This window comes from Triticum urartu, chromosome 5A (assembly GCF_056163025.1).
Source record: "Triticum urartu cultivar PI428250 chromosome 5A, HENAU_Tu73, whole genome shotgun sequence".
Taxonomy (NCBI): domain Eukaryota; kingdom Viridiplantae; phylum Streptophyta; class Magnoliopsida; order Poales; family Poaceae; genus Triticum; species Triticum urartu.
This window is the reverse complement of record NC_141877.1, coordinates 534,952,272-535,024,360: the sequence shown is the minus strand read 5'-3', so window position 1 is coordinate 535,024,360 and position 72,089 is coordinate 534,952,272. Positions and strand designations below refer to the sequence as shown.

General features: G+C 45.3%; 2 protein-coding genes and 2 pseudogenes across 3 annotated transcripts; 1 reads left to right on the top strand and 3 right to left on the bottom strand.

Annotated features, from left to right (window-relative positions):
- The first annotated feature begins 34,611 nt into the window (after nucleotides 1-34,611).
- LOC125510335 (histone H4) lies at nucleotides 34,612-35,143 on the top strand. The gene has a single exon (XM_048675490.2). The coding sequence runs from the start codon at nucleotides 34,688-34,690 to the stop codon at nucleotides 34,997-34,999; it is 312 nt and encodes a 103-aa protein (XP_048531447.1). The 5' UTR covers nucleotides 34,612-34,687; the 3' UTR covers nucleotides 35,000-35,143.
- Nucleotides 35,144-38,615: 3,472 nt separating this feature from the next.
- LOC147972564 (putative flavin-containing monooxygenase 1) lies at nucleotides 38,616-40,382 on the bottom strand (annotated as a pseudogene). The gene is made up of 4 exons (XR_015603554.1): nucleotides 40,379-40,382; nucleotides 40,213-40,267; nucleotides 39,179-39,873; nucleotides 38,616-39,095 (listed from the first exon to the last, which is right to left on the bottom strand). The product of XR_015603554.1 is annotated as a putative flavin-containing monooxygenase 1 (transcript).
- A 445-nt stretch (nucleotides 40,383-40,827) lies between these two features.
- On the bottom strand, nucleotides 40,828-43,389 carry LOC125507281 (putative flavin-containing monooxygenase 1). Its single transcript, XM_087521528.1, has 5 exons — nucleotides 42,819-43,389; nucleotides 42,150-42,387; nucleotides 41,861-42,036; nucleotides 41,383-41,741; nucleotides 40,828-41,304 (listed from the first exon to the last, which is right to left on the bottom strand). The coding sequence occupies exons 1-5, from the start codon at nucleotides 43,266-43,268 to the stop codon at nucleotides 40,950-40,952; spliced, it is 1,578 nt and encodes a 525-aa protein (XP_087377654.1). The 5' UTR covers nucleotides 43,269-43,389; the 3' UTR covers nucleotides 40,828-40,949.
- A 5,146-nt stretch (nucleotides 43,390-48,535) lies between these two features.
- LOC147972563 (uncharacterized) lies at nucleotides 48,536-50,016 on the bottom strand (annotated as a pseudogene).
- Between the last annotated feature and the right edge of the window lie 22,073 nt (nucleotides 50,017-72,089).

Genomic DNA, 72,089 nt, shown 5'->3' with positions numbered 1-72,089 from the left:
ATTTATCTCCTTTACAGCCTGGCGCAGCTCCTGCGATGAAATCGCTAGAATGAATACTTAACTACGGGAATACGAAATGGACGGGCGATAAAAAGTTTCCGCTTACCCAGCTCGGAGGGTTGTACATAGAAAATCCGCCCTGCGGGTTGACACGAAGGAATTCCTCCTCTTCTCCCTTGTACAAAGTGGATAAGATCTTTATTAGATCAGCAGCTGATCCCGGCCCTTTGCGGCCGTGGCGGGTGGCGTCCTCTTCCCCGTTGAAATCCCACATGGGGTGGCCTCTATACTGAAGCGGCTGCACCCCCCGCATGATACATGTGGCCATGACCTCGATCATGGTCAATCCGGATCGAGCTAAAAAACTTATCCGACTCATCAGGTAAAGAATGTCCCTGTCATCTTCCTCCAGGGAGCTCCGTGGACGCCAGCTCCGGTGCTTCTTCAAAGGGGCGTTATTGAACTCAGGAAGGCCGATCCAAATAGGATCCGGGAGGGGGACATCTTCTATATAAAACCATTCTGAAGGCCAGTCTTCAGACGTCTTCTTTGGGGTCCCGGACAGGTATCCGATCCCGGCAATATGCCACACTTCGGCTCCGCCCACTTGATATATTGACCCCTTCTGAGAATGGGGCACAAGGCAAAACAACTTCTTCCATAGAGCGAAATGAGCTTCACAGCCCAAAAACAACTCGCAAAGAGCTACGAATCCCGCGATATGCAGCAGGGAGGCAGGCGTAAGATTGTGCAACTGGAGGCCGTAGAACTCCAGGAGCCCCCGGAGAAACGGATGAATTGGAAATCCGAGCCCTCTTACCAAATAAGGGACAAGGCAAACCCGCTCTCCCTTGGAGGGATTGGGAAGGCTCTCCGCTTGCTCTCCGCCATTATAGGTGGCAAGCCCGGCTCGAACCGGGACCAGGTACGCTGGGGGAAGAAATCCCTTGAACTGAAGCATTACTAATTTGTTGTGCGGGACGGAACATCTCTCCCAATCTCCAGGCTTGGAGCTGGGGATGCGAGAGGAGGAGCTGCGTCGACTGGCCATGATGGAATGGATCTCTCTCGGGTGCGCTCCGATGAAGGCTCGCCAAGGGATGATGGTGTGATTTGGATCTGAATCCTCGTCTTTTTAAATAGGCGGCTCATTCACACAGCTAGGGGGTAAATGTGAAAACACCCTGGCTCTTCACATTCGCTCGACACGTGGAAAGTGGCCATTATTGGGCGTGGAAGCCAAGGAGTACAACATTCACAAGAAACCGGACATTATTTCGACAGGTACACAGAATTCGGAGAGGAACCCGCCTTGCAATGCCGAAGACAATACTGCACGCCGGACTCATCGTCATTGAAGCCTGGTTCGGGGGCTACTGAGGGAGCCCTGGATTAGGGGGTCTCCGGACAGCCGGACTATATCCTTTGGCCGGACTGTGGGACTATGAAGATACAAGATTGAAGACTTCGTCTCGTGTCCGGATGGGACTCTACTTGGCATGGAAGGCAAGCTAGGCAATATGTATATGGATATCTCCTCCTTTGTAACCGACCTTGTGTAACCCTAACCCTCTCCAGTGTCTATATAAACCGAAGGGTTTTTAGTCCGTAGGACAACAATCATAACATACAATCATACCATAGGCTAGCTTCTAGGGTTTAGCCCCTTTGATCTCGTGGTAGATCTACTCTTGTAATACCCATATCATCAATATTAATCAAGCAGGACGTAGGGTTTTACCTCCATCAAGAGGGCCCGAACCTGGGTAAAACATCGTGTCCCCTGCCTCCTGTTACCATCCGGCCTAGACACACAGTTCGGGACCCCCTACCCGAGACCCGCCGATTTTGACACCGACAAGAACCCTTAACGGAACTATTCTCCCTGGAAGATGTTTCTTACTACCCATGTAATATAACATAACTAGTTGGGCACTTGTCTGATAAAGCACTAATGACCCCTACGCCTGGTCTCCATGCATACCCCGGTTCTTATATAACTGAGCGGGTATTCGGATACACTCCGGACTATTGGGCCCGGAGGTTGAAGCGAAAAGGTCCGCAACGACAAATGATCTACAATCCGGCTAGAAGGCATTATACATGTCACTTTAATTACATAGTCATGCAGACTGACTAAATTCCTCTTCTATACCATCCAACAGGCGGTCTAGCTTACAATCCTGTTGAGAATACTTTGCGGCTAATATATTTGCCCATAAACTAAGCTAACGGGGATCTCTTTTCCGTCGGGCCCCACAGGTCCGACCTCGGCCATGTGATTTGGGCATGCTTTGGTATACCGCGTCTTCACCATGGCCCAGGCTTCTCTGGCATCCTGTCGGCAGGCTGATATCTTCCATAATTGGAAGCGCCGCCGTGCTCCCTTGAGCTTCTCCGCAAGCTCGGCAACGCCCTCTGGCAGGGAGACGGACGGCCACAAGGCCTGGGCAACACCCTACATCACCTACCGAACTTGTTCGTGCAGATGTGACAGCTCGGACAGAAGATCACCCGCAGACCCGGGCATTTCCTCCGCGGGACGACCCGTCAGCATACCTACAGACATAACGCTGTTAGTCGGCTTCTTCGCCGAACTCCTTTAAAAGGATCCGTTCAAGCACTTACTGAAAATGCCGCGCCGAAGCCGCTTATTCTCCTTCTCGGAGTCTGCAAGCTGGCCCCGAACATCTTTTAGTTCCACGCTCAGCTTAATATTGGCATCTTGGAGATTGTTTTTCTCCCGCCTAACCTTAGTCAGCACGCGTTTGCCAGCCTCTAGCTGCCGCATAACATGCTGGTCCTCTGCATTTTCTCTGGATTCATCTGCAACATCTGTTGTTAGATCTGCAGTCATGCCGCACATTATACGGTAGCCATCATTCTTTAAAGTAAATGTTACCAGCAGGTGACTTTTTCGGTTCCTGCAATGCGGCCACAGCAGCCCGCAGTTGGGTCTTGCATTCCTCTAGCTCATGTGTTGGCCTAGTATTCTTCTCTGTAAGAACCTGCACAATAAAAATGATCCTTAAATCAGTTCTGCTAACTGTTTTAAGTCTCAGGGGCTACTAATACATATAAATCGTCAGATTTACTTAACCGTACAACCTTTACATACTGATTTGTGGCTCTGGCTAGACCATCTTGAGCAGCTCGGAGGTACGCCTCTCCAGAATTGAAGGCATCAAATGCCTCTGGTGAGAAACAGGCGTCACGGAGTACGGCCCGGCGGCGCCTATGATTCATGGTGCTTTCCACCTCTGAGTTTGTAGCGGATACTCTATCTGCATCCTCTGTAGGGGGATTATCCGGCGCCCGCCCCATATCGGCTTCTGCCTCTATGTCCGGCCCTGGCACCCGACTGGTGGAAGCTGTTGGGGGACGTAGCAGAAATTCAAAATTTTCCTGCGTGTCACCAAGATATATCTATGGAGAGACCAGCAATGAGGGGAAGGCGAGTGCATCTACATACCCTTGTAGATCGCTAAGCGGAAGCGTTCAAGAGAACGGGGTTGATGGAGTCGTACTCGTCGTGATCCAAATCACCGGAGATCCTAGTGCCTAACGGACGGCACCTCCGCGTTCAACACACGTACAGCCCGACGATGTCTCCCACGCCTTGATCCAGCAAGGAGAGAGGGAGAGGTTGAGGAAGACTCCATCCAGCAGCAGCACAACGGCGTGGTGGTGGTGGAGGAGCGTGGCAATCCTGCAGGGTTTCGCCAAGCACCACGGGAGAGGAGAAGTACTTGGGAGAAGGGGAGGGCTGCACCAGAACATTGGTATGGCTGCCCTCCCACCCCCCACATATATATAGGGGCAAGGGAGAGAGGGGGGGCGCAGCCTTGGCCCTTCCTCCAAGGAAGGATGCGGCCAGGGAGGAGTCCCTCCTCCCCAAGGCACCTAGGAGGTGCCTTCCCCCTTTAGGACTCTTCCTTTCCTTATCTCTTGGCGCATGGGCCTCTTGGGGCTGGTGCCCTTGGCCCATATAGGCCAAGGCACACACCCCTACAGCCCATGTGGCCCCCCGGGGCAGGTGGCCCCACCCGGTGGACCCCCGGGACCCTTCCGGTGGTCCCGGTACAATACCGGTGACCCCGAAACTTGTCCGGTGACCAAAACAGGACTTCCCATATATAAATCTTTACCTCCGGACCATTCCGGAACTCCTCGTGACGTCCGGGATCTCATCCGGGACTCCGAACAACATTCGGTAACCACATACAAACTTCCTTTATAACCCTAGCGTCATCGAACCTTAAGTGTGTAGACCCTACGGGTTCGGGAGACATGCAGACATGACCGAGACGTTCTCCGGTCAATAACCAACAGCGGGATCTGGATACCCATGTTGGCTCCCACATGTTCCACGATGATCTCATCGGATGAACCACGATGTCAAGGACTTAATCAATCCCGTATACAATTCCCTTGTCTATCGGTATGATACTTGCCCGAGATTCGATCGTCGGTATCCCGATACCTTGTTCAATCTCGTTACCGGCAAGTCTCTTTACTCGTTCCATAACACATCATCCCGTGATCAACTCCTTGATCACATTGTGCACATTATGATGATGTCCTACCGAGTGGGCCCAGAGATACCTCTCCGTCACACGGAGTGACAAATCCCAGTCTCGATTCGTGCCAACCCAACAGACACTTTCGGAGATACCTGTAGTGTACCTTTATAGCCACCCAGTTACGTTGTGACGTTTGGCACACCCAAAGCATTCCTACGGTATCCGGGAGTTGCACAATCTCATGGTCTAAGGAAATGATACTTGACATTAGAAAAGCTTTAGCATACGAACTACACGATCCAGTGCTATGCTTAGGATTGGGTCTTGTCCATCACATCATTCTCCTAATGATGTGATCCCGTTATCAACGACATCCAATGTCCATGGTCAGGAAACCGTAACCATCTATTGATCAACGAGCTAGTCAACTAGAGGCTTACTAGGGACATGGTGTTGTCTATGTATCCACACATGTATCTGAGTTTCCTATCAATACAATTCTAGCATGGATAATAAACGATTATCATGAACAAGGAAATATAATAATAATCAATTTATTATTGCCTCTAGGGCATATTTCCAACAGTCTCCCACTTTGCACTAGAGTCAATAATCTAGTTCACATCGTCATGTGATTAACACTCACAGAGTTCTGGGTTTGATCATGTTATGCTTGTGAGAGATGTTATAGTCAACGGGTCTGAATCTTTCAGATCCGTATGTACTTCGCAAATTTCTTATGTTATCTTGTAGATGCAACTACTATGCTACATTTGCAGCTATTCCAAATAACTGTTCTACTATACGAATCCATTTTACTACTCAGAATAATCTGGATTACTGTCAAAGTTTGCATCGGTGTAACCCTTTACGACGAACTCTTTTACCACCTCCATAATCAAGAAAATTCTTTAGTCCACTAGTTACTAAGGATAACTTTGACCACTATCCTGTGATCCATTCTTGGATCACTCTTGTACCCCTTGACTGACTCATGGCAAGGCACACTTCAGGTGCGGTACACAGCATAGCATACTGTAGAGCCTACGTCTTAAGCATAGGGTACGACCTTCGTCCTTTCTCTCTATTTTGTCGTGGTCGAGCTTTAAGTCTTAACTTCATACCTTACAACTCAGGCAAGAACTCCTTCTTTGACTGATCCATCTTGAACACCTTCAAGATCATGTCAAGGTATGTGCTCATTTGAAAGTACCATTAAGCGTTTTGATCTATCCTTATAGATCTTGATGCTCAATGTTCAAGTAGCTTAATCCAGGCTTTCCATTGAAAAACACTTTCCAAATAACCCTATATGCTTTCCAGAAATTCTACGTCATTTCTGATTAACAACATGTCAACAACATATATTCATCAGAAATTCTATAGTGCTCCCACTCACTTCTTTGGAAATACAAGTTTCTCATAAACTTTGTATACACCCAAAATCTTTGATCATCATCAAAGCATACATTCCAACTCCGAGATGCTTACTCCAGTCCTCAGAAGGATTGCTGGAGCTTTTGCATACTTATTAGCATCTTTTAGGATTGACAAAACCTTCCGGTTGTATCACATACTACCTTTCCTCAAAAATCATCGAGGAAACAATGTTTTGATATCCTATCTGCAAGATTTCATGAATAATGCAGTAATCGCTAATATAATTCCAATAGACTCTTAGCATCGCTACGAGTGAGAAAGTCTCATCGTAGTCAACTCCTTGAACTTGTCGAAAAACATATTAACGACAAGTCGAGCTTTCTTAATGGTGATACCTACCATCATTGTCCGTCTTCCTTTTAAAATCCATATGTACCTAACAGCCTTACGACCATCAAGTAGTTCTCCCAAAGTCTACACTTTGTTTTCATATATGGATCCTCTCTCGGATTATATGGCGTCGAGCCATTTTGGAATCCAGGCCCACCATCGCTTCTCCACAGCTCGTAGGTTCATTGTTGTCTAGCAACATGACTTCCAAGACAGGATTACGTACCACTCTGAAGTAGTATGCATCCTTGTCATCCCACGAGGTTTGGTAGTGACTTGATCTGAAGTTTCATGATCACTATCATAAGCTTCCACTTCAATTGGTGTAGGTGCCACAGGAACAACTCCCTGTGCTCTGCCACACACTAGTTGAAGAGACGGTTCAATAACCTCATCAAGTCTCCACCATCCTCCCACTCAATTCTTTCGAGAGAAACTTTTCCTCGAGAAAGGACCCGATTCTAGAAACAATCCCTTATTGCTTTCGGATCTGAGACAGGAGGTATACCCAACTGTTTTGGGTGTCCTATGAAGATGCATTTATCCGCTTTGGGTTCGAGCTTATCAGCCTGAAACTTTTTTCACATAAGCGTCGCAGCCCCAAACTTTTAAGAAATGACAGCTTAGGTTTCTCTAAACCATAGTTCATACGGTGTCATCTCATCGGAATTACGTGGTGCCCTATTTAAAGTGAATATGGTTGTCTCTAATGCCTAACCCATAAACTACCGTGGTAATTCGATAAGAGACATCATGGTATGCATCATATCCAATAGGGTGCAGTTATGATGTTCGGACACACCATCACACTATGGTGTTCCAGGCTGTATTAGTTGTGAAACAATTTCCACAATGTCTTAATTCTGTGCCAAACTCATAATTCAGATATTCATCTCTATGATCATATCATAGATCCTCTTGTCACGATGATCTTTCAACTTCACCCTGAAAATTACTTGAACCTTTCAATAATTCAGACTCGTGATTCATCAAGTAAATATACTCAACATCTACTCAAATCATCTGTGAAGTAAGAACATAACGATATCCACTACATGCCTCAGCACTCATTGGACTGCACACATCAAAATGTATTACTTCCAACAAGTTGCTTTCTAGTTCCATTTTACTGAAAACGAGGCTTTCAGTCATCTTGCCCATGTGGTATCATTTGCATGTCTCAAGTGATTCAAAATCAAGTGAGTCCAAACGGTCCATTTGCATGGAGTTTCTTCATGCATATACACCAATAGACATGGTTCGCATGCCTCAAACTTTTCAAAAATGAGTGAGTCCAAAGATCCATCAACATGGAGCTTCTTCATGCGTTTTATACCGATATGACTTAAGTGACAGTGCCACAAGTAGGTGGTACTATCATTACTATCTTTTGGCATGAACATGTGTATCACTACGATCGAGATTCAATAAACCATTCATTTCAGGTGTAAGACCATTGAAGGTATTATTCAAATAAACAGAGTAACCATTATTCTCTTTAAATGAATAACCGTATTGCGATAGACATAATCCAATCATGTCTATGCTCAACGCAAACACCAATCTCGATGGTAGAGGGAGCGTGCGATGCTTGATCATATCAACATTGGAAACACTTCCAACACATATCGTCAGCTCACCTTTAGTTAGTCTCCGTTTATTCCGTAGCTTTTATTTCGAGTTACTAACACTTAGCAACCGAACCGGTATCTAATACCCTGGTGCTACTAGGAGTACTAGTAAAGTACACATCAACACAATATATATCCAATATACTTCTATCGACCTTGCCAGCCTTCTCATCTACCAAGCATCTAGGGTAATTCTGCTCCAGTGGCTGTTCCCCTTATTACAGAAGCACTTAGTCTCGGGTTTGGGTTCAACCTTGGGTTTCTTCACTAGAGCAGCAGCTGAATTGCCGTTTCATGAAGTATCCCTTCGTGTCCTTGCCCTTCTTGAAACTAGTGGTTTCACCAACCATCAACAATTGATGCTCCTTCTTGATTTCTACTTTCGCGGTGTCAAACATCGCGAATATCTCAAGGATCATCATATATGTTCCTGATATATCATAGTTCATCACGAAGCTCTAGCAGCTTGGTGGTAATGACTTCGGAGAACCATCACTATTTCATCTGGAAGATCAACTCCCACTCGATTCAAGCGATTGTTGTACTCAGACAATATAAGCACAAGCTCAACAATTGAGCTTTTCTCCCTTAGCTTGCAGGCTAAGAAAATCGTCGGAGGTCTTATACCTCTTGACGTGGGCACGAGCCTGAAATCCCAATTTCAGCCCTCGAAACATCTCATATGTTTCGCGGCGTTTCAAAACATCTTCGGTCCCTCAACTCTAAACCATTTAACTGAACTATCACGTAGTTATCAAAATGTGTATGTCAGATGTTCGCAACATCCACAGACAACGTTCGAGGTTCAGCACACTGAGCGATGCATTAAGGACATAAGCCTTCTATGAAGCAATGAGGACAATCCTCAGTTTACGGACCTAGTCCGCATAATTACTACTACCAACTTTCAACTAAATTTTCTCTAGGAACATATCTAAACAGTAGAACTAAAGCGCGAGCTACGACATAATTTGCGAAGACCTTTTGACTATGTTCAGGATAATTAAGTTCATCTTATGAACTCCCACTCATATAGACATCCCTCTAGTCATCTAAGTGATTACATGATCCGAGTCAACTAGGCCGTGTCCGATCATCACGTGAGACGGACTAGTCAACATCGGTGAACATCTTCATGTTGATCGTATCTACCATACGACTCATGCTCGACCTTTCGGTCTTCTGTGTTCCGAGGCCATGTCTGTACACATGCTAGGCTTGTCAAGTCAACCTAAGTGTTTCGCGTGTGTAAATCTGTCTTACACCCGTTGTATGTGAACGTTAGAATCTAACACCCGATCATCACGTGGTGCTTCGAAACAACGAACTGTCGCAATGGTGCACAGTTAGGGGGAACACTTTCTTGAAATTATTATGAGGGATCATCTTATTTACTACCGTCGTTCTAAGTAAACAAGATGCATAAACATGATAAACATCACATGCAATCAAATAGTGACATGATATGGCCATCATCACTTTGCTCCTCTTGATCTCCATCTTCGGGGCTCCATGATCATCATCGTCACCGGCATGACACCATGATCTCCATCATCATGATCTCCATCATCGTGTCTTCATGAAGTTGTCTCGCCAACTATTACTTCTACTTCTACAGCTAACGGTTAGCAATAAAGTAAAGTAATTACATGACGTTTATGTTGACACGCAGGTCATAAATAAATTAAGACAACTCCTATGGCTCCTGCCGGTTGTCATACTCATCGACATGCAAGTCGTGATTCCTATTACAAGAACATGATCAATCTCATACATCACATATCATTCATCACATTCTTCTTGGCCATATCACATCACATAGCATACCCTGCAAAAACAAGTTAGACGTCCTCTAATTGTTGTTTGCATGTTTTACGTGGCTGCTATGGGTTTCTAGCAAGAACGTTTCTTACCTACGCAAAACCACAACATGATATGCCAATTGCTATTTACCCTTCATAAGGACCCTGTTCATCGAATCCGATCCGACTAAAGTAGGAGAGACAGACACCCGCCAGCCACCTAATGCAACTAGTGCATGTCAGTCGGTGGAACCGGTCTCATGTAAGCGTACGTGTAAGGTTGGTCCGGGCCGCTTCATCCCACGATGCCGCCGAATCAAGATAAGACTAGTAACGGCAAGCATATTGAACAAAATCAACACCCACAACTACTTTGTGTTCTACTCGTGCATAGAAACTACGCATAGACCTAGCTCATGATGCCACTGTTGGGGGACGTAGCAGAAATTCAAAATTTTCCTACGTGTCACCAAGATCTATCTATGGAGAGACCAGCAACGAGGGGAAGGAGAGTGCATCTACATACCCTTGTAGATCGCTAAGCGGAAGCGTTCAAGAGAACGGGGTTGATGGAGTCGTACTCGTCGTGATCCAAATCACCGGAGATCCTAGTGCCGAACGGACGGCACCTCCGCGTTCAACACACGTACAGCCCGACGATGTCTCCCATGCCTTGATCCAGCAAGGAGAGAGGGAGAGGTTGAGGAAGACTCCATCCAGCAGCAGCACAACGGCGTGGTGGTGGTGGAGGAGCGTGGCAATCCTGCAGGGTTTCGCCAAGCACCACGGGAGAGGAGAAGTACTTGGGAGAAGGGGAGGGCTGCACCAGAACATTGGTATGGCTGCCCTCCCACCCCCCACATATATATAGGGGCAAGGGAGAGAGGGGGGGCGCAGCCTTGGCCCTTCCTCCAAGGAAGGATGCGGCCAGGGAGGAGTCCCTCCTCCCCAAGGCACCTAGGAGGTGCCTTCCCCCTTTAGGACTCTTCCTTTCCTTATCTCTTGGCGCATGGGCCTCTTGGGGCTGGTGCCCTTGGCCCATATAGGCCAAGGCGCACACCCCTACAGCGCATGTGGCCCCCCGGGGCAGGTGGCCCCACCCGGTGGACCCCCAGGACCCTTACGGTGGTCCCGGTACAATACCGGTGACCCCGAAACTTGTCCGGTGACCAAAACAGGACTTCCCATATATAAATCTTTACCTCCGGACCATTCCGGAACTCCTCGTGACGTCCGGGATCTCATCCGGGACTCCAAACAACATTCGGTAACCACATACAAACTTCCTTTATAACCCTAGCATCATCGAACCTTAAGTGTGTAGACCCTACGGGTTCGGGAGACATGCAGACATGACCGAGACGTTCTCCGGTCAATAACCAACAGCGGGATCTGGATACCCATGTTGGCTCCCACATGTTCCACGATGATCTCATCGGATGAACCCCGATGTCAAGGACTTAATCAATCCCGTATACAATTCCCTAGTCTATCGGTATGATACTTGCCCGAGATTCGATCGTCGGTATCCCGATACCTTGTTCAATATCGTTACCGGCAAGTCTCTTTACTCATTCCATAACACATCATCCCGTGATCAACTCCTTGATCACATTGTGCACATTATGATGATGTCCTACCGAGTGGGCCCAGAGATACCTCTCCGTCACACGGAGTGACAAATCCCAGTCTCGATTCGTGCCAACCCAACAGACACTTTCGGAGATACCTGTAGTGTACCTTTATAGCCACCCAGTTACGTTGTGACGTCTGGCACACCCAAAGCATTCCTACGGTATCCGGGAGTTGCACAATCTCATGGTCTAAGGAAATGATACTTGACATTAGAAAAGCTTTAGCATACGAACTACACGATCCAGTGCTATGCTTAGGATTGGGTCTTGTCCATCACATCATTCTCCTAATGATGTGATCCCGTTATCAATGACATCCAATGTCCATGGTCAGGAAACCGTAACCATCTATTGATCAACGAGCTAGTCAACTAGAGGCTTACTAGGGACATGGTGTTGTCTATGTATCCACACATGTATCTGAGTTTCCTATCAATACAATTCTAGCATGGATAATAAACGATTATCATGAACAAGGAAATATAATAATAATCAATTTATTATTGCCTCTAGGGCATATTTCCAACAGAAGCATGATTAGTAACATCGCCGGACATATTCCGGCGAGCGTTTTTTCTGTTAAAGAAACACGGGCGTCATTATATTTCAAGAAAGACGACAACCACGGAGCGGGGTTTGTGTGACACTCCAAAAATTTTAATTGGTTTTCATCAAAAACTTTGTTGAATTTTTTTTTGAGGGCATTTAAAATTTCTTTTCCAGAAATCCTTCCTCTTAAAAACTTCCTTTTCTTTGGCAAGGATTTTTATTTTCAAAACTATGGTGTTTGATCTTTTGAAACTTCTTCTTTGTTGGTTTCCTCTCAAAATTTCCTTGGGACTTTAATCTTTTTCTTTTAAAAAGAAACTCTATGAAAATTTGGATTTTCATATCTTGGAAACCACCCATGACTTTGTATTTTGCCCATGTGATAAAACCCCTCCAAAACCTCCCCTCCTCCTTGTAATCAACCTAAGTTCTCTGTCCCAACTCATCCAAGCAAGTTTTGGATTTTATTCTAATTATTTTTCCCCTCAAATCATTCCTGAAAATTATTTGGAGCCTGAGAGATTTTCAAAGCAAGTACCCTTTTTCATTAGAGTTTTGACCTCAAACCAACTCTACTGGATAGTCCTTTGAACCCACAATCCAGAACCATCTTGATCCACTCCTCCCCTTTTAAAAATTTTCAAAATTCAGTCTCTGCAAGTTTGGACCAGATTTGCCAAATTTGGTGAAATTCATATCTACACTTCTCCAAAAATTCCACCAAAATTCAGGCAGCCTACTGGAGCAATGAGTAGCCACTCCACCAAAAATCAGCTCAAGGAAAAATCACCAGAGGCCAAATTCATTCTGTCGAACACCTTGCATGCACTGTTGCTGTTCAAAATTCAGAAATTCAGAGTTCAGTGTCGATCTTCGACAGAGGTTCAGTCACATGCCCACAGTGCCCTTGGCACGTTCCTCGCCGCCTCTTCCTCCTGTCGGGAGCACCCCGCACGCGCGCTTGGCGTCTTCCCGGCGCCGGCGGCGCCCAGGCCCGCCTGCGCCGGCGTGTCTTGCGGCGGCCGAAACCCCGTAGCGGCCGACAAGTCGAAGAACGGCGGCTCAACGCCGTTCCGCGCCGCCCTTTGCTCCCTGGCTCTACGCGTGGCTCATGCATGCCAACGCACGCCCGTGGCACCGTCACCGTGGCCCGGCAAGCACGGGACGTGCTCCCTGCCGCCGACGGGCCCGCGCCGCCCCGTTCTGTCGAGCTCACCCATAAACACCAAATCCCAGCCCGATTAGCACCTAAATGGAACCGGTGGACCTCAACGACGACGCCCAACTCCCTAATCACCCCCGACCAAGCCCTGCGCCGCCGTAACCTTCACCGGAGACCCCCGTTCACGGCCACCGCCTCGGACTGCCTATAAAAGGGGCCCCCGAGCTCACCCTCGTGCACGCATCATCACTACACCTCACCAACGTCCCGCCAGGCCACTAGGAGGACCTCGAGGAGGTCTCCTCCCCCAGCTCCGGCCGCCCCGATCCGCCTCGGCCTCCACCTCGATTCGCTCCGGTGAGGCCGTCTCCGGCGCCCAAACCCCGTCGGTTACTCCCTCTAGCTACCAGAAGCCTAACCCCCTCCTCAATTTGATCACTGCAGCTCTCTCCGACGAGCCCCTCGATCACCCGAACCACCGTCCGCCGGAGCAAGGCTCGCCGTCGACGTGGTACTCGCCGGCGACCACCACCACCACCAACCGACGCGGAAAGGTGCACTGAACACGGAGGTACCCTCCGATCCCCCTGCCTCGCCGTGGATCGCCGCCGGCGACCACCGCGGCTCTCGGGCACCGGCGAAACCTGCCGCCTCGTTTGAACATTCAAACCTGACGGGCGGGACCCGCCGTCAGCCTCTCTGTCCTCTCTAAGCAAAGCGTTTTCTGAAAACGCCTTCTGCCAAATACTCTTTCCCTCTGGGCTGGCGTAGTTGCTACTGAAACGTTTTCTGTTTTTATAAGCTAGCCCCTGGAAACTTTCTGTTTCATTACAGGTGAGTCCCTGGACAAAAACCTTTATAACTTTTAAACAGAATAGTATTTTTGATTGATTCTTTTTCTGTCCTCTTCAGATTTTTGTCTAGTTTTTTATCATATTTATTTGAAAAAAAATTGGAATACTTTTTGTGCACCTCACGGTATTTACGATAGCGCATATATTTTATTTATACCGTAGATACCGAAGGAGGTGACGGGACCGCAAACTTCACCGAGCTAGGCTCCGACTACTCCGAACTAGGCAAGCATGTTTGAACTTTTGATATGATGAGTTTCTTGGCATGTTTTGCATTTAGTTAGTCTCATGGCATGTTGATGAGCATACCGATGAACGTTATTTCCATGCATTGTTGAGGTAAGTGAGTTCGATGATCCATAAGTGGATGGATGTGAGTATGAATGGCCATGTGTTGGCATGAGGATGGGTAAGATGGCAGTGTTGTAGCATGCCAGTCTTATGCCAGACTATTTGACTACAGTGTCAAACCGTATCGATCCAATTCCTCCTTTTTCCTTCCCTGTACTACCACATGTTTTCCGCAAGGAATATGGCTTAGTAAGTTGCAAACCGCTTTCCTGGTACACACCAAAAGGAGAGGCCGTGATGATGGTTCCATGGCCCTGGATTAAAGCCAGTCATCCGGTCAGGGGGCATGGGTGTTTCCGGTTGGGACCGAGAGGGGGGCACCCCTTAGAGCGCGCGTATATAAATTTGATCCCATGCTATTCGAGATTGTGATCTCCCCGTCTCAAAAGTTTTTCTTGGACGATGTCTAGGGTGATTCCTAGCATCGAGAGGTAGGATGGGTGTGTACTGGTTAGCTGTGTTTTCTTCCGAAATACCGTAAACGGAACTAGTCCTTCGTGACTACGGAAAATCCGTTGGCTGTGGGAAATTTTTGTACAACCTCTGTAGAGTCATATATTCCTTGAATCATCTATTCCATGTCCAAGTTCAGTATTATCCTATCCTGACAAGTGCCAGTTTTGATGACAGAGACTCCGGTGAATCGCATGAGTGCTAAGTCCGGTTAAATGATTTTTATTCTGTGGATGGACTAACCCGTTTATTTTCATGGATTGAATATTTATTATGAGCATTATTTCTTTGTGAATAAAAGCCCTTTCTGCGATGTCGCTCAGACGTCCGACTGTGGCATTGTTATTACTTACTTTCAATAAAAGCCCTTTCTGTGATGTCGCCCCGACGTCCGACTGTGGCATTTCTTTCAAAGCCCTTTATGTGGTGTCGCCAAGACGCCCGACTGTGGCATTTCTTTTAAAGCCCTTTCTGTGATGTCGCCCCGACGTCCGACTGTGGAATTTCTTTTAAAGCCCTTTATGTGGTGTCGCTAAGACGCCCGACTATGGCATTTCTTTTAAAAGCCCTTTCTGTGATGTCGCCCCGACGTCCGACTGTGGTATTTCTTTTAAAGCCCTTTCTGTGATGTCGCCCCGACGTCCGGCTGTGGCATTTCTTTTAAAGCCCTTTATGTGGTGTCGCTAAGACGCCCGACTGTGGCATCATTTCCTTATATTTATTTGTTCACCTTTCGAGGCGTCGCTTCAGACACCCGATCGGTTTTCATTTATGTTCTGTTGGGATTTCAGGCGGACTACCACCGTTTCCCTTTTGCTTACTTCGTTATGCTAATTTTTGAATGTACATTGGTGAATTAATCATGACGCATTCATGCATGCATTTGTTATATCTTACGTCCGAACTGTCTTGCGAGTACTTTCAAAGTACTCACTGGCTTGTTGATTTGGCCAGATGTTGACGAAGGCGATCTCATGGATGAAGAGTTCGATAGCGAGTCCGACGCCTAGAGGAATCCCAGTCAGTCTCGTGCGACCCTGGATTTGGTCACTGTATTATATCCGCTTCCGCTACCAAATAAATTCATCGAGCCTCACCTCGACGCTCGATGAGATGCCAGTTTTAGAGTCTTGTATCTCACTCCCTGCTGTGTTTTTCCACCACCGCCCTATCCTCGAGTCAGTAGTATGCCTCCACACCACTGTGTCATGTCCGCCATTATGTATAATTATTGGTGTGCTTGTAATAATTTGGTTGAGCAACCGTAGGTCGACCCTGTAATATATTTTATGCTACTGGCTTATTGTATCAAGAAGTTGTCCACCGGTAAGGAGAATTTTTCTCATACTGGACACAAAAGATTGGTTTCTCAATAAATATTTTTATTGGAAAACCGGTCGTGACAGTTTGTTATACCTTTGCACCGGCGTCTCCGTCCTGACCGCCTTCCTTTTTGGCCTACTCGGCCTCGGTGCCTCCTGTTGGCGTGTTGCCGTGGGTTCGGCAGGGCGTCCCGAATGCCTTCCCTATAAAATGCCATGTGTATATGGTGGGTGAAGTGTCTAAAAGGGGATCCTAGTTTTGGAGTTGGGATTTTTGGTTTTTCTTACTTGCGATGCAGGGAGCAGTCCGGGATAGTCGGCCGTAATGGCCACCATGGCATCGTCGCAGCTTAACTGATAGAACTGCCGGTCTATGAGCTCCATGAATATAACTGAATCTTCTTCCAGTTCGGAGTCGAGGGCCCGGTCAGGGTCCTCTGGTTATGGAGAAGGGCTGCTGACCTCCTTTATGGCTTTTTGTAGTTCCTGCCGCAAAGTGGCACGGTGAATACTTATGACAAAGAATGCGGGAAAAATGGGAGCAGGGAGATATAACTTACCCAGCTTGGAGGATTGTACATGGAGAATCCATCCCGTGGCTTGATGCGGGTGAACTCCTCTTCCTCACCCTTGAACAGTTCAGACATGATTTTCGCTAGAGCGGCAGCATTTTCCAGACCCTTACGCCCGCAGCGGGTGGCGTCATCCGCCCCATTATAACACCACAAGGGATGCCCACGGTATTGAAGTGGCTGCACTCCCCGCATTATGCAAATCGACATAACTTCGATTATTGTCAATCCTGATTGAGCCAGTGCTTTGATCCGGTTCATCAGATAGAGGACTTCTCCGTTGTCTTCCGCCTGGGGGCTCCGTGGGCGCCAACTTCGGCGCTTCTTCAGAGGAGCATTGTTGAACTCAGGAAGACCCCGCCGAACAGGGTCCGAAAGGGGAACGTCCTCCATGTAAAACCATTCTGAAGGCCAGTCTTCGGACGACTTCTTTGGGGTACCGGACAGGTATCCGGTATGGGCGATGCGCCATATTTCGGCTCCGCCTACTTGATAAAGTGATCTCCTCTGTATGCGAGGGACGAGGCAAAATAGCCTTTTCCACAGCTCGAAGTGAGCCTCGCAGCCCAGGAACAACTCGTAGAGAGCAACATAGCCGGCGATATGTAGAATGGAGGCAGGGGTGAGATTGTGTAATTGGAGGCCGTAGAACTCCAGGAGCCCGTGGAGAAATGGATGAATTGGAAATCCAAGTCCCCTTAGTAAATAAGGAACAAAGCAAACCCGTTCCCCTATGGGGGGACAGGGAAAGCTCTCCGCTTGCTCCCCGCCATTGTAGGTGGCAAGCCCGGCTCGAACGGGCACCATATACGCCGGAGGGAGAAATCCCTTAGTCTACAGTTCGACTAATCGACTATGCGGGACTGAACACCTCTCCCAATCACCGGGCTTAGGGCTACGGGGGCGGGAGGAGGAGTTGCGGAGGTCGGCCATGCTGGAATAGATCTTTCCGGAACGCGCTCTGATGGACTCTCGCTGGGGGAGGATGGTATGGATCGGATCTAAGGATCCCCATCCCTTTAATAGACAATTTATTTATCTGGCTAGGGAGGCAAATGTAAAAATACCCTGGCGCCTCGTATTCATTCGACGCATGGGAGAAAGCCCTTATTGGGCACAGAAGCCAAGAGGTTCAACATTTATGGAGCCGGACACTGCTTACGAACACTTGAAAATTGGAGAAGAACCCTCCTTGCAATGCCGAAGACAATACTGCGCGCCGGACTCATCGTCATTGAAGCCTGGTTCAGGGGCTACTAAGGGAGTCCTGGATTAGGGGGTCTCCAGACAGCCGGACTATATCCTTTGGCCGGACTGTTAGACTATGAAGATACAAGATTGAAGACTTCGTCTCGTGTCCGGATGGGACTCTACTTGGCGTGGAAGGCAAGCCAGGTAATACGGATATGTATATCTCCTCCTTTGTAACCGACCATGTGTAACCCTAGCCCCCTCCGGTGTCTATATAAACCGGAGGGTTTTAGTCCGTAGGACAACATACAATCATACCATAGGCTAGCTTCTAGGGTTTAGCCTCTCTGATCTCGTGGTAGATCTACTCTTGTACTACCCATATCATCAATATTAATCAAGCAGGACGTAGGGTTTTACCTCCATCAAGAGGGCCCGAACCTGGGTAAAACATCATGTCCCCTGCCTCCTGTTACCATCCGCCTTAGACGCACAGTTCGGGACCCCCTACCCGAGATCCGTCGGTTTTGACACCGACACTCCCGCTCCTCCAAGTCCACGAACGCGTGAGCCGACTCCTCCTCGAAGTCCACCACCGTATTAGCAGACTCCCGCTCCTCCAAGTCCACCAATGCGTGAGCAGACTCCTGCTCCAACTCAGCCACGTCAGCCGTCTCCGCCGCCTCAGCAATCGCAGAAGAGACACGCCGCAGCTATGGTGCGTAGCGGTACGAGTCGAGGTAGTACAGGAGGTAGAGGCAGAGGCAAGCGATATAAATATGGTCCAAGCAGCCTCACTCCTCTTCCTCGGAGGCCTTACAACATGACCGAGGAGCAAAACAAAGCCATGGTGAAGGCCCAAGTGGACGCCCATTTTGGACCGAAACCGGCACCGCCGCCAAGGGAGAAAGTGCCTGAGGAAAAGATTGACCACTTCATTCATATGGTTAGAGCGCCAGCTCCCAAGCCTGTTGACTCTGACTATGAGCGCCAACTCAGGAAGGCACATCGAGCACGACTACAGAGGGAAGCGAGCTCGAGCGAACAAGCAATTGCCAAAAAAATGCGGGAAAACCATTCCCCAGCTGGGAGTATAGGCGGCGCAATCGACCCCCCCCCCTCGCTTGTTGTGCCAACAACACATGAGAGTACGCGCGCTGTATATTATTGTGGGCAAACCGTTTCCCAGCTGAACAATCTGGTAATAACCGAGGAGCATATAAGGAATGCTAAAATGCTCGGTATCAGTGTTGGACAACTCCTCGACATCGAGCCCATGTCTCCTCTTAGAAAGGAGGAAATAAAACGGCAATATGTCCGCAGCCAACCTTTGGTCAAGCCCGAGGAGGTCAAGAACCTCCCAACGAGAATGTATGAATTGCATTAGTGGTACATGAACATTACCAAGATTTCCAATCGAGAGTCCCTCATGGTGAATGTCAAGGAGGAGCATTACTACCATGAGAAAGCTCTGTCCGTTGAGTATTCAAAACTGTTTCAGTTATACAATCAAGACGCACTCGACAAATCTCTCGTCGGTTGCTATTGTCTGTAAGTGATTTATTTCTGTAATTTAAGTCTCAAGCTAGTTGTAGTGATCATTTTGATCAATCATTACCTGTAATTATCCTCAATATATTCTTTTCTGTCGTATTATGCAGGATGAAGATGTATGAAATGAAAAAAATCTGGACGCTATGGCATTGGGTTCATTGACCCAAATACCGTTAACGAGTACACATGGAATACTCCAAGTTATCAAGCAAGTTTAGAGGAAAGCATGCTAGAGTTCTTCAAGCGCCTCAATAGCAATGAAGATATACTACTTCCTTACAACTTCATGTGAGTCACACTGTCTTGTACTACAAATTCTGTTTTTGCTTACTAGCTAGCTAGATGTTAATAATTAAGTGTATAGGGTTTAGGCTAGTTGATTAGTGTTGTGCACATGCCCGCTTAATTAAGACGTGCAAACGTGTGCGCATGCAGTTTCCACTGGATCTTGTTAATCATTAAAGTTGATAAAGGAACAGTTGAAGTACTGGACTCACTACTTAAGGCGGAAAGTGACTTCGCCATCGTAAAGGGGATAGTCGGCAGGTAATTTCAATCATTATTAACTATATCTCGGCCTATTTAATTAGTTCGTCATTTCATGATATCAACTATTTAATAACCCCTTTATTCATTTTCTTTGCTGGCGGGCAGGACTTGGGCAAAGTTCATCAAGATGACTCCATGCAAATGGCGACAAAGCTGTATTGGTATCGACCCAAGGTAAGTAATTAAGTATTACTAGCTAGCTTGCCATCTCTTTAATTCTTGTTTCAATACCATTAATTAATTATCATGCTTGGTTAATTATTATTTGATTAAATTTCATTCTTGTAAAGGCCCTGAGGCAGGCTCCGGGGAATAATCTGTGTGCATACTACGTTTGCGAGAACATTTGCATGATGGCGTCCGAAAGGAGCAAATCTCAAAGACAGGAATGGGTGCGTTTGCCAGAACAGTATTCACAATATTTACATCATTATTCATATCTAGTCACACAACTAATACACATGCATATTGATCTGTTTCTTAACAGTTTAAAGAGGTGCGGGAGAAGCTCGTAACAACGGAGCGCATACTAGCACTTCAAGAGGAAATAGAGGAATTTTTGCTCGACCAGGTCATAGATCCGAAAGGAGAATACTATTACCCGCTACCGCCCTCATGAACCACTTATTATCTGCTCCGAAGGCACCAAGGCAACATGTAGGAGAAATTGTATATATATACATGTGCATGTGTGAAGAATTAATGGTGGTTGTGAGATAATCAATGATATATATATATATATATATGTATATATATATGATCGGTTCTACAAGAAAATCTACTTATATATATATGCATAACGTGTACAATACGTAGTATCGTAAAATACCAGCAAACAAAAAAGAATTAAATAGAAAACACAAAATTAGTGGAAAAATAAAAAATAAACCAAAACATTTAGTGTCGGTTGATGTTACCAACCGGTACTAATATCCTACATGCACCCGGGCCTGGCTTGTGCCACGTGGTGGCACTTTAGTGCCGGTTCGTGATGAACCGGTACTAAAGGGGGGACCTTTAGTCCCCACTCTTTAGTGTCAGTTGTGGAACCGACACTAAAGGCCCTTACGAACCGGTGCTAAAGCCCGGTTCTGCACTAGTGAGAAGCTTAAACCCTAGTTTATGCATTGCTTCGTAAGGGCTGATTTGGATCCATATGTTTCATGCTATGGTTAGGTTTACCTTAATACTTCTTTTGTAGTTGCGGATGCTTGCAAGAGAGGTTAATCATAAGTGGGATGCTTGTCCAAGGAAGGGCAGTACCCAAGCACCGGTCCACCCACATATCAAATTGACAAAGTACCGAACGCGAACCATATGAGCGTGATGAAAACTAGCTTGACGATAATTCTCATGTGTCCTTGAGAGCGCTTTCCTTTATATAAGAGTTTGTACAGGCTTGTCCTTTGATACAAAAAGGATTGGGCCATCTTACTGCACCTTATTTAGTTTTATTAGTTGTTACCCTTTACAAATTACCTTATCACAAAACTATCTGTTACCGATAATTTCAGTGCTTGCAGAGAATACCTTACTAAAAACTGCTTATCATTTCCTTCTGCTCCTCGTTGGGTTCGACACTCTTACTTATCGAAAGGACTACAATAGATCCCCTATACTTGTGGGTCATCAAGACTCTTTTCTGGCGCCGTTGCCGGGGAGTGAAACGCCTTTGGTAGGTGGAATTTGGTAAGGAAAAATTTATATAGTGTGCTGAAATTTACTGTCACTTGTTACTATGGAAAGTAATCCTTTGAGGGGCTTGTTCGGGGTATCTTCGCCCCGACCAGTAGAGCAAAGAGTTTCTCCTCAACCTACTGAAAATGTTTACTTTGAAATTCCTTCGGGTATGATAGAGAAACTGCTAGCTAATCCTTTTACAGGAGATGAAACATTGCATCCTGATTTGCACCTAATCTATGTGGATGAAGTTTGTGGATTATTTAAGCTTGCAGGTATGCCCAAGGATGTTATCAAGAAGAAGTTCTTCCCTTTATCTTTGAAGGGAAATGCATTGACATGGTTTAGGCTATGTGATGATATTGGATCATGGAACTATGATACATCTCCAATGTATCTATAATTTTTTATTATTCCATGTTATATTATATCTTGTTTTGGACATTATTGGGCTTTATTATACACTTTTATATTATTTTTGGGACTAACCTATTAACTGGAGGCCCAGCCCAGAATTGCTGTTTTTTACCTATTTCAGAGTTCCACAGAAAAAGAATATCAAACGGAGTCCAAACGGAATGAAACCTTCGGGAACATGATTTTCGGAACAAACGTGATCCAGAGGACTTGGACCCTACGTCAAGACATCAACCAGGAAGGCACGAGGTAGGGGGCGCGCCTACCCCCCCCCCCTCCCCAGGCACGCCTCCACCCTCGTGGGGCCCACGTTGCTCCACCGACGTACTTCTTCCTCCTATATATACCTACGTACCCCCAAACTACCAGATACGGAGCCAAAACCCTAATTCCACCGCCATAACTTTCTGTATCCATGAGATCCCATCTTGGGGCCTTTTCCGGAGCTCCGCCGGAGGGGGTATCGATCATGGAGGGCTTCTACATCAACACCATAGCCTCTCCGATGAAGTGTGAGTAGTTTACTTCAGACCTTCGGGTCCATAGTTATTAGCTAGATGGCTTCTTCTCTCTTTTTGGATGTCAATACAAAGTTCTCCCCCTCTCTTGTGGAGATCTATTCGATGTGATCTTCTTTTGCGGTGTGTTTGTTGAGACTGATGAATTGTGGGTTTATGATCAAGTTTATCTATGAACAATATTTGAATCTTCTCTGAATTCTTTTATGTATGATTGGTTATCTTTGCAAGTCTCTTCGAATTATCAGTTTGGTTTGGCCTACTAGATTGATCTTTCCTGCAATGGGAGAAGTGCTTAGCTTTGGGTTCAATCTTGTGGTGTCCTTTCCCAGTGACAGTAGGGGCAGCAAGGCACGTATTGTATTGTTGCCATCGAGGATAACAAGATGGGGTTTATATCATATTGCATGAGTTTATCCCTCTAGCTACATCATGTCATCTTGCTTAAAGTGTTACTCTGTTCTCTTGAACTTAATACTCTAGATGCATGCTGGATAGCGGTTGGTGTGTGGAGTAATAGTAGTAGATGCAGGCAGGAGTCGGTCTACTTGTCTTGGACGTGATGCCTATATACATGATCATACCTAGATATTCTCATAACTATGCTCAATTCTGTCAATTGCTCAACAGTAATTTGTTCACCCACCGTAATACTTATGCTCTTGAGAGAAGCCACCAGTGAAACCTATGGCCCCCGGGTCTATTTTCCATCATATTAATCTTCCAAATTTAGTTATTTCCTTTGCCATTTTTTACTTGCATCTTTATTTCTATTTATCATAAAAATACCAAAAATATTATCTTATCATATCTATCAGATTTCACTTTCGTAAGTGACCGTGAAGGGATTAACAACCCCTTTATCGCATTGGTTGCGAGGAGTTTATTTGTTTGTGTAGGTGCGAGGGACTCATGCGTGGCCTCCTACTGGATTGATACCTTGGTTCTCAAAAACTGAGGGAAATACTTACGCTGCTCTGCTGCATCACCCTTTCCTCTTCAAGGGAAAACCAACGCAGTGCTCAAGAGGTAGCAAACTACAACCGATTGAAATTGGAATTTCATCAGAAGTTTTATCCTATGCATCTGGTTCATCGTGATCGTAATTATATATATAATTTTTGGCCTCGCGAAGGAGAAAGCATCGCTCAAGCTTGGGGGAGGCTTAAGTCAATGTTATATTCATGCCCCAATCATGAGCTCTCAAAAGAAATTATTATTCAAACAAATTATGCTCGGCTTTCTCTCAATAATCGCTCCATGCTCGATACTTCTTGTACTAGTTCTTTTATGATGAAGACTATTGAATTCAAATGGGATTTATTGGAAAGAATTGAACACAACTCTGAAGATTGGGAACTCGACGACGGTAAGGAGTCAGGTATAACACCTAAATTTGATTGTGTTAAATCTTTTATGGATACGGATGCTTTTCGTGAATTTAGCACTAAATATGGACTTGACTCTGAGATAGTAGCTTCTTTCTGAGAATCATTTGCTACTCATGTTGATCTCCCTAAGGAGAAGTGGCTTAAACATCATCCTCCCATTGAAGTAAAAGTAGTTGAACCTATTAAAGTTGAAGAAAAGACTATCACTTATAATGTTGATCCTATTGTTCCTACCACTTATATTGAGAAACCACCTTTCCCTACTAGAATAAAGGATCATGCTAAAGCTTCAACTGTGGTTCGTAAGAGTAATACTAGAACACCTACACCCTCTGAGTAAATTAAAGTTGAACCTAGTATTGCTATGGTTAAGGATCTCTTGGCTGATAATATTGATGGGCATGTTATTTACTTTTGTGATGAAGCTGCTAGAATTGCTAGACCCGATACTAAAAATAAACATAGACCTGTTGTAGGCATGCCTATTATTTCTATTAAAATACGAGATCATTGCTATCATGGCTTATGTGATATGGGTGCTAGTGCAAGTGTAATACCTCATTCTTTATATGAAGAAATTATGCATGATATTGCACCAACTGAGTTAGAAGGTATTGATGTTACAATTAAGCTTGCCAATAGAGATACTATTTCACCGATTGGGATTGTTAGAGATGTTGAAGTCTTGTATGGAAAAGTTAAATATCCTGCTGATTTTCTTGTTCTTGGTTCCCCACAAGATGGCTTTTGTCCCATGATAACCCACAAGTATAGGGGGTCGCAACAGTTTTCGAGGGTAGAGTATTCAACCCAAATTTATTGATTCGACACAAGGGGAGCCAAAGAATATTCTCAAGTATTAGCAGCTGAGTTGTCAATTCAACCACACATGGAAACTTAATATCTGCAGCAAAGTATTTAGTAACAAAGTAATATGATAGTAGCGGTAACGGTAGCAAAAGTAATAGTTTTGGTTTTATAGTGATTGTAACAGTAGCAACAAAAAAGTAAATAAGCGAAGAACAATATGTGAAAAGCTCGTAGGCAATGGATCAGTGATGGATAATTATGTCGGATGCGATTCCTTATGCAATAGTTATAACATAGGGTGACACAGAACTAGCTCTAGTTCATCAATGTAATGTAGGCATGTATTCCGAATATAGTCATACGTGCTTATGGAAAAGAACTTGCATGACATCTTTTGTCCTACCCCCCCGTGGCAGTGGGGTCCTATTGGAAACTAAGGGATATTAAGGCCTCCTTTTAATAGAGTACCAGACCAAAGCATTAACACTTAGTGAATACATGAATGGTTTAGGAGGAAAAGGCATGGGTTTCTGAACCCATGGTTCTCTTTCTTTACCATGCTTCCTAGCAACAAAGTCTCTCTTATCATAACGTTGATTCTTTGATTGTGGGTTATCAAGATCAACAGCAGGCTCAATCTCTACATCATTATCATTGCTAGGTTGAGCATCAACATGAACATCATCATTAACATTATTACTAGGTTCATGTTCATTACCAGATTGTGTTTCAACATCAGAAATAGAAATATCATTGGGATTCTCAGGTGTGTCAACAACAGGTTCACTAGAAGCATGCAAAGTTCTATCATTTTTCTTCTTCTTCCTTTTTGAAGAACTAGGTGCATCAACATTAGTTCTCTGAGAATCTTGCTCAATTCTCTTGGGATGGCCCTCAGGATACAAAGGTTACTGAGTCATTTTACCCCCTCTAGTCATAACTCTAACAACATTACCATTTTTCTTATTATTTAATTCATTGAGCAAATCATTCTGAGCCTTAAGTACTTGTTTTACTTGAGTGGTAACGATAGAAGCATGTTTACTAATAAGTTTAAGTTCACCTTTAACTCTAGACATATAATCACTCAAGTGTTCAAGCATATCAGCATTGCATTTCAATTGTCTACCAACATAAGCATTGAAGTTTTCTTGTTTAACAATAAAATTATCAAACTCATCTAAGTATTGGCTAGCAGACTTATAACGACGGATATCATATCACCTTCAAATCTCTAAAGAGAATTTACCTTTACTACCTGTGTCGGGTTATCAATAAAATTGTCAATGAAGAATGATCATGATGCCCTCATATCCGTATTTTATTTTATCGACACCTCTATCTCTAAACATGTGGACATATTTTTTGATATCGGCTTTCGCTTGAGGACAAGCGAGGTCTAAGCTTGGGGGAGTTGATACGTCCATTCAACATCATGCTTTTATATCGATATTTATTGCATCATGGGCTGTTATTGCACATTATGTCACAATACTTATGCCTATTCTCTCTTATTTTACAAGGTTAAATGAAGAGGGAGAATGCCGGCAGCTGGAATTCTGGGCTGGAAAAGGAGCAAATATTAGAGACCTACTCTACACAACTTCAAAAGTCCTGAAACTCCACAGAAGTCAGTTTTATAATATACAAAAAATATTGGGCGAAGAAAGTACCAGAGGGGGGCCACCCACCATCCACGAGGGTGGGGGCGCGCCCTACCCCCTGGGCGCGCCCCTTGCCTCGTGGGCCCCCTCGCAGGCCTCCGGTGCCCATCTTTGGCTATATGAAGTATTTCGCCTTGGAAAAAATCATAAGAAAGCTCTCGGGACGAAACTCCGCCGCCACGAGGTGGAACCTTGGCGGAACCAATCTAGGGCTCCGGCGGAGCTGTTATGCCAAGGAAACATCCCTCTGGGAGGGGGAAATCATCATCACCGTCGATCCTCTCATCGGAAGGGGGTCAATATCCATCAACATCTTCACCAGCACCATCTCATCTCAAACCCTAGTTCATCTCTTATATCCAATCTTTGTCCCAAAACCTCAGATTGGTACCTATGGGTTGCTAGTAGTGTTGATTACTCCTTGTAGTTGATGCTAGTTGGTTTACTTGGTGGAAGATCATATGTTCAGATCCTTTATGCATATTAATACCCCTCTGATTATGAACATGAATATGATTTGTGAGTAGTTACGTTTGTTCCTGAGGACATGGGAGAATTCTTGCTATAAGTAGTCATGTGAATTTGGTATTCGTTCGATATTTTGATGAGATGTATGTTGTCTCTCCTCTAGTGGTGTCATGTGAACGTCGACTACATGAAACTTCACCATTGTTTGGGCCTAGGGGAAGGCATTGGGAATTAATAAGTAGATGATGGGTTTGCTAGAGTGACAGAAGTTTAAACCCTAGTTTATGTGTCGCTTCGTAAGGGGCTGATTTGGATCCATATGTTTCATGTTATGGTTAGGTTTACCTTAATACTTCTTTTGTAGTTGCGGATACTTGCAAGAGGGGTTAATCATAAGTGGGATGCTTGTCCAAGAAAGGGCATTACCCAAGCATGGGTCCACCCACATATCAAATTATCAAAGTATCGAACGCGAATCATATGAGCGTGATGAAAAGTAGCTTGATGATAATTCCCATGTGTCCTCGGGAGCGCTTTCCTTTATATAAGAGTTTGTCCAGGCTTGTCCTTTGCTACAAAAAGGATTGGGCCATCTTGCTGCACCTTATTTACTTTTATTACTTGTTACCCGTTACAAATTATCTTATCACAAAACTATCTATTACCGATAATTTCAGTGCTTGCAGAGAATACCTTACTGAAAACTTCTTATCATTTCCTTTTGCTCCTCGTTGGGTTCGACACTCTTACTTATCGAAAGGACTACGATAGATCCCCCATACTTGTGGGTCATCAGCTACTATGTATCCTCTGGTGGTCGTTTGTTCTGCTCAGTGTTTCCTCCGGATCTGAGAGGAAAAGACCTCAAGGAGGAAGATGAGAAGGTACGTGGAGCCATGGAAGTGTTCAGATGAGATTAGTTGAGATGGAGCGTCGGAGGGAGAGCTTGGCACGACAACATGGTAGTCTGGTATGCGGCGCAAGCGGCTGATCTGCGGCTGTGTGGAATGAGAGTTCACCGCCTGCGGCTATGCTTGTGTGGGAGTAGAGATCGGTCCTGGGCGACGGCGCGGCCATCTGCTGTGCGACTGATCCGAGGGTGAGCACATACCATTTCTTGTTGAGAAAGTTGTAGGCATATAAACTACCTGCCTGCTGATTACAATCAGTCATAAGTAAATGAAACAGTTGGGTGGGTACCCCAGCAAGCGTTGATGTATTCCCATAGGTCCTCGGCTCCTTGCATGCGCTGATTGGAAGAGATTAACTAGCTCCGTAATGTCAGCAACAGAGTGGTAGATGGCTGAAATGTTGGGAGTCTCAGGTCGCAGCAGAGTAAATAATGATTTGCAATATGATTAATCGACCTTTGTATCGTTTTGCTAGCTCATCCAATCCAAACCTGATTGCCTCGGCTTCTGCTCCCTCAGCGCCCGCGAGTGCATCTCTTGCAGCAATCCCCCATTCCCGCTAGCATCACTAGTATCAGCAAGGAAGGAAGCATATTAAGCTTCCACTAGTCAACAGGAGGTGGCAACCAGTGGTTGGGTTCAGGATCAAGTGGCGTGGCCCCCTTATTAGGGAACATGTTTGATTTTCCTTTTTTGTTGTCCTCAGTCCCAGTGCACTGCTGTAGTTCATTTTCATATCTAATAAAGAAATTAACTAAAGCAGAAACCGAGGCTTTCCCCTCCTCATGTACACAATTATCACGTAAGTGTCATGCTCTCTAGATTAACATTGAGACTCTTGCTCGGTCTGTATCATCACACGTTGCGTGCAAATTTTCAAGCCAGTCTTCACTAGTATAACTGAATGCCTTCTTTGATGGTAGCAACCAATATTTCTTGAATTCATCCCTCAAGGCTCTCGCATATGCGCAGGTACCGTCCTATCCTGGCCGCGCACGAGCAAGTTCACAGGTGATAGACTACGTTGGCGAGTTCTCTGTTTACTTTTTCACCATATCTGTGATACCTCTACATGTTATCAGTGCACTGTTTGGCATTTACAATAAACTTTGTCAGACAAATGAACAAAAAGCACACAAGCATTGGTGCACACATGATCTGCTCTCAATTTGACTTCATGTTTCCCTCTTAACATTCGTGATCTATGCTGAAGTAGTAGAGATTTTTTATATGATTCTTAACATTTGAGTGTTCACCATCTCATAATTACTGTTGTTATTTGAGCAGGTTGGAATGCAAGACTCTGAAGCCCATTACAATTCTCAAGGTTTATGGCTTCTGAAATCTGCCCTGAGGATGCAGCAAACTCGATTTCTCAAGAGGTTTCGTTCTTATCCTTGATATCTCATTCTTGATTTTCCTTGTACTCCATTCAAATGTTTGGCGATAAAATAAAAAACAGTATTGATGAGCATACTCAAGTTGTAATGGCATGCTCTCCATCTCGTCAAGGATGCTCAAGTTTCAGAAAATAATAATAATTCCTGAAGAGGTTTCTGTGCATTAGACATGCTCTCTATCTCGTCAAGGATGCTCAAGTTTCGGAAAATAATAATAATTTCTGAAGAGGTTTCTGTGCATTAGACATGCTCGCTGTCTCGCCAAGGAAGCATCTCGTAGACGAACATTCTCATGTTGAAATGAGTTGATGCAAGCAAGACATTTTCACACATTCTCTTGTGGAATTCACATTTATTTGAAGCGGGTTGCCTATAGGTTTTTAGGATGGTAGAGCTTTTAAAATCAAGAAATTTGCATGGTCACTAATATGACCATGCTATGTTATATATTGTGTCTATAGGCAAGGTGAAATTGTTCGTGTCCTTTGACTTATATTTAGGTCATTTTCCCCTCTTCCGATTCAACTTTCATTAATTTAAATATGTCTTACTGCCTGCGCAATTTTTAATTCTGTTTGGTGCCAACTTAGGGCCCATTCTATGATCGATATGTTTTCCCTTTGAACAGGTTGGAACTCAAAACTCTGAAGCCATTAGCCCTCCCTCAGGTGTATTGGGCCCAAAGACCAAAACATCGGAACCATCACTATGTTTTTATGCAGATATTTGGTGAACTAAATTATGTGTCTTCACCGTTATGTTGGATAAGTATCGTGGTGTCATCTTTTGACTCAAATATGTGCAAGGAGTACAAAAATGATTTTTCTGATTATATGCCGATTGATCAGTACTATACTTTTTTGCAAGTATTAGGTTTTGTTACTGCACATGGACAATCATAATAAACCAGATATGAATGAATATTTCATTAGAACTTTGATTCCATTTTATTGTAACACTAAACTAGGTTTAGTTAGTACTTGAGTGAAATGATAGTTCATAGTGGAACGAGAGGTGCTTCGGTTTAATTAAGAAATGAGAAAGTTACATTTTGGTGATGATTTTTTCTCCATAGCAATGCATGGGAGTTTAAATGTACGCCATCCATATATCTTTATTTAAACTAATATACACGCATTGCACATGCATCATGTACTCCCTCCGTAAAGAAATATAAGAGCATTCAGATCACTACTTTAGTGATCTAAACACTTTTATATTTCTTTACTGAGGGAGTATTATACTGAAACAATGGGATGGTAAAGAGTTCTTGGTTGAGTTTATTTTTGAAGGCATGATTACATGACCGTTGTTCTCCCATTGCAACACACGGGTACTTACCTATCATATCTAAACATTGGTTTATATGGGTAATTATTTCTTTTCAAGTAGCACTTATAGCCAAATGGATGGAAGTTTCATCGAATGCTAAATGTTAGAGGTAGTGTCTAATAGCGAAGAAAATTTATTCTACGACCAAATTGGGAACGGTTGATATAAATTTTTCTATACCTTGGGTGCGTGTATTTTGATGGGCGGGACAATCAGTGACCTTAACACACACATCTTTTGGTAGAGCACCACTGTGCTTGTGCTTGCACATACAAGTTTCACTAAATTTGAGTACAAGTCAAATTTCTTTCCGTTGTAACACATGGTCATATGTGTTGTACAACATTATTTATATATATATATATGTGTGTGTGTGTACGTGCCAATTTTTTCTTGTGTTGTAATTAAATCCCCTCTATCAATGAAAATACAAAAAATATGGACGTTTAAGTGGACTCTTACACGTCAATTTTTTCTCCTGTTGCAAACAACTTCTCCATGTTTGACAAAAGTTTCCTTCATACTTGAATCTAGCCTTTTCTATATCTTCACGTCATAGGAGCCCAAGTTTTCCAATCATGTATACACCTCACACAAGTAACATTAGATTGCTAAAAGCAAGAAAACGTAACCACTTTTATAAGTTTCACAAAGGTTTTCCCTCCATTTTTTAATGTAGATATTTGTATTTTTTTTATTTTAATGAAACAACTTTACTTTCAAAATTTTATTAGAGATGAGAGTAATGGTATTTGTGGGTCAAAGTTGGATACAAAACGTGGCACATAGTGTCACGCGGTGCAGGTTTTGTGTTTTTTGGCCTGTTGCAACGCACGAGCATATGTACTAGTAGAAAACAAAGACCCTAGTACATATGTATCTCTATTTTTTACTTTAACCTTTTCAACTTTTGATACCGGACCATATTTTTTCTTTTCAAGCACCCGCCTCCTGCAAACGATCGCGCTTTCATATCCGAACCTACTTTACATGATATCCAATCAGCTATGCATTGTACATGCCTTTAGTTCTCGTCATTGAAAGTGATGACATGTTGCCGACGTGGTGTTCGATGTGGCTGCCAACTAACATACTTCGTCATAGAACTTTGTCGACGTGACATTCCATGCCCTTTTCCCGGGCTAGTTTGTTTTTCTAGCCCAGCTACGCCCCAGGCAACCGGCCCATGAGATTGCCTGTAACACTGTTACCGCCCGACGATGGACTCAACGGCCCCTCAAGGTTGCTTTCTCTATTTGTTCTTCTCACGTGTGTTACTTCTATAGGAGCAACTCTAGTAGAGTCATCGAAATGGCCCAAACACCGTATTAACTAGTATGTCACACACTTGCTATTACAAAGCCAGTCAACATTGACCGACTAAAAGCAACCATCATTGTCTCACCTCGGACCCATCACTAGTTTCCCGTCAATGATGACTGCTATTGATATTCTCAGCTAATCATTATGCCCCGTGAATAGGGACAGAGCTCATGTACAACCACTGGTGTTAGTTAACATGCTTAACAATTTTGCCTCTCACCCCAGCCAGAAAAATCGGTTGACCCCAGCTCAGCCGCTTGGAGGAAGCTGCACAGGCGCAAAGTCTCTGTTGGGAATAATAGTAGAAAACAAAAAACAAAAATCAGCCCTACGAATCAAGAAAAGGGATCACTATAAAGATTCATACAATGTTAGGTCGAATCCTTACCAACTTCGAGTTACAACAGAAGAGTTGGTGTAGATCGTTTTCGAAGCCACTCGAACCGTCCCATGAACGATCCCAAAAAGATCGAAAGCACAATCTCTCTACGGATTGCGCGCGTACGAAGTAGACGATTCGATGGCGCTTCACCGCCTAGAGCTTTGCGTCGCTAGAGAACTAGAGGAGGGAGAAAAGCCTTACGATATCTCTTTAATTATCTGGAGAATTAAAGAAAACTGAAGAGAACTAGAAGGGACACTTGGAACCGAAGGAGTTTGTGTGTTCCAGAGGACGCCCCCTCGTGTATATATAGGTGGAGGGGAGGGGTGGCCGACTTGGGGATGGAGCTCCCCACCCTCGGCGCGCCTACCAAGGAGGGGGAGTCCTCCTCCAACTCCCCTTCACCCCCTTTAGCTTGCTGGGCACCACCCCTTAAAGGGTCTCTAGGCCCATGTGGTTGCCTTCCTAATAGTCTTTAGCCTATTGGGGAAGGCCATGACGCCTAGAATAATCCGCACCGGGGGAGGGGGGGGGCTCGATAATTCCTGGAGCCCTCCTATATTATTATTAGGTTATCTCTCAAAACAATTTCTGTTATCTTCAGAAAGTCCGATGATATTTTCTCAAACTCCTAACTCCAGTAGAACTCAAAAGATCATAAACCCTTAAGCATGTGAGCCTGCAGGTTTGGTCAAATATAGACATGAACAAATACACCTTTCATTCAATGATCCATAGAGGGACCGTGGACATCCGTGCCTGTGTGCGCTGGTAACCTCACCACTCAACAAACCAAATCACATTGTCTTGTGTATGTAACCAAACAACAACACTTTGCATCTGCATTGCACAAGTTTGCAACCAAACACTAGTGTTTGTGTTTTTGCTTAGCCAGACTTGAGGGGATGCAGACAATAAATCATGTGCAAAAACATGTTTTTTTTGCTTGTATTCACTTAGCCTGGTTTACTCAGACCACGACACGAAGGATGTGTTTGGTTCCTGTCACCAACCGGAATGTCATGGGTTGGACCTTCTCCTGGGCCTCGTTCCGGTGTTTAGTTCGTAACCGGTATGGAACCCACTCGTTCCCTACGACCGAATATTCGGTTGAGATCCGGAACCGAGAGATACCTCCAAATCGAAGGAATTACAAGGAACCGGTCGTTCTCTCCCTTTCCTCTCCCGTAACCCTATCGCCTCCCTCTCTGTGCGCCACGCTCCCTCGTCTCGCCCCTCTCTCTCAGGTGCGCCGCCGCTCCCTCATCGCCCCTCCCTCTCCGGCACGGCGCCACTCCCTCGTCGCCCCTCCCTCTCCGGTGCGCTGCCTGTCCCTCATCTCTCTTCCTCCCCTGAACTACACCACCTGTCGATCTGTGCCGCCGTCGACTCACTCATCTCTCTCTGTCGAGCAGCTGCGTGGCTGCTGGTGCAGCTGGGCTACAGCGCCGATACAACAGTGGCTGGGATCTTCCTTGTTGAATATGCTTTGGCTGTACAGATTTTAGTGCCTGTAGCTACGAGAGAGATGGAGAGGATATTGAGATGAGATTGTGATTGCTTTTTGATTAAAGTTTGGTGTTCTATGCTGTTTAAACTAGTGCCATATCCTTTGCAAGGATTCGCTAGTTTCTCTGAAGTAAAATAGGCACACTCAAACTGCTGTTGTCTGCTACCTCTACATCTTTGTAATAATCAGGGGAGGCATTGTTTTTGAAAAGGATGTTGTTTTCCTTGCAAATATAAACAAAATGCTGCTGCAATTTTGTATTTTTGTTATTCCATTCTTCATTTTGTGCTTCCGAACCAAACACATAAACGGAGCCATTCCATTCTACTTTTTGCTCGTACCGAACATAGGAACAGAACCGACCTGTTTCTCTGAAATGGAATCATTCCATTCCATGACATTTGGTTTCTGAACCAAACACACCCAAAATGTTCAACATCCATGCAGGTAAACAAACGCCTTCTAGGGGAAAGAAACACCCCAATATCAATTGCTCGTGGAAAGCAGGGAAATACGCTTTCTAAATTGTCCTGGCAACAACATGAGTTTGCGCCTTCGACATAGTCTCGCCACGGGCCCACCGGCCAGAAATCCATCCGAAAATTCGCGGCAGCGAGCAACGCCTCGCGCAAAAGCAATCCATCCAAAACCCGTCCGGTCCCACCTGCCAGCCAGCCGCCGTCGCGCACTCCCTCCTCGCATCCGCGCGCCCCCGCCTCCTCCTCAGAAAAGAAACACACCTCCCCGCCACGTCACCGATCCGCGGCACCCCTCATCCCCAGCTCCCCGCCACCCATCTCCCATCCGACGGCCCGCATCCCGCATCACGCGGATCGCGGCTGATCCCTGGCACCAACCTCACGGCTATAAATCCACCTCGCCCCGCACGGCACAATCATCAGCCACCGCAGCCACCACAAAGACAAGTCAACCTCACGGCGTAGAAGAAAGGAGGAGGGAGAAGATGTCTGGGCGCGGCAAGGGAGGCAAGGGGCTCGGCAAGGGCGGCGCCAAGCGCCACCGGAAGGTCCTCCGCGACAACATCCAGGGCATCACCAAGCCGGCGATCCGGCGCCTGGCGAGGAGGGGCGGCGTGAAGCGCATCTCGGGGCTCATCTACGAGGAGACCCGCGGCGTGCTCAAGATCTTCCTCGAGAACGTCATCCGCGACGCCGTCACCTACACCGAGCACGCCCGCCGCAAGACCGTCACCGCCATGGACGTCGTCTACGCCCTCAAGCGCCAGGGGCGCACCCTCTACGGATTCGGAGGCTAGGCCGCCACCACCACCAGATTAGAAGCTAGCCTGTGTGTCTAGGGTTCGTGGTCTTCGGTGTAATCGCAGTATCTCGCTGTTGTTCGCTGTGTTCTGTAGGATCGAATGGAATGGAATTGAAATTAAACTAGTTCGTCGTTGAAATTTGCTTCGTCTGTTAAATTCCCCATTCTCTGGCTCTCAAATTTTCTGTGCTCAAATCGGTTGTTGGTTTGCATGCAATTTGAACCATCCCTTCAATTTGTTTGTGTCTGGACTGTGAAATGCCCACTCCAAGCTTAACCCAATTCCAAATCCGTCGAGTAATAGCTGCAGGCACCGATCCACCCCCGTCGCAGGACGCACAGTGCTTCGGCGTCGGCACAGCGGCGGCAGAGGTACCAGCACCCCATACATGTTCCCATTCAGCAATTTCGTCGAGCACCTGAGGTGCGTTGTGTTTTCCTTGCAGCCTTGTCTTTCGAAGGTATCGATGTTCATTAATGTTCCAAGCCTCTGTTTCTGGAGCAGGTCGCGTTGCCGCTGATAACAGAGTAAAAGGCAGGTGGTCGTGCTGGAGCCTTGGAATGCGCTGGGATCGCCTGAATCTGCTTTGCCGCTCCCTCGAACAGTATCTTGGTACCCATCTGTTCTACCTGCCTCTGTTGTGTTCCCAATTTATCTCATGATCAATGCTGCTTCCATGACTTAACCACATGAAAATCTGCTATTCTCATGAATTAGAAGTTTCTTTTAACTGCAGTTAGAAATCATGAGACTCATTCTTTGGTCGAAAGTAGCTGGCCTGACCATTTGAATTTGAGTTGGGATGGAGCTCATTCTTTGGTCGAAAGTGGATTTTGACTACGTGATGCAACTCATTTAATTACAATAACCAGCGGCTAGGCAACGGCCATGCCCCAGCTCCAGATCAGATTTGTAGCTAGGGTTCATAGTGCGGCAGGCAGTCTCTTGCTGCTGTTTGCTCTGCTCTGTGCTTCATGTTAGGATGTGCAAGGAACTGGCCACTGCTTGTTTGCTGGAATGGATTGCATTGGGCTGTAGTGAATTTCAGTTGTTTACCTGGAATGCACATTCTTCATTCCGTTCCCCAATTTCTTGTTCCGCTGTTAGCTCTGGTCTTTGATTCATGTTACTGTGTTAGGATGCACGATGAACTGGCTACTGCTTGTTCGCTCAAATGGAGTGGATATGGTTGTAGTGAATGTCAGGCTCTGTTGAGCTACATCTGTGTATTCTTCCTTCCGTTCGCTAAACCAACCATGTTCCCGTCAGGATATGATTCAAACTGTCTTTGCATTTTGGTATCTTAGCAGTCGAATTCTCATGGCGACTAGTTGCAGAAGCAAAGTTCTGCTGACAATGCTTAATGGTTTTGTCGCATTTTGTCGCATTGTGCACCTCTTTGCTTTTACTGTCTTCTCAAAAGTTGTCATGACCAGTTTCTAGCATGTCTGTTCTGATGCGTAACTTTTCTCATTGCTCTACAAACTGTAGAGAGTGGTGTTCTGTATTCAAGTTTTTCTTTATGTAGTACGGAGTACTAAGACATGTCAATAGTAATATCCTCACCCAATTTTTTGGTAATATCATCTTCACGCTTTTATGTTTTCGTCTCAACATACATTTTCTGGGAGAAGCAAATGACCAGCACCCCAACTCCGCAAAAATACACACACCGGGCTGCCAGCTTCTGCATCGCAACTCCGCGGAGTTAGGCCGTTCGGCCCGACTCCCAAGCCTGGAGTTGGCGAAGCTGGCTGTTGGAGCACTGCCGAACAGGCCCTTGGAGCTTGCTTTTATCTTATATGGACTCCATTTTGGTGTCTTGGACTTCTCATACTGTTGCAGGCTTCTCAGCTGGCCAATGTTTTCTTTCCTTTCTGCAGTGATTTATTAATGATTTGCCAAACAAGGAACTAAGGTCATTTAGAAATAGAGCCACTTTATCAGTCACTCCATTGATGTGGTTGAAAACTGTTATTCCTTCACAAATTAAGCAATGCAAACTTTGGCTTATATTGATCATAGCAGCAGCAAATTGTATGATGATTTGCTGTGTAATTCATTTGGTCTGCATGTGACATGTTCGTCATTTACATCACATATTGGGCTGGACCGCAGACTGTTTACCACTGATTCATTTAACAATAACTAACCCATCATTTCTTACTATTTTATTCCCACATTTTAGTATCATCATGGTCCATTTATTTACCCTTTTATATTGAGCCTCGCCTTAAGTGGTGATCATCTGTTTACTGTTAAATAACAATGCAGTTTCTCAATCTACAACATATGTCACAACATACATTTTGTATTGACTAGCGATATCTGTACATTTAAATTACACAAAATAAGTGTTTTTTCAAGTGAACAGCTGTTCCTTGTTTTAATATAATATAAGGTTCTTTTGCCATAATAAGATTGGGATGCTTGTTAAGATATGAGGTTTTATATACTCTGGTATTTTAATGTCAAGGGCTGGGCTATCCAAATGACAACATAGGTACGCTGTACTTAACCCAACATCATTTTATCCTGTCGGCAGAGGAACTAAACTAAACTAAAATGTTCTTAGCATTCCTTCGACTTCTTTTTATGCTTTGGACCGTTAGACAGGGTTTTCTAAATTTCACACACGATGTAAGTAAAGATACATCAAATGAAATTTACTTGTGATTTCAAGTATATAACATAGCAAATAACTGCCTAGTTCTCTCTTCTTTCACTGCCTCAGTTTTTGTGTGTGGGAAGGGAACAGTAGACGAAAACTCTACAAGAGTCCAAAGGACTCAAAAGGCAAAATAAAAGAACTCAAGGGAAGCAACTAGACCTCCCCTAACCACCTTGAAAGAGCAGAAAACATCCGAGGAGATGCTGCAATTAAAATTTATTGGTAAACTGTAGAGTTATTTCCTGTAGTTAAGCTAACAACAAACTTGCTAAAACATAGACTTGCTGAAATCGTCTATAGAGCACTGAAGGTATCTGCTCTTGTCTCTTCTTTTGCTTTGAATATACTACTAGTGAAAAATGTGCTGTTGTCTTCAGCAAAGGCCTGCATAATCAGCAGGTCCATATGGCTGGAACCATTCAGCCAGGAATCCTTTCTTTCTAGTGTTGCATCCGATGTCTTGGCACAACAAATCATTAAAGCAAATATCTATGGTGCTTATACAAGATTGGCCAAAATACTTTCCGTTGTAAAGATCCTTCTACGTTGCCTACTCTGCTACACTCTCTTCCATGCATCTTATGCCTGGAATAGTGTGATTTCTTACTACCTAACCTCATCATTATGCTTTGAATATACTAGTTCACTTTTCCCCTTATCTTTCCATGTTACAACTGTTAAGCGGTGGTGCAGTTCTCTAGGAAAAAAATTGTTCTCCCTAGGCTAGTATTTAACTATTTATTGTTCTCCAAACATGCCAAGCTGAAAAAATTGTCCAACCTGTACCTGTACAGAGGAACTGATGTACCTGATGATCCTGTCACTATATTTCTACACCAGTTTGTTGTGTAGATGTCCCTAAGCTTCTGGTCTCTTTTGACTCCTTTTGCTAGATTTATAATATCTCTCTTTATGCATTCATTTCCTTCCTCAAAGGATGATCCCATCACTGCAGAAGCTGAACCTCTTGGATATTTTAAGAATAATGGTACCCTCATCAACCCTGTCATAAAATCCTTTGGGCAGCATTGCAATCAAGCAAGAAGGCATAGCAAAGGAGAAACTGTAGTCAGGTACCATCCCCATGTTTTTGTAAATGAATCCTTTGCTTCATGCAGGTTGCAGTTACTTCTGTGATTGCCCATCTCTGAAGCATAATGGATTCTGTGGATTCGTGAGCTTTCTATGCACAAGTTCTCTATACTGCTTTTGAAACTCTATTTGAGTTGGGAGTAATTATTTACCAAGGGAGAGAGTGCACAAGCCAATATATAGCGCAGAAATCCTTCACCGGGTTTATGAGCAAGTAGTTGCGAGATGCGGTTAAGGTAGAAGTAATTAAGATTAAGTCCCCATATGCTAGATTTATCAATAGCCAGTGCTCAGTTTTACATATCATCATGCACGGCTGACCTGCACCTGCATTGGGATCGAACTGTCAGGCACTTATTCCTTTGAACGGTTATTGCTAGTTAGTGAGGTCTTAGTTCTCTTGGACTCACCATTCATCTTGGCAACCTCTGCAGCAATATCAAATGCTGATTTTCCAGACCCAAGTATCGTCACACTCTTCCCTTTTAAAAGATGCAACCACATTATCCATGTAAGAGTAGTCCATAGAGTGCAATGTTTTCCCCCTGAACAAGTCAGGTCCTTTATTTGCTGGAAATTCTTGGATTGGTGTCCCGTCCTACAATGCCTTCCGATGCACAGTATCAGAAAATCCACTTGGAAAACCTGCAACAGAATGTATGTCGTACAGAGCAATTCTGTAGATAAGGTGAATGCATTATATTGTTCAAGCAGACTTTCTTAGTTCAGATTTTTGTAGATCAGGACAGCGTATACCTTGACATTAACTGACCAATGCTCCCATCTCTCTTCCTCAGCTGCACCAAGGTATTCAACTCCCAGCGCCTGACTATTGAACTTGATACACCTGAGGAGGTCAAACTTGTGCACGTACGAGGTACGACCTGATGTATTCCATAACTTCCCGATGGCCTGGGTACGTCAGCGTCACACTTGCAGGCCATGCCAGGTCCACTCCAAGGTATGCGTCCACACACCGCCAATGGTGTCATCGGCCTTGAACATCACTGGCCTGAACCCCTTGTCTAGCGCGTGCTTGCAGGCAGCTAGGCTGCTCACACCGGCAGCAACGATGCCGACCCTCTTCCTGTCCTTTTTCGCTGCCCTTCTTCAGAGTTCTGTATAGGAAGGAGTTGAGGATGGAGAGGAAACCTTGGGTTCGATTCTCTGGATGGGTTGGATCTTTTTAAGATCTCAGGAACTTTTGGGTGGCTGGATGACACCAAACGAACCACCACTTGTTTGGTAGTATCTTTCGTTGCCTTCTTGGTTCATTCCTGTGATCCCATGTCTTGTTTTATTTTCTGTCAGTTATCTTTTTTTGTCTTCAGCGACACACTGGGATTCACTGAATACTGGATGAGTTTGAAGATGCCTGCTAATTTATATACCCCTTTCGAATTTAAGTCGAAACTGGCATGTAGTGTTAACTTTGCAAAATTACCTCATGTTGCACTTTAAGGTGATATCCAGGTGGCATAAGGACTGCTCCAGTAAATCTAAAGAAAGTCACTTACAGGTTACAGCCATAAGTATGAGCACCTAATTTATTGACTCAATGGCATGCTGCCACATCACACTGCTCACCCAGAGTGGAAGCTTTTAGTTGCCCATTGGTGATGGTTCAGTATGTATTGGTTGGTTTGGTTTCAGAGGTGAGCATCATCTTGCTGGATACCTAATCCTTTCAGGGCAGTCTTTTGGACCCTTGGTTGAAGGAGAGAATCCCTTGAAAGAGACAATTTATATGTCACATTAGAGTAGCTAAAGATCTGGGTTCGGAGTGGGCACCCTTTTTGTTTTTAGGAAGTTAATTCTGAATAGTGGTGGGAATCAATTGACAAGTCTGCCCAGTTTTTAATTTGACGGCATACACGGTTGATGTGTTGATGTGCACATAGTTCATGAGGAAATTTACATGAAGCATATCATCATCTTTTTTTGAAACTAATACCGATAATGGTTTGCCCGTTGGAAGCAGTCCTCGGAGGACCGGTAACAAGAGTATGATTTAACAGCTGACTTGCTGCACCAATATTTAGGAACAGGGCACCAGATCTAGGTTCAACCGAAGAGCTTATTCCATGACATTTAGTTTGTACAATAGTCAGCACAGAATCGCTGGAATGGCAATGTTTCTGTTTGATTTAAGCGCGGCGATGGCACGACAGATCTCATATGTCACTTCTTCAGACCGACATCCTTGTAATCTGATGGAAGATATGGCAACAGCCAATCTGCAAAGAACCCTTTCTTCCTCCTGGGTTCACACCCCATGTCCTGGCACAACTGGTCATTGTACCAGATGTGGAGAGCTCCAACGCAAGATCGACGGAAGTATTCACGAGAGTACCTCTTCATGTATTCATCCCATTCCTTTATATCCATCTCCATAGATTTTATGCTAGGCAACTGAAACACCCCGTCAAGGAAATGCGCCAACCATTTGGAGCGCATGTCGAATGTGTGCAGGTTTGCTATGCTCTCGGAGTAGCCGATGATCGCCAGCTGTGGGATCCTAGGATGCACGCATTGCCTGCTCAGTTCACAAAAACAACTGTGAGCTTCTGCATATATACAGAACAAGCATGTTTGAGAGAAGGGCAAGATAAACCTGTAGAGAGGAATAATACTGGATGGTGGGCCAGTCACAATGTCTCTGAACAAGGATGACGCGAACATCTCCTTTAGCTTTTGGTCTCCCTTGTATCCGGTGGCGAATATGACCACGTCGCTCTTTATCGGCGCGGAATCACCTTCGACAATCACACCTTGTTTGCAGAAGCTGAAGCTCTTTGCTTTCTTGAGAACAATGCTTCCTTGATCAACCATGTCACAGAACTTGTCTGGCAATATTGCAACCAAGCAAGAGCTGATGGCCTGGAAGAAACTGTGGTCTGGCACCATGCCGTGCTTATCCATGGGCACCGCCCATCTGTAGTAGCTCTCGACGAACTTCGAGAACAACCATCTCTGATCAGGTAGGTGTATATTCGGGTTAAATACATGCATGAACACATATCGATGATCTGTATTTACTTGGGAGAGTGGTGTGGTATAAGTAGGCACTACTAGTGGCCAGTGGCCCTTACCAAGGGTGATAAGAAGGTAGCAAGAATGCTAAGGAGCAGCCCCTCTCCTGGCTTGTGTACTAGGAGCTCCGAGAAGCGGTTGAGGTAGAAGAATGCAATGGGAACGCCCCAAGCGTAGTAGTCGGGTATGATCCACCTCTTCGTTCGACATATTATTGTGCATGGATACTTGGCTCCTGAGTGGAACAACAATGAACCAGATTAAGATATATCTGATCTCAGTGCTCTGAACCCTTCTTCCTTTTGATCACTCTGCAGCGAAGAGTTGCAGGAAAGCTAGAGATCTCACCGTTTGTGTTTGCGCACTCTGCAGCGATGTCGATAGCGGACTTCTGGTAGCCGACGACGGTGACGAGCTTGCCCCTGATGAGCTCGGTGGCCTTTTCGGTGCCCATGTCGGAGTAGTCCATGGAGTGGATCACGGTGCCGTCGAACTTCTCCGGCCCTTTGTCGGGAGGGAATGTGGGTATATTTGGGATGCCGCTGAATCTCCCGGCGCACAGGATCACGAAATCCGCAACATATGTCTGGAAACGGATAGTTGTTGCCAATGTTTAGCATGAAGTGAAGTGTTAGCTCATATAAAATGTGAATAGATACATCCGTATGTAGACAAATTTAAGACAAAAATTTTAGAACGGCGAGAGTAAATTGGTTGTCTATATATGATGCTGATGCTGGTTGCGATATACACAGCCAGGATGATCTGTTCAAGTGTTGATGCAGACATGTTCACTGTTAGCTATTGTTGTCAGCTACAGTACTTTGATTTCTTTAAGTATCAGCAACATTTTGTTTTTTGGAGAACGTTGAGAATGAGCAACACGGATGACACCGTACGACAGAAAATATCTGGTGATGGGCTCATGGATGACACTGTACTGGAGTGGAAGATGAGCCACACAAATTTCGCTGTCGTACAGTATGAGGTTCCCACTGTACGTACTAGTGCTCTTACCTCGACGTCGCCGGCACCCTGCTGCTGCACGGTGAGCCGCCACTGGCCGCGGCCATCCCCGAACGCCGACCCATCGCCGGCCCACCGGTCCCACGCCCGGACCTCGTCCTCGCCGACGCCGGCGTACTCCATGCCTGTCACGCGGCATCCGAACCGGACGCGCTCCAGCACGCCGAACCGCTCCGCGTAGGAGCGCAGGTACGCCGCGGCCTGGGCGTGGTCCGGGAACACCTCGGCGACCTCCGGCGGCCAGGGGAAGTCGGAGAACTCGTAGAGCGTGCGCGGCGTCTGCAGGCGCGTGGACGCCAGCGCGCGCGCCCACACGCCGCCGATGGCGCCCGAGGACTCGAAGACGACCGGCTGGAGGCCGCGCTCCAGCGCGTGCTTGCACGCCGCCAGGCCGCTCGCGCCGGCGCCGACGATGGCCACCCTCTTCTGCGCCTTCTCCATGATGGGATGGGCTGCGTGTCGACTGGCTGGCTGGCGTGTGATATGGTATGGGCTGCTTGTGGAGTGGGGGAGGTGATGTAGAGGAGAGCGTGGGTGGGTTCAGCTGAATTTGGACTTTGCAGGTCGCATGCTTTGGGCGTGTATGCATGCCACTCGAGTGAGCTAATGCTTAGGTGTGACGCGGCATCACGCAAATGGGTGTGGTTGGCTTTTCTACAACTGTCAGTTAGCATTTGTTCTGAGTGGTGAGATGTGCAAGAAACTACTGGAGAGTGCTAGGTAGGAGTAGTGGTCAAAGCAGGTCTTCCTTTCGTTTTGCGCTACTAATTTTCGTGCAGATTCCGGAAAAAAGGCCTTCAATTCTACCTTAGCTCATCATATCTCCTCGTCAAGAAGATGCAGGAGCCATGGTCGCCGATCAGGAAAAATATGCATCGTCCATAGAAAAAAAGCCTCGATCGACACGTGGTGAATCAAGCTTCCTTTTTCTTTGTGGATGATTACTCAACTCATAGTATTCACGCAATCAGCAAAAGCTAGCTCAATGGCAACATCCACCCAGAACCAATCCAGATCATGGTTCTGCCTTCTAATTTGGCAAAACTAGGTAAGCGATTGCTGACTTTGTTTTGAGGGCGGATTACATGAGTAATACAAGAATCATGAAGATATCGCTTGGATCAGTTTGACTGCAATGGTAGAATCCAGCTCAACCATGATAGAATCGAGCTTCCAACGTGCCAGCGGTTTCAGGGCATGGACAATACGACTAAATATCTCTGTCCCAAAATATAAACGTTTTGGTAGGCCGTCTTATATTTTGGTATAATATATGTGTTGCTAGTGAAATACCAAACAAAATATATCCGAAAAGATGGGTCCGACTATGTCACTTCTAGATGTGAGATAATACTCACTATCTCACATCTAACTATGACATCATCCCACATCAGCAGATAAATGAAGCCCTACCATTGTATTGTTTTGTTTTGTTGCTATTTTTTTGTTTGTCGCCCATGACACCCAGCCCAGAACGACGGGAGCTTCTCCGCCTGGCGTGGCCTAGTGTCAAACTGACAACGAGCAATCGCGTGCAAAAATCCCCATAAAAGAAGTAGCGCGTAGTTTAAAGAACTAATGGCAGCGCGTAACTCAACATTACTGGAAAATTGTAAACAATTTTTCAAGTTTCAAACACTTTTTCAAAATTATTATTTTTTGTTAAATCCAAGCAGTTTTAAAATTTTCTAAACATTTACTAAAGCTGTGAAGAATTTTTAAATATTCGCAAACATTTTTTGAATTTGTAAAAAACAAAACATGAAAATACGAACATGTTTTGAAATTTGAAGCAATGTTGGAAAACAAGAACATTTTCTAAAATGCAAACTTTTTTTGAATTAGTGAACACAATTCTTTCAAAACACGAACATTTTCAAAAACTCCAAAACAATTTTTTAATTGGTGAAGAAACTAGCCTTATATACAAAAGGGTATCAGTCAAAAGGGCGTGTCTCATTTGTATGCAACTATGAAATTTCGAATAAAGGTGGGGAACTAGCTCAATGCGTTGAGAACTAAAAATCATATAAATGGTGCCTTTAAGAAACAAACATGAAAACTTGGGTCCCTCCGACTCGGTTGCATTTCTTTCAAAACACAAAATGGGTCGAAGATGGGCTTGCAACTGGGACATTTGAAAAATGGGTTAGGCCCAAAAATTAAAAAACAAACAATGTTGAGCAGCTAAAAAGCGCAAAAAAGAAAAAGAAAAGGTGGACTAGTAACTGTCAGGGTCAGGGTTCACATTTTGCGTATTTAAGATGGAATTGTACCTGGCCTAAAAATTGGTGGCTCACCCAGTTGAAGGTTGCCGTGAACTTGTAATTTTGACGAGTCCAATTTATGTGATCATTTTCATAGTTATTTTGTGCCTACATGATAGGCTTTGTGAAATTTTACCGCGCTCGCACACCTTGTTGATATCCCCCAGGTAACGCTTTTTGGACCATTGAGTGCTTTACGGAAGGAATCCCAGGAAATGGTAGTGGAATCATGTATTTAATGTGATAATTACCTACCATAGAAGAATAAAGCAAGGAGGCGAAAGAAGGAGTTGCTGCAGCGCTTCTAGAGCGGAAGACAACGTTCCATATGAGCGCGACCGCTTGTATGGGCTGTCGTATGAGGTGCCAGCGCCGCCGCTTCATCGACTACTTCCACCCCGTGAAATCAAATCAGGGATCAGACGCGCAGAGGATCCAGAAACTCGTTCAGAAGGCAGGACCCTAGCCTCCGGAGATCATCCGGAGGATGGATTAGCAAGGAGAAGAGGGAAAAACAAAGAAAAACGAAAAACCGAAGAAATTCATTGAAGAAATAGAGAAAAGCAAAAAATAATAAATTGTGAACATATTTTTAATAATGCGAGCATATTTAATACTTTTTGAAAATGTGAATATTTTTAAAAATAATTAACAATTTTGAAAATCTGAACATTTTTTGATAAAGCAAACAATTTCTGAATATTGAACATTTTTTTAAATTTCCAATTTTTTAATACCAAAAGGTATATATAAATAGAAAATGGAAAAACAGTAAAGAAGCCTGTAAAAAAATGAATCAGAAAAAACCGATTCAACCTTGTAGATAGTTCCCAAATCCATTAGAACCCGGCCGGACTAGGAACGTTTGAGAAGGTTCGTAAAACCGAGAGGCCCACCTCGCCAATTCCCTGTGCGAAGGCACGACTATTAGACGGAATGAGCGTCCAATTGAAAATTGCTAGAACACACCCTTTAAACCGACCCACATGGCCGTAAGTAGCATGTATCCATCGTCTCTAACCATGGTGACCAGGCTCATAGGATTTGGGTTTCCTAGATTAAAATGCTCTTTCTATGCCGAGATATAGATGGCACATATCTTGGTTCGTCAGCCATGGTTATACAAGGTCTAGTTAATCCAGCCTCATTAGAGGCAATTGCTTGTAGAGAAGCTCTATCTCTAGCAAAAGATCTTGGCATGCAACATCTTCACATTGCATCAGATTGCAAAGGAGTGGTGAACCATGTTCATGAAGGCAATGGAGGTTCTTATGGTAATATCATCAAAGAGATCAAGCAGATGGAGAAATCTTTTAGTTCATGTTCTTTTGTGCATGAACTTTGAGCTTCGAACTTTGAGGCCCATAACTTGGCAAGGTTAGGCATCTCCCTATCTCAAGGGAGACACATTTGGTTAGGCACTCCCCAAATTCTCAAAATAAAAAAAGAAGGTTAGGCCCCCCCCCCCCCTTTTTAGGGAATCTTAGATATTCCTTGTTAACAAGAATTTCGGCCCCTGGAACGCCAGCTATGGGGTGGGCCCACTGCGTAGTGTCCGTTCTGGTAGTATTGGGCCCGTCGTGGAAGATTTGGGTATTTATATGTCACTGTGTGTGTGTCTAAATGGTGATTGGCGGTTCACCTAAAAAAAAAATGGTGATTGGCGGACGACGTGTTGGTGGCTTGGTGCCATGCATGCACAGCTAGCCGATGGAGCAAATCACAGCCAATGACCAGGGTTTGTCCAAGCACCTGTTGAGCTCTGGATTACGGTCTCCGCGCACAAAAGTGACGGTGGCCCTACCTAACATGCATGCACGAGCACGACCATGCCCGCCGCGGCGACGAACGTGCCGTGCCGTGCCGAGTGTATCGCGGTGCACCGCCAGCGCCAGCGCCAGCCGCCAGGTGTGAGCTCCCTCCCTCGCAGCCTGTTGATCTGTTGTTCCCTGCGCTCGCGTTGGACCATGGCACAGCTCGGCTTTCGGTTGATCCAGATGTTTATAATGAATGGGCAGATTCGGAAAAAAGAACAAGTATTTTAGAAAATATAGAATATTCTAAAAATGTTTATAATGCCATGCGCGCGGCGGCGGCACATGCATGCATGATCTGGATTGAGCCGCGGCGCCGGCCTCTCCTCTCGATCATGGAGAAGAACAACGATCTACTCCACATGGATTCCCCTACACAATTCTACGTACGTTCTACGTGACAGAATCCCTTCAAACTAAACGCAAACTCGACTCGATCCATACGTGAATTGCTAACCGTGGTGTGTGGACATACACGAGCATGGCTGGCTCGCGTGCTGCTCCGGCCGGTCAGCTCCCAGCCCCAGCCACGCAAGCTTCTGGTCGAGTCAGAAGGGGCATGGAGTCTATCGCTTCTGGTAAGCAGCATCAGCATGCCAGGCCCAGAATCGCTTTTGCAGTTTTGCGTCTTGGAGTTGGAGAGGGAGAACGAATCTCTCTCGCACGCGACATACACCAGCATGGCCGGCTACGGCTACGCAGACTACACATGCACGCACGCGAACCGGCACCGCGACGTGCGCCCGTTAGACCGAACGGGGCCGCCCGACAAGAATGCCATCCCTGCCGCCGTTGCAACGTTGAAATCACGCGCAAAGTTAAACCCGATTTAAACTACTTTCTTACCGACGAAATTTGATTATACTACTACTAGTAGGAATTTATTTTTGGGATAAATGAGGTTAACCGTCAAGGATTTAGTGACGCAATGAAGATGTTAGGGAAAACAAGTAGTATTTTAGACAATGTTTCCGAAAAAAACTATGCTACTCCCACCGATCCATATTAATTGACGCACATTTAGTACATACAAAGTTGTACTAAGTGCGCGTCAATTAATTTGGATTGGAGGGAGTAGTATAATTTTTTTTGCCAAATAAATTGTTTAAGATAACTTGAAATCCATGGATTCTCAAGGTTATGTTGTACAATGTTAAAATCCGAATAGTCATTCCCCTAAAATATATCCGAATAGTCACTGTTCACCTTTCATTCTTTCTATAGATTTACCCTTATTCTCACAGGAATATTTTTTCCTTACATCTAGCCTACGTTGTAAGGGATTACTGGATGTGTGAAACCAACATGACATTAACAAAAATCACTTTGAGTTGAGCAGTGGCAGAATTTAAAAGCAATCTTTGATAATTATACGAAACCATACGAATGCACCAAGTTAAATTTTGCAAATATCGAGAAACTTCGATAATTATATTGACCTTCTCCACACTAGCTTACAAAATGCATTTCTAATCAGCAGGGAATGCGGTTCACTACAGATGTGCTCTTGGTTTCTTTGCACCCTTAAAGTCCTATCTAACCATGGAGCATTCGGTTCACCACACATCAGTTCCATAACCAAAAGAACTATACCAAAATACTATTTAACCATGGAGCATTCGGTTCACTACAGACCAGCTCGTCGTTTCTTTGCACCCTTAAAGTGCATAAGAGCAACTTCGTAGTTTTACTTATGTGCGATTTCACTCTTTATGTTTACTAGCAAGCTAACGGCAAGATAATCACCTTCCATAGTATTGCGTAGCCTTGTCTTAATGATCATCAAAGCAGAGAATGCTTGCTTGGCACTTGCTGTAGAAACTGGAAGAGTTAGAAGCAATCTCAACAATCAATCAACCAAATTGTAGATAGAATGTCTCCCTGTCTCAAAGAGATGTCAACAAAGATTTGTTAAGGTTGACACATTTTGAAACTCTTTATCATTGGAGTCATCCACAACAAAGTGTTTCAGTTGCTGCTCCAATCCATAGATCTCCTACTGGGTGAAAAACCAGCTGGATTATATTTCTTCCCTACCTCGCAAATATCACCAGCTTCGAAATATCTAAATTTATTTTGGGGATCAGGGTAGCACTAGTGGTCAAAAGATCCAACACTTTGTCATTAAATCTGAATTCTAATGCATGTAGCTGAGTATCAAGTGCTCCACGAAATACTTCCACCGGAAAATAATGCTCCTTAGTAAAACGATCTGGTTGGCGACGAGCACGACCACCACACATATTGTAAGTTTCTCCCAGATCTGGAATATCAATGGAATGATTTACAAGGAACCCAACAACCATATCAAAAAAGGCTTCCCAACCACCATCTGATCTCATTTCATCAAGACGGTCCTTTGTTGTGAACTCTAGACGCATGGCATATGTCATGTGATTTCCTTTGCAAGCTTGAGCAAGATTTTCGGTTATCTCCAGTATTTCTTCTATCAGACATACGACAGATCTGAACTCAAAAGAGGACAAATAGCTGAAAGCAGTGTCTCCATCTGCATGAACTAAGCCAGCTGACCCATCAAATGCTATATTTTGAAGAACTGAATTTACTGCATTACAATTTTCTTTAGTTTGGATATATAACCTAAGTGAGACCCCCATTTAGTGTCTGCAGGTTGTTTTAATTAGTGTGCAGATTTGATTTTCCCCTTTACGAGTTTCAGTGTCATCAATAGCTAGTAACCGATCTAGTTCCTCCAACTTGGCATCACGAAGCCCATCATGGTGCTTTGCGGAGGAGTCAACGATGTTTACAATAAAAAGAAGTTTCTGAAAGAATTTAGCAACGTAGACCACTTCCTTCGATGCAGCCACAAGCGCAAGTTGCTAACGATGAGCACAACAGTGGACATAATACGCATACGGGCATTCTCTGAGAAAAGAGCTTGCAAGCCATTGATCTCCCCCTCATATTACTAGCCCCGTCACACCCCTACCGACGAAGGTTCTGAACATCAAAAGCATGTTTCAATAACACAGAACTTAATACCAATTTAAGTGTTGCGGCTTTGGTGTTCGTCACATGTATCAAGGCAAAGAACCGCTCTTGCAGTATACGATCTTCATCAACGAATCTGAGAACCAATGTCATTTGCACTCTATTTGCTGCATCACATGTCTTGTCCACTAGAATAGAAAATTTATAATCCCCAATCTCTTCACGGTTATGTTTCCTAACTTTAAATGCATAAATACCCAAAATCTCCTGTTGGATTTCATGTGTTGTGTAGTTTGAACTGTATGGAGCATTCTTTGAAATAACTGAGCAATCTCAGGATTGAATTCTGCAAGGAGCTCTAATAGTTCAATACACTTCCCTATGTTCTTTGACTCTGGTGTTTCACCATGGCCCCTAAATGCACAAGATTGTGATGTAAGCCACTTAACAACTGCAATTGGTACTTTCATCCTCAGCTGGTGTCTCTCTATATCCCTCTGGTTGCCCAGTGCTACACCATTTCCTAAATGTCCTTGCTGATTCAAGAAGTCATGGCATGCTTTGGTTGCATTATTATTATCAGACTAAGGTTCATAATCTACGTGGTCTAAGAATGCACATTTATTTCCACCATTGACCTTCTTCAGTTAAACTATTATGTTCAGAGCAGGGCACAAACCCTAAGCAAGTCGGCACCGGCGCCAGCGGGAGGCGTGAAAACCCTAGTTGCAAGGGAAACTATAGTATTGTTGCCTAAAGGCGATATAAGAAGGGCACACTCATATGGCCACGGACACGTCGCTAACATCGGTCAGGTGCCGGCTCGAAAACTGTTGTCACTAAGTTCCGATTAACAAGTATTTTTTAATATAAATTTCCAATAAACTAGTTATCCCATTTATTTATAACCAATTAAATGATTATAGAAATGCTCATGTGTTGCAAATCTAAAATGACCGCTCATATAAAAAGGGCATTCATGTATATAAAATTATCTCATGTATTTTTATCTCCCTAGTTTTATCGGTTTGAAAAAGTAGGTGGAAAAGATTGATGATCTTCAAATAAATATTCACGCATATAAAACAGTAATGTTCATGTCATTTAAAAAAAGTCCATGTAATTCTTTTAAAATGTCTATCAATCATTAAAAAATATATTCTGTATGTGAAGAAGTGTTCATTTGTCGCAAAAACCTGCCTCGTCTCCTATGGACCGAGGGCGTGACGCATCACCGTCCTTGCCGGCTGGAGGCTCCATTTTTACATGTTTCTTTGAGTGTGGTTAGGATTTGGGTCCTGCTCAAGAAGGTGAGATGATGTCGGCCTCCTAAAGATGGAATAAGGTTCTCCATGCCCAACCCATGTATCGGTGATGTGTCTAGCATCACCAGAGGGCGCATGGAGGTGTGTCTATGACGGATATCACATAATTCAGTCGGTGGTTGTCTTTGGTGGATCTGCTCGGATCCGATATTTGTTCGTCTACGTTCGTGTTTCTATAGGTTGGATCCTTTTGATCTATGTTTCTCTTCACCGGCAGCCGTTGCTGTTCTGATGCGCTCGTCCTATGAGGCTTTAACGCGATAACTTATCGGCTGTAAACTACTCCCTCCGTTTGTAAATATAAGTCTTTTTATAGATTTCAAAATGAACTATATTCGGATGTTTATAAACATATTTTAGAGTGTAGATTGACTCATTTTACTTTGTATGTAGTCGGTATTGAAATCTCTAAAAGGTCTTGTATTTAGAAACGAAGGGAGTACAACAAGTTTCACCTGGGTCCGGTGAGGAAGGGGCGATGATGGCGGCGTGTCTGGCTTGCTTCAGTGCTTGTAGTCGTCATCGATTGAATATTTATGTATGGATGTAATTTTTATTATTTTTTGTGTCTGTTGCACCGCAAGATGAATAGATCAAAGGTTTTGCAAAACAAAATGCAAACGAAGGTCCGTGCGTTTTCCAAAAAGTTGGCACATTTGTGGCGGATATTTATGTGCAGCATAAAATATTGCACACAAATATGTCGGTTTCGGCGTCTGCGCGCGCGGCAGCGGCACACGCGAAAGGCCAAACCAACCTGCATGCACGCATGGGATGGGACGGGATGGGATTGAGCCGCGGCGTCCAACGGGCGACGCGCGCCTGGCCTATGTAGGGAAGCCACCGGGGGTGCGCCGGTGAGCTCCCTCACTCGCTGGCTCTGTCCGTCGTTGTGGGCTCCTTCCTTGTGTTGGCGTTGAAAAAGGCGCAGCCGCTTTCGGTCCAGTCAGAGGAGGAGTTTGCCGCTTCCGGTAAGAAGCATCAGCAGGCCATTGCCAGGGGCCCGGCCAGAATCGCTTTTGTAGTTTTGTGTCTCGGGGAAGGAGAAGGTAGTCTCTCTCTCTCTCTCTCTCTCTCTCGGTTGCAAGTGAGAATGCATGCATGGCGGATGGTGGGTGACAAAGCAAAAGAGGACACAAGCTATAGATGAATAGAAGACATGTTTTTACTCTTGGAAATGCCCTAACATGCACGCATGCATGTGCACCAACAATGACACGAAAAGTCCGTCCATTGAACGTGGCCGAATCAAGGAGAGAACTACCCTGCCCGTCCGTTCACGTCTGAACCGCGCCCGGCGCAACAACTCAAGGCAAGGCAGAGCTAGCAATCGCTTTTGCTCTCGGAGACCGGCCGGTGTCCCACCCCCCCTCACGTGAGAGGCTGGCTACCAGTGTAGTACGCCATTGGTAGCACGCCTGCGCTGCATCAACAGTACCCTACCGCGTACAGCTACATCTACGGTCGCAAGCAGGCACGAGGTCACCCGGCTGGACTTGCATGCAACCGTCTGTTCTGGTCTGGTCCATGCATTTGTGGGGTTTTTGTGGGCGTGCCAAATAAGCCAAGGAAGCACCAACGGCAATAAAATGAATTGTTCAAACGAAAAGTGCGCCGGCAAATGCAACAGAGAGATACGTAAGAAAGTTCCGGTCCGTTTTCCTTTTGCTTTTTATCTATCTACTCTACTCTACGTACCTCCATTGGCCTCAGGCTTTATTACGTCGTCTTGGTCTTGTCTAGCGCACCAAAGCAAGGCGCATGCGGAACGTCACACGCACAACACCGCTTAGCCATAGCCAGCCTAGCCTCTTATAACCCACGTACCGTAACTACTACTTCCTCTGTCCTAAAATATAAGAACGTTTTTAACACTAGTATAGTATTAAAAACGTTCTTATATTTTGGGACGGAGGGAGTAGTACGGTTTATTTGGTACACATATTATACGTCGTGTCATATTCCAGCTATTCGTCACGATAGAGATGATGTGTACATGTATGAATACCTACTTTTTATGTCACTTGGATCAAAAACACCCTCCAATAGATGTTGTACATGTAAAATAAATAAATCTACTTACAATTTTACATCTGATGTATTCATACATCACTTGGAGATGCAAATATACATCTGCACTCGTGCGGTGATGTAAAACCAGCCGCCGTGCGGTGCTGTAAAACCAGCCGCCCATCGCGCGAGCACCAACCAACCACCCAGGAAAGGCCCCCTCCCCGGAGCGACTGCCTACCGCACCCCGCAGCCGTCCGATCCTCTGCCCTATGCCTCTAAATCGCCCGAATCCACCGCCGCTCCATTTGAAGCTTTTTCATCGCCGTCCACACCCTGTCGCCGCCGCACCACCCCACTCATCTAAATTGACTGAATCCGCCGGCGCTTCATTTGAAGCTTTTTCGTCACCGTCCACACCCTCTCGCCGCCGGATCCACCGCCCCACACATCTACATTGACCGAATCCGTCGCCGTCCGCGCCCTGTCGCCGCTGAATCCACCGCCCCACACATCTACATTGACCGAATCCGCCGCCGCTCCATTTCAATCTTTTTCGTCATCGTCCACACCCTCGCTGGCCACCCCACCCCCGCGGACGTGCTATTTGAATTTCGGTTGCCGACGCGGCATTTGGACATCGGCCGCGCCGATTGATTTGAAGCTCTGTCGCGCCGGTTGTCCTGAAGCCGTAGCCGCGCCACCACCATGCCGCCGAAAGAAGGTCTCCAAGAGCAAGACCGACTTCTTTTGGGTGCGGAAGAAGTCATCCGGGAACTTCGGCATGGAGTCCCAGTGCGATGGCTATTGCTATTGGATCGGCATGTTCGACTCCACCGACGTGGCTTGCTCATGCTTACGACATCGCCACGGGGCGTTTTGGCCGGCCGAGGCACGAGATGAGCTTCCCGGAGATCAAAACTGAGGCGGAGGCGGAGTTCATCGAGCAAAAGAATATTAACACGCGATGGATGGACGAGAAGAGCGAGGAGGAGGAGAAGAAGCATGCGATTCACATTGGTCTCTACGATAGTGGCGCGGCGACAATGGCGAGGTTCGCGCGGGACCATCCGAGTATTTCCAGGCCGAGCGTGAGTTCTTTTGAAAGCACGAGGCTGAGTGGAAGAAGAAGATGGCGAAGAAGGAGGACAAGGTCGGCCCCTCGATGGTGATCCCCGTCGAGTTTGACTCGTCGGGCTGGGATGGCTCGGGGAAGGAGGACGGTGAATGCGACGACCCAGTAAGGACGAGTTCTGGGAGCAGTTCCATATCGACGATGATGAGTAGTTTTATGTTTGATGGAGGGGAACTTTTGGTCTATGGGGACATATGCACCCTATATGGGATTTTTTTTAGTAATTCAACAAAAAGTCAAAAAATCCTGAAAATATTTTTGAAATAAACTTGACCTTCTATTGTACTCGTGAGAAATAAAATCCACAAAAAAATATATCCTTTTGACTTCTTTTCAAAAAAGACAATTTTTTGGCTAAAATAGTGTGAATAGTGATCTATAATAGCAAATAAATTGTCTTTTTTGCTGTGAGGTCAACTTTTTTTTTCGTCGACATTTATATATCAGTGCAAGAGTAAGTCAAGTGTTTTGTCAAAATAGTTCTTACCTATTTTGACTTTTTATTAAAATATTAAAAAAATTCCTCATATAGGGTGCATATACAACCAGGAACCAAAGTGTATTTCCCTATGTTTGATGTAGTGGAAGTAGACTAGTAGTAGTAGTAGTAATAGTTTGTGTGATGTAGTAGTTGAACAATATTTGATTATTTTTAAGAACTATGTTAGCTTCAAATGAATTTGCTAGGCTTGAACTATGTTCTCGGAGTCTCTCTCTCTCTCTCTCTCTCTCTCTCACGTGACACGTCCATTTGTTCCGTTGGTGGTATAGCACTAGCACGCACGCGCCGTTGCAAACAGGCACAAGTACAAGGCCCAGGTCACCTGCCTGTCTCCGCGCTGTCTCCGGCTGACTACACCCACACCACCTGCTCCTCGCCGCCTGCCTCCCGCCGCCTCCTCCTCTCGCGCGGATGGCATCCACCGCGCGGCCGCCGCCGCCGCCGTTTCCGGACGCGCCGGTCTTCTGTCCACCTACACGCATCCAGCCCTACCCACATGTCTTCCCCGCCACCGCCCCATCGGCTTTCCCCGAGCATCTTCCTCCGGTCGCCTCGTGGCCGTGGATGTCTCCCATGGAAGCACCACCGCCGCCGCCGGCTTGGCTGCTGGACGCGGTCGTGATCTCCATCTCTTCTGCCTACAAGACGCCGCTCGCTCCACCGCTCTCCGCCCAGACCCAGCCTGGTTTGCCTCCGACCGGCGCCTTACCTCTCCCCGACGAGGAGATGGGCATCGGGCCACCTTCCTCGCCGCGGTGTCTTCCACCACCTGCAGCGCTGTCTTCTCCGGCGCAAGACATTGGATCCCTGCTTCCGCACACCGGGATGCGCTACAAGCCAAGATCTACGCCGCCTCGTTCCGTCTACTCCATGGTGCTGCTTCCTACAAGCGGCGGCGGGCACGTCGTCGCCGACGAGGAGATGGGCGTGACGGCGTCGGGGACGCCTGCTCCACCTCCACCACCCCGCAGGCCTCCGCACGGCTCGCAGTCGACCCACTCGTCGTCGTGGCCTCCAAGTCCAAGGCCAAGAGCGCTTCCCTCTCTCGCTGCAGCGGGAACGGCTACCGCAAAGCCGGCGTGGCGTCGATCTGCAACTCCGGCGCTTTTCTCCCCTGCTGCAGCAGTCAGCCAGTCACAGCAACGCCGCCGTGTCCTCCAAGCGCGCCTCCCTCTGCTGCTGGTGCGGCGGGAACGGCCACGGCAACACGTGCGGCAACGACGGTGTGGCCTGGATCTCCAAGTTCGTCGTCTCTCTCTCCTGGTGCAGCGGCCACAACAACGCCGCCGAGCTCTCCAAGTCCAAGCGCGCTTCCCTCTCATACGGCAGCTGGAATGGCCACCGCAGCGCGTGCAGCAACGTCGGTGCGGCCACGATCTCCAAGTCCGGCGCTTCTCCCCCCTGCTGCAGCGGCGACACCAACGACGCCGTGCCCAACAAGCCCGCTTCACTCTCCTGCTGCAGCGGCCACACCAACGCCGCCATGGCCGCCAAGCCAAAGCGTGCTTCCCTCTCCTGCTGCAGCGGGAACGGCCACGGCAACGCCGGCGTGGCCTCGATCACCAAGTCCATCGCTTCTCTCCTCTGCTGCAGCGGCCACACCAAAGTCGCCGTGGCCTTCAAGCGTGCTTCCCTCTCCTGCTGCAGCAAGAACAGCCACCGCAACTCGCGCAGCAACCCCAGCGTGGCTTCAATCTCCAAGTCCAGCGCTTCCCTCTCCAAGTCCGCCGTGGCCTCCAACTCTGCCCCCTCCCACTTCAGCGGTGCCGAGGTCTAGGCGTGGAGTGTCCCACCAGAGGCCGATACCACCGTGGCCTCCATGCACACCTGCTCGTGTCGCGGGCAGCCCCATGTCGTTCTTTGCACTGGAGGGAGTGGGTGTCCAAGCTGACAGTGATGAGAGAGATGATGAGGAGGACGACAACAGTGATGAAGATGCGCGTCTCATGTCCGGCCGGCAGGATATGCGGTATCGTACGTCCTCTCCGCATCCTCGGTGGTAATCAAGGTGAAGAAATTGCTGCTGCCGGCCGGCGTGTGGAAGCTGCTGGTAGTGGAGGTGGAGGTGGAGATGGTGGTGGAGGAGGTGGACATGGAGGTAGAGGTTTAGCTTCACAACCCCAAGCCGCAGGTGAGGAGTGGTACTTGACTCCACGGATGCTGCTTCTTGGTGTGGTGCTGATATACATCTTCTATCATGGCAGTCTCATTTTTGTGTCTTGGATCATAAGTCTAATTCCCAAGGGCCGTTATCAAACCATGGTCGGCAACTGCCTTTGGGGTTTGTTCTGGTTCTCAACCATTCCCCTTCTCTGTTACCCATATGTCAGGCTTTGTGAGCGTGCCGCCAAAGTCAAAGCGGATCGTGAGGCAGCTAGGCTAGCACTTGCAGCAGCATCAAATCAAGCAAACCTGCAGCAACCTCCGAACCCAGCTAGGCCACCACCAGCAACAGCAAACCAAGCTCAGAACCATGATGAAGATGAAGCTAGATTCAACCGCCGTCTCAAGGCAGCATCAAATCAAGCAAACCTGCAGTAACCTCCGAACCCAGCTAGGCCACCATCAGCAGCAGCAAACCAAGCTCAGAACCATGATGAAGATTAAGCTAGATTCAACCGCCGTCTCAAGGCAGCATCAAATCAAGCAAACCTGCAGCAACCTCCGAACCCAGCTAGGCCACCACCAGCAGCACCAAACCAAGCTCAGAACCATGATGAAGATGAAGCTAGATTCAACCGCCGTCTCAAGGCAGCATCAAATCAAGCAAACCTGCAGCAACCTCCGAACCCAGCTAGGCCACCACCAGCAGCAGCAAACCAAGCTCAGAACCATGATGAAGATGAAGCTAGATTCAACCGCCGTCTCAAGGCAGCATCAAATCAAGCAAACCTGCAGCAACCTCCGAACCCAGCTAGGCCACCACCAGCAGCAGCAAACCAAGCTCAGAACCATGATGAAGATGAAGCTAGATTCAACCGCCGTCTCAAGGCTAATGTGCTGATGATGTGGATTGCCGCGGCTGCGAGGATCGCATATCTCGTCTTCGGCAACTCCTTTCCTATGGTCGCATTCGCACACGGCGTGGCATTCGTCGTTGAGGTGATCGACCTGCTGGTCAAGTACTGCGTGGAGGGTGAGATAACTCTGAAACTGCCCGAGGTATGATAGTCCATCTGCTCTTGTCACATGACTGCTGCAAAGTCTCTAGGATCCAGAACCCAATTGGATGCACTACTTATCTCCATTTTGAGTCCATGTGCTCTTGTCACATTTTCGATGAAGGGTGGACTTTATTAGCTCAAAATGGAGCATCTGCTCTTGTCACATGACTGCTGCAAAGTCTCTAGGATCCAGAACCCAATTGGATGCACTACTTATCTCCATTTTGAGTCCATGTGCTCTTGTCACATTTTCGATGAAGGGTGGACTTTATTAGCTCAAAATGGAGCATCTGCTCTTGTCACATGACTGCTGCAAAGTCTCTAGGATCCAGAACCCAATTGGATGCACTACTTATCTCCATTTTGAGTGCTGTCACTTTTCCAGTGCATGCATGTCTATGTTTGTGCCAACATCTCCTTATTATCTTGTTTCCGAGCTGAAACATTATGTACTAAATTGTACGCACTATTTATTCCGTCATTGTTGCTACTTTCGTATGGATAAGATGTTTGCTTGTGCACAATTCCAGATCTACATATTCCAATGATGACTTGCTCTTCCCTGAATGTGTCCATGTTGACCACCATGCAAATTAGAGTTAAATTCGGAGTTTTGTTAACCTGTCTCAGAAGTGTTTGTCAGTAAAAATTTATACATAAAAAGATGTTTGGACATTTCTTATAGTTTCAACAAAATTTTACAAAAATCATCTGGACTCACTCCTGTCAATCTGAGTAGTTGCATATAGTTAGTCCAGCTGATTTTTGTAAAATTTTGGCTCAGGGCTTTTTTTTTTTGCGGGTGGGGCTTCCCTGTTTCAGTGATGGTTATTTTCTTGGGCGCGACCAAACAAGTTTTGAAATGCCCCTGCTTCAGCCTACTATGCCAGGAAATGCAACAACATGCCTGAACTACAAGCGCTGTGACACATCTCCTAAATCCTTTTTCCTTAACATGCTGGATATCAGCTCGAGTGACTATTTTGCGAGCGGTGTTGCCGCGCTGGCACCCTCGAGCGCCATCCATGGACAGCGGCACTGCCTTGCCGCCCTCCCTGCCTGAGCCACACCCTCCACCGCCCCGACCATCCCTCTACTCTTCTCCGGCGTGGACGCTTGAACCCACATTGCACCCACACCTGTCAGCCTTCAACATTACATTTGCCGGTGATGTTGCTGCTCGCACTCCTCTTGGGCTGGCCACGTATGGCCTCCCTGTTTTTGGCTCGGGGCTTTGCGCACGGAAGGAACTAACCGAAGCCAAAAAATCTAGTCACTTGGTAAGTAGCAATCGCGAAGATCAAATGGTGCTAGCTTGATGATCAAAGCCGAAAAACACATGTTTTTTCAATGCTCTTATCACATGAGACATATTGCTTTATCAGAAAACGTTTGTTTCTTCCGGTCCACATCAGAAATGCACACAAACCGATTTATTACAAAGGAGTGACTCGGGCGCAAGGGACTTCAAAATTTAAAAGGTTGAGCCACTTTGTCTCCACCATTAGTGCAAAGGAGTATTAGGGCAAGCTAGCAATTTACAAAGGTGCTTCAAAAAATATACTGGAGTTATTATAAAGGTTGAGTCACAAAATTTAAAATTGCTAGCTTGCCCCAATATAACGGAGTTATTACAAAGGAGTGGCTAGGGCGCATGTGAATAGGCCTCCTCCAACGAATATACTGGAGTATTTACATGGCAGGGATTCACCTGAGGAACAATTAGATGTCCTTGAGACTTGTCGTCATTGCTAGTTTGCTCAAGCAAAGTCTATAAGGTTGTTTTCTGCGAGGAAGTTTACGTGTTAATTGACAAGCATATATCTTAATAGGTGGCCATATGCCATGGAGTACAAAATTGGATGCATCGCAGGTGACACGTGTTGGGGAATGCAGTATTTCAAAAAATTTCCTATGATCACGCAAGATCTATCTAGGAGATGCATAGCAACGAGAGGGGAGAGTGTGTCCACATACCCTCGTAGACCGAAAGCGGAAGCGTTTAGTAACGCGGTTGATGTAGTCGAACGTCTTCGCGATTCAACTGATCCTAGCACCGAACGTACGACACCTCTGTGTCCAGCACACGTTCAACACGATGCCGACCCTCGAGCTCTTGATCCAGTTGAGGACGAGGGAGAGTTCTGTCAGCACGACGGTGTGGCGACGGTGATGATGATGTTACCGGCGCAGGGCTTCGCCTAAGCACTACGACGAGATGACCGAGGTGTGTAACTGTGGAGGGGGCACCGCACACGGCTAAGAGAAGACTTGATGTACCTTTTGGGGTGCCCCCCTCCCACCTATATAAAGGAGGGGGCGCGTGATACGTCTCCAACGTATCTACTTTTCCTAACGCTTTTCCTCTTGTTTTGGACTCTAATTTGCATGATTTGAATGAAACTAACCCCAGACTGACGCTGTTTTCAGTAGAACTACCATTGTGTTGTTTTTGTGCAGAAATAAAAGTTCTCGGAATGGAACGAAACTTTGCGAGGAAATTTTATATAATATATAAGAATTTCTGGAGACAAGACCTACCGGAGAGGGCCCCCTGGGTGGGCACAATCCACCAGGGCGCGCCCCCTCTCCTGGCGTGCCCAGGTGGGTTGTCCCCACCTGGTGGCCCCGCATACCCTGAAACCGACGCTATAAAATCCTATTTTCGGAAAAAAAATCAGGGAGAAAGAATTATCACGATCCACGAGACGGAGCCACCGCCAAGCCCTGTTCTTCCTCGGGAGGGTAGATCTGGAGTCCGTTTGGGGCTTCGGAGAGGGGGATCTTCGTTCTTCGTCATCACCAACCCTTCTCCATTGCCAATTCTGTGATGCTCCCCACCGGGAGTGAGTAATTCCTTCATAGGCTCGCTGGTCGGTGAGGAGTTGGATGAGATTCATCATGTAATCGAGTTAGTTTTGTTAGGGCTTGATCCCTAGTATCCACTATGTTCCTAGATTGATGTTGCTATGACTTTGCCATGCTCAATGCTTATCACTTTAGGCCCGGGTGCCATGATTTCAGATCTGAACCGTTTATTTTATCATCATTATATCCACGTTCTAGATCCGATATTGCAAGTTATAGTCACCTACTACGTGTTATGATCCGGTAACCCCGGAGTGACAATAACTGGTACTTCTTCCGGTGATTACCATAGTTTGAGGAGTTCATGTATTCACTATGTGTTAATGCTTTGTTCCGGTTCTCTATTAAAAGGAGGCTTTAATATCCCTTAGTTTCCAATATGGACCCCGCTGCCATGAGAGGGTAGGACAAAAGATGTCATGCAAGTTCTTTTAATAAAGCACGTATGACTATTTACGGAATACATGCCTACATTATATCGATGAACTAGAGCTAGTGCCGAATAGCCTTAGGTTGTAACTGTCACATGATGAATATCATCCAACAAGTCACCTATCCAATGCCTATGAATTTATCTTATATTGTTTCTGCTAAGTTACATTGCTATCGTCACTGTTACGCTTGCTACAAAATTACTGTTATCACTGTTACTGTTACTATTGCTGCTGTCACTACTATCAAAACTATCAAAGTACTGTGCTACTGATTACTTATTGCTGATAATTAATCTCCAGGTGTGGTTGAATTGACAACTCAACTTCTAATACCTTAAAATATTTTTGGCTCCCCTTGTGTCGAATCTATAAATTTGGGTTGAATACACTACCCTCGAAAACTGTTGCGATCCCCTATACTTGTGGATTATCAAGACCTTTTTCCGGCGCCGTTGCTGGGGAGCATAGCTATATATGTTGAGTCACTTGAGATTATTATCAATTTATCACTATGAAGAATCTGAACTAATATATTTCCCTCAAGTACGAGGGGAGGTAAGAAACTGCCATCCAGTTCTGCTTTAGATTCACCTTCTGTTATGAGTAAACTTGCAACACCACCACATGCTATTAATTCTGATATGTCGCAAGTTATTGATGATGCTACTTCTACTATGAATGATGCTAGTACCTTGCTTGATAATGATGATGTGCCACTTGGTGAATTTCTTAATAAACAAATTGCTAGAGCAATACAACATGATGTTGTTGAATCTGATGATGAGCTTGAAATTGAAACTCCTGAAACACCTGCCAGAACTAGCCCTCCTAGATATGAATTGCCTAAGGTACCGGAAGGCTATGTTGTGAGTGAAGAAACAACTAGAGATATTCTTGCTTGCAATGATAGAGATGATCCAGAGAAATTACTACACAAGTATAAACAAAAATATCTGAATGCTAGAATGAAATGTGATCCTAAGTTTGCTACTTCACCTATTTTTATTGATGATAAGGATTATGAATTCTCTGTCGACCCAGAGTTAATTACTTTGGTTCAATCTGATCCTTTTCATGGTTATGAAACTAAAACTATTGTGGCACATCTTACTAAGTTGAATGATATAGCCACTCTTTTTACTCATGATGAGAAAACCCGCTACTACTTTATTCCTAAATTATTTCCTTTCTCATTAAAGGGTGATGCTAAAGCTTGGTACAATACTCTTGCTCCTGGTTGTGTGCGTAGTCCCCAGGATATGATTTACTACATCTCTGAAAAATATTTTCCTACTCATAAGAAACAAGCTGCCTTACAGGAAATATTTAACTTTGCTCAAACTAAAGAAGAGAGTCTCCCACAAGCTTAGGGGAGGCTTTGCCAGTTACTTAATGCTTTGCCTGATCATCCTCTTAAGAAAAATATGAAGGAAATATGCCCTAGAGGTAATAATAAAGTTATTATTTATTTCCTTATATCATGATAAATGTTTATTATTCATGCTAGAATTTTATTAACCGGTAACATAATACATGTGTGAATACATAGACTAACATAGTGTCACTAGTATGCCTCTACTTGACTAGCTCGTTAATCAAAGATGGTTAAGTTTCCCAACCATAGACATGAGTTGTCATTTGATTAACGAGATCACACCATTAGGAGAATGATGTGATTGGCTTGACCCATCCCGTTAGCTTAGCACTTGATCGTTTAGTATGTTGCTATTGATTTCTTCATGACTTGTACATGTTCCTATGACTATGAGATTATGCAACTTCCGTTTATCGGAGGAACACTTTGTGTGCTACCAAACATCATAACGTAACTGGGTGATTATAAAGGTGTTCTACAGGTGTCTCCAAAGGTACTTGTTGAGTTGGTGTATTTCGAGATTAGGATTTGTCACTCCGATCGTCGGAGAGGTATCTCTGGGCCCACTCGGTAATACACATCACTATAAGCCTTGCAAGCATTATAACTAATGAGTTAGTTGCAGGATGATGTATTACGGAACGAGTAAAGAGACTTGCCGGTAACGAGATTGAACTAGGTATTGAGATACCGACGATCGAATCTCGGGCAAGTAACATACCGATGACAAAGGGAACAACGTATGTTATTATGCGGTTCGACCTATAAAGATCTTCGTAGAATATGTAGGAGCCAATATGGGCATCCAAGTTCCGCTATTGGTTATTGACCAGAGAAGTGTCTCGGTCATGTCTACATAGTTCTCGAACCCGTAGGGTCTGCACGCTTAACGTTCGTTGATGATATAGTATTTATGAGTTATGTATGTTGGTAACCGAATGTTGTTAGGAGTTCCGGATAAGATCACGGACATGACGAGGAACTCTGGAGATAAAGTTTGATATATGGGATAATAGTGTTTGGTCTCCGGAAGGGTTCCGGAATTCACCGGAAGGGGTTCCAGATGTTTCCCAAAATGTTTGGGTACGAGAACACTTTATTTGGGCCAAAGGGGAAATCCCACAAGGTTTTTGGAAAGCGCAAAAGGAAGTTTTGCGAAGTCCAGGGGCAGACGCCAGGGTCCATGGCGTCTGGGTCCAGACGCCGGGAACCCTGGCGTCTGGCCCTGGAGTCCGAGAAGGACTCTTGCCTTTCGGGTGAAACCGACTTTGTGGAGGCTTTTACTCCAAGTTTCGACCCCAAGGCTCAACATATAAATAGAGGGGTAGGGCTAGCACCCAAGATACATTAAGAAACACCAAGCCGTGTGTCGGCTACCCCGTCCACTCTAGTTTATCCTCCATCATAGTTTTCGTAGTGCTTAGGCAAAGCCCTGCGGAGATTGTTCTTCACCAACACCGTCACCACGCCATCGTGCTGCTGGAACTCATCTACTACTTTGCCCCTCTTGCTGGATCGAGAAGGCGAGGACGTCATTGAGCTGAACGTGTGCTGAACGTGGTGGTGCCGTACATTCGGTACTTGATCAGGACGGATCGTGAAGGTGTATGACTACATCAACCGCGTTGATAAACACTTCCGCTTACGGTCTACGAGGGTATGTAGAAAACACTCTCCCCTCTCGTTGCTATGCATTACCATGATCCTACGTATGCGTAGGAATTTTTGACAAAAGCTCGGTATGATAACTACTTGATAGTTTAGTGCACCATGCTTTACGGCTTAGAACCGGGACTTCAAAAATGTTTTGAACGCCACGGAGCATATAAGATGTTCCAAGAGTTGAAATTGGTATTTCATACTCATGCCTGTGTTGAGAGGTATGAGACCTCTGACATTACTTTGCCTACAAGATGGAGGACAATAGCTCAACCAGTAAGCATGTGCTCAGATTGTCTGAGTACTACAATCACTTGAATCAAGTGGGAATTAATCTTCTAGATAAGATAGTGATTGACAGAGTTCTCTATTCACTATCACCAAGTTGCTAGAACTTCGTGATGAACTATAATATGCAAGGGATAACGGAAACGATTCCCAAGCTCCTCGTGATGCTGAAATCGATGAAGGTAGAAATCAAGAAAAGCATCAAGTGTTGATGGTTAACAATACCACTAGTTTCAAGAAAAGGGCAAAGGGAAGAAGGGGAACTTCAAGAAGAACGGGAAGCAAGTTGCTGCTCAAGTGAAGAAGCCCAAGTCTGGACCTAAGGCTGAGACTAAGTGCTTTTACTGCAAAGGGACTAGTCACTGGAAGCGGAACTGCCCCAAGTATTTGGCGGATAAGAAGGATGGCAAAGTGAACAAAGGTATATTGGATATACTGACATTCCCATTCGTTATAACCTGGTTTTTAGCGTTAAAACTTGTGATATTATTCCACTGCATGCACTCGCTTTATTTTATTCTGTTGCCAGGGGCGGATACAGGATTATGCCTGCAGACATCATCGCCTACCGGAACGCTTAGGCTGCTGCTAAAGTGGCACAGGAGGAGCCTCAGCAGTGGGACGAGTGGATTCCCGCTCCTCAGCACCCCTACTACCCTCCAGGCTACTGATCGACTACCAAGTTAGGCCAAAAGCCTAAGCTTGGGGGAGTACGTGTTTCCACCGACATTACATTCATATTTACTTATTCCATTTGTCGGTGCTCACACTTTTTCATTGTATCATCCATGCTTAGACTTATTCTCTTGCTTTCTTCTTGTGTGTTTGATAAACTTTAGAAAAAAACCAAAAAATATATAGTTATAGTTAATTTACCTTCTATGCATGCTCAGTAGTATTATTAAAAAGAAAACCTAAAAAGATTTCCTTGTTCTTCTTTTGCTTGTTGGGAGCTTTCCCGTGTAAATAGTTTTTCTTGTTTTTTCTTTTCTCTTTTATTTGCTTGTTCAATAAAACCAAAAACTCCAAAAATATTTCAGTGTGTTTCTCTGAATTTCTTTTCCTTTTATTCGAGTTGTACCGAGGAGAAGACCATGATAAAAATGTTGAGTGGCTCTTATATGAATAATTGTTGAACTAATAAAGAGCCCATTTTACCTTGTCTTCTCCCGTTGAATAAAATGTTTTGCAGATTCAAGCTTAGTCCATGGCACTCTTGCACTATTATTATTTTCACATCGTTCGGTCGTGCAAGTGAAAGGCAATAATGACGATATTCGATGAAATGCCATGGCAGAGAGAAACTGGTATGAACTCGACTTGTTCTGTCTGTGTAAATATGTTTAACCTAGTATCCAAGATTCAGCCCATTATGATTAAACATGTTTGCAATGACAATTAGAGATTATAGTTTCTCATGCCATGCATAAGTAGCTGGGAGTTGATAATGATTTATCTTGGATATCAACATTGCATTAAAATGATTGTGATGTAGTATGATGATATGGTATCCTCCTCTGAATGTTCAAGTGGCTTGACTTGGTACATGTTCATGCATGTAGTTGAATCAAAAACAACATAGCCTCTATGATATTTATGTTCATGGTGATCATATGCTACTCATGCTAGTGTCCAATGTTACTTATGCATAATGCATGGTCATGATCGTTGTTGCTCTCTAGCTGGCCGCTTCTCAATCTAATTGCTAGCCTTCGCTTGTACTAAGTGGGGATTCTGCTTGTACATCAAAAACCTTAAACCCAATTTATTCCCAGATGAGTCCACCATACCTACCTATATGCGGTATTACCCTGCCGTCCTAAGTAAATTTGCATCTGCCACCTCTTAAAACTTTTAAAAAATTATCTGTTTTGTGTGCATGGATCGTTCATGGAATGACAGGAGGTGGTCGGTATCTTCCATGCTAAGTAGGTTATTCTTAGGTCGAGTGTTTATTCACTCGCCATTGCACGAGAAAAGGGCGGTAATAGGGATGCCCCATCCCAAACTACAAAATACAAAAAGAGTTAATCACTCGAATAAACAAACAAAAACTCCCAATGGAGTCAAAACCTTTACTTTTATCGCTTGGGAACGGCCACTAGCCTGTTTAGCATGGGAGATATTCATAACTGATGATCGTGAAGTAAATGAGAAGGGTGCATGTCTCAAAATGTCATTTATCTCTGTTTTAAAAATTGAGCTCTGGCACCTCTACAAATCACTGCTTCCCTCTGCGAAGGACCTATCTATTTACTTTTATGTTGTGTCATCACCTTCTAAAACAAGCGCCAGAAACTGAGAAGAGCACATCTGTCATGATTTATGCATTGTGTGTACCTAATGTTGGGTGCATCATGGCTGGATCTTTTCTACCATGAATTACAATGCTTAGTCGCTGCTTGAACTTTGGAGGTGCTCAGCATTTATGTTTTGCGGTCTCAGAAAGGGCTAGCGAGATACCACTATTGTCATATTATATCATGGTTGTTTTGACAACGTGTTGCCGTTTGAGATATCTTATTATTGCTTGCTAGCTGATTATGTCATTGATATGAGTTATTATAATATTTAAGCGTTATTGTAGGCATGGTTAGTTATAATGTTGCCTAAAAACCTGGGTGCTGTTTAAGCTTATTTATGCAAACAAGAGCAAAAGAGTTCGTAAAAGTTTTTCTTCTTCAGTTTCATGCTAATCGAAAGTGGTTGTTAATAAGACTTGATCAACCTTATTAATGGATCATTTTTTAGCGGTATGAAGTTGATGAATTTAGTAAGCACTACTTTCTGTCCCTACTTTTCATTTTCTGTTATTATTAGTTAAATAAAATAAAATGCCATGTTTTGTCTGTTTTCTGAATTCCCCGTGCAATAAAAAAATGTCCCAGAAATAGAAGTTCTCATAATGCCCTAAAAATTTTATACGATTCTTTCTGAATATTTAAGAATTTTTGGTGCAAATAATACCAGAGGGAGGTGCACCAGGTGGGCACAACCCACCTGGGCGTGCCAGCACCCCTAGGCGCGCCCTGGTGGGTTGTGGTCCCCACATGGGCCCTCTCACTTATCTCTTTATACCACATCATCACCTACCTCCAGAAAAAGAACTCCTTGGCTCTCTCTCCCGTTTTCTTGAGCTCAAACCCACGGATTCGATCTCTTTGCTCGAAGCTCCATTTCCGAAACTGTTTCGGGGGATTGTTGCTTAGTATGTGACTCCACCATTTGTCCAATTAGTGTTTGTTTTAGTGGTTTATATTTTGAATAATTAGTTACTCTTGGTGCTGCTGTAGATGTGTTTGCATGTTAAATTCTTAGTGTTCTAAGTAGTTTGAATGCTTGCTATGGCCTCTATGCATCCCTATGAGTAGTTGGTATCAATTTTGTGAAGTTTTGTTGATAAATTTTTGTGGGCTAATAAATTTCAGAGTTTTGTTCATAGGAAAACCATGAATAACTTTAGCAAGTTTGGCTCCAAGAAGAAATCCAAGGGTGTTATTGGGGAATCATTTGACAGTGACCTCCACCCTTGGAGGTTGGCGGAGGTACGGGCGTGCGAATGGCCGAACCCCGTTCCTGAAAAGGCTGGAATTCTTCAGGAGTTCATGCAATATGTTGCAAACGCCAGGCTCACCGACTTCATTGTAGATGAGTGTGAGCAGCACCAAATCCTCACAAATATCTTTGTTCAAAGTTTTACTTTCCTGCCTAGGAATAATCCTCCTGAAGTGAGCTTCGATTTATATGTTGAAAACCATCAGATACCACTTACTGAATTTTGTGATATATGCTTGATCCCTTTTGATGGGAGCTTAGCCGAGCCTAGGCCGGCTGGGTTTGAGTACTTTTATCACACATTGACAGTGGGAGATGAGAGAGGGGTGTCAGCCACCACGGCTGCTAGCATACACTTTCCTGCCATACATTATTTTGCTTTATTTGTTGCTAAGTGCTTGCTTGTAGAAAGAAAGTAGGTGCACTCAGTGCACCAGACTTTGTTGTTTTACGCCGAGCACTAGAGGGTGACAACACCCATAGCTTGGGAGCTATTGTGGCTCGTCGCCTCCATCTTAATAAATCCCAGGGTGAAATACATGGTGGCATTTTTGCTACTCGTTTGGCAGCTCACTTCGAGGTTGAGATACGCCCTCATGATTACCCTTTGACCAAGGTCTACCTAGACAGGGCAGCCATGTAACACCAACATTTTCTTGCACGAGATTATCTTGACATTCCCATTCGTTATAACCTGGTTTTTAGCGTTAAAACTTGTGATATTATTCCACTGCATGCACTCGCTTTATTTTATTCTGTTGCCAGGGGCGGATACAGGATTATGCCTGCAGACATCATCGCCTACCAGAACGCTTAGGCTGCTGCTAAAGTGGCACAGGAGGAGCCTCAGAAGTGGGACGATTGGATTCCCGCTCCTCAGCACCCCTACTACCCTCCAGGCTACTGATCGACTACCAAGTTAGGCCAAAAGCCTAAGCTTGGGCGAGTACGTGTTTCCACCGACATTACATTCATATTTACTTATTCCATTTGTCGGTGCTCACATTTTTTCATTGTATCATCCATGCTTAGACTTATTTTCTTGCTTTCTCCTTGTGTGTTTGATAAACTTTAGAAAAAAACCAAAAAATTAGTTATAGTTAATTTACTTTCTATGCATGCTCAGTAGTATTATTAAAAATAAAACCTTGCATCGACGTAACTCTTTACGACGAACTCTTTATCACCTCCATAACCGAGAAATATCTCCTTAGTATTTGTGACACTCCAAAAATTTTAATTTGGTTTTCATCAAAAAAATTTGTTGGATTTCTTTTTTTAAAAGAAGACATTTAAAATTTCTTTTCCAGAAAACCTTCCTCTTAAAAACTTCCTTTTCTTTGGCAAGGATTTTTATTTTTTAAAACTATGGTGTTTGATCTTTTGAAACTTCTTCTCTGTTGGTTTCCTCTCAAAATTTCCTTGGGAGTTTAATCTTTTTCTTTTAAAAAGAAACTCTATGAAAATTTGGCATTTTCATATCTTGTTAACCACCGATGGCTTTGTATTTTGTCCATGTGGTAAAGCCTCTCCAAAACCTCCCCTACTCCTTGTAATCAACCTAAGTTCTCTGTCCCAACTCATCCAAGCAAGTTCTGGATTTTATTCTAATTATTTTCCCCTCAAATCATTTCTGAAAATTATTTGGAGCCTGAGAGATTTTCAAAGCAAGTACCCTTTTTCATTTGAGTTTTGACCTCAAACCAACTCTCCTGGATAGTCCTTTGAACCCACAACCCATAACCATCTTGATCCACTCCTCCCCTTTTCAAAATTTTCAAAATTCAGTCTCTGCAAGTTTGGACCAGATTTGCCAAATTTGGTGAAATTCATATCTACACTTCTCCAAAAATTCCACAAAAATTCAGGCAGCCTACTTGAGCAATGAGAAGCCACTACACCAAAAATCAGCTCAAGGAAAAATTCCCAGAGGCCAAAAACATTCTGTCGAACACCTGAGCTGCACTGTTCCTTTGCATTTTCAGAAATTCAGAAAAGTTCAGAGACGCCGCGCCGTTTCTTCGTCAGTGATCGGTCACCGTCCACAGTGCGCTTGGCGCGTTACGCGCGGCCTCTTCTCCCTGGCCAGCACCCCCGCACGCGCGCTTGGCGTCTTCCCGGCGTTGGTGGCGCCCCTGGCCGCCCGCGCCGGCGTGTCTTGCGGTGGCCGAAACCCCGTTACAGCCGACAGGGAACAAGAACGGCGGCTCAACGCCGTTCCGCGCTGCCCTTTGCTCCCTGGCTCTACGCGTGGCCCATGCATGCCAGCGCACGCCCGTGGCACCGTCACCGTGGCCCGGCAAGCACGGGACGTGCTCCCTGCTGCCGACGGGCCCGCGCCACCCCGTTCTGTCGAGCTCGCCCTAAGCATCAAATCCTAGCCGGGTTAGCACCTAAATGGAGCCAGTGGACCTCCGTGATGGCGCCCAACTCCCTAAGCACCCCCGACCGAGCTCTGCGCCGCCGTAATCTTCACTGGAGACCCCCGTTCACGGATACCGCCTCGGACCGCCTATATAAAGGGCCCCCGAGCTCACCCTCGTGCACGCATCATCTCTACACCTCACCAACGCCCCGCCAGGCCACCAGGAGGACCTTGAGGAGGTCTCCTCCCCTAGCTCCGGCCGCCCCGATCCGCCTCGGCCTCCACCTCGATTCGCTCCGGTGAGGCCGTCTCCGGCGCCCAAACCCCGTCGGTTACTCCCTCTAGCTACCAGAAGCCTAACCCCCTCCTCAATTTGATCACTGCAGCTCTCTCCGACGAGCCCCTCGATCACCCGAGCCGCCGTCCGCCGGAGCAAGGCTCGCCACCGACGTGGTACTCGCCGGCGACCACCACCACCACCAACCAACGCGGAAGGGTGCCCTGAACACGGAGGTACCCTCCGATCTCCCTGCCTCGCCGTGGATCGCCGCCGGCGACCACCGCGGCTCTCGGGCACCGACGAGCTTCGTCCCCCCCCCCATTTGAAAGTTTAAACCTGACGAGTGGGACCCCACCGTCAGCCTCTCTGCCCTCTCTATTGAATCGTTTTCTGGAAGCGCCTTCGGGCAAAATGCGCTTTCCCCTCTGGGCTGGCGTATTCTATACGGAAACGTTTTCTGTTTTTATGAGCTAGCCCCTGGGAACTTTCTGTTTCATTACAGATGAGTCCCTGGACAAAAACCTTTATAACTTTTAAACAGAATAATATTTTTGATTGATTCTTTTTCTATTATCTTCAATTTTTGTCTAGTTTTTTATCATATTTATTTGAAAATTTTTTTGGAATACTTTTTGTGCACCTCGTGGTATTTACGATAGCACATATATTTTCTTTATACCGTAGATACCGAAGGAGGTGACGGAACCGCAAACTTCACCAAGCTAGGCTCCGACTACTCCGAACCAGGCAAGCATGTTTGAACTTTTGATATGATGAGTGTCTTGGCATGTTTTGCATTTAGTTAGTCTCATGGCATGTTGGTGAGCATACCGATGAACGTTATTTCCATGCACTGTTGAGGTAAGTGAATTCGATGATCCATAAGTGTATGGATGTGGATATGAATGGCCATGTGTTGGCATGAGGATGGGTAAGATGGCAGTGTTGTAGCACGCCAGTCTTATGCCAGACTATGTGACTGCAGTGTCAAACCATATCGGTCCAGTTCCTCCCATTTCCTTCCCTGTACTACCACATGTTTTCCGCAAGGAATATGGCTTAGTAAGTTGCAAACCGCTTTCCTGGTAGACACCAAAAGGAGAGGCCGTGATGATGGTTCCATGGCCCTGGATTAAAGCCAGTCATCCGGTCAGGGGGCATGGGTGTTTCCGGTTGGGACCGAGAGGGGGGCACCCCTTAGAGCGCGCGTATATAAATTTGATCCCATGCTATTCGAGATTGTGATCTCCCCGTCTCAAAAGTTTT

What these genes read in the sequence shown, in the direction of transcription:
- LOC125510335 (XM_048675490.2), top strand. Translation starts at nt 34,688, where the DNA reads ATGTCTGGGCGCGGCAAGGGAGGCAAGGGGCTCGGCAAGGGCGGCGCC.
- LOC125507281 (XM_087521528.1), bottom strand. Translation starts at nt 43,268, where the DNA reads ATGGAGAAGGCGCAGAAGAGGGTGGCCATCGTCGGCGCCGGCGCGAGC. An exon ending in CTACCTTCTTATCACCCTTG is followed by an intron (nt 41,742 to 41,860) that starts GTAAGGGCCACT and finishes CTACCTGATCAG; the next exon opens with AGATGGTTGTTCTCGAAGTT. An exon ending in AGTATTATTCCTCTCTACAG is followed by an intron (nt 41,305 to 41,382) that starts GTTTATCTTGCC and finishes TGAACTGAGCAG; the next exon opens with GCAATGCGTGCATCCTAGGA.